The sequence below is a fragment of the Cibotium barometz genome, chromosome 42 (genome assembly GCF_041138505.1).
Source record: "Cibotium barometz isolate CiBa-2024 chromosome 42, ASM4113850v1, whole genome shotgun sequence".
Taxonomy (NCBI): Eukaryota; Viridiplantae; Streptophyta; class Polypodiopsida; order Cyatheales; family Cibotiaceae; genus Cibotium; species Cibotium barometz.
This window is the reverse complement of record NC_141087.1, coordinates 17,808,749-17,880,837: the sequence shown is the minus strand read 5'-3', so window position 1 is coordinate 17,880,837 and position 72,089 is coordinate 17,808,749. Positions and strand designations below refer to the sequence as shown.

Here is a 72,089-nt window from a genome sequence, read left to right as displayed (position 1 = left end):
AATCTCCCACCTTTTTTCCAAAGGTCCTTGAGGTTTTTCATTACTCTACCCAAAGGATTTTAAAGAGTTTCTTCTATTCTTCCCATAAAAGTATTCCAAGCTATGATACCACTGTCATGGCATCTTGAAATACTTAATGAAGAATAGTACAAAATTTAAATAATACAAAGAATATGACCATTCAATTAAATACAAATTGACTAAAGTATGGATGAAATAAATTTGCAACAAGAGATAGAGATAGAAGATACCACACAAGACAAGATTGGGTGAATCTTTTCCCATGCCATGTAGCTCCAGTTCCACCACATGAGTATTTAGAGAATTGTATTCATAAAAATAGCCCAAGGAGCTAAAAATAGTTGTGTGTATAAATTGGGCTTGTTTTCCTACTTTTGGGTATTGCTTTACATATTATTAACCATATGAAAGTTCCTAAGATTTGTACATATCAAAACCTTTTCCCAAATATAAATGTTAATGGCCCTTTACAAATGAAATAACTTTGTGCTGCACACTCACACATATACAATAACCTTGTGCACATTCGCATATTCCATTAAGCCGATTCTTGCACACATTAAATCAAGCATATTTTTCTACGATTATTAATTCATCAAAAATATGATAAAATATATACTTGTAACAAAAGAAATTGAGAAAAAAGTGACAAATAGATTAATTCGCAACAAGAGGAGGCGTAGAGGAGCCAATATTGCAGAATCTTAAGATTTTGAAGGTGATCATATTTAGAAGACCGTGGAATCTACCCTTAGAAGAGACAAATATTGGGTGCAATCTCCCCCCCTCAAGAGTGTAGCTCCCACTTCCATGACTTGAGTATTTTTTAGAGTTGTATTCAATAAATAGCCCAAGGAGCTAGTAATAGTTGTGCGTACAATTTTGGGCTTGCTTTCCCACTTTTGGGCTTTGCTTTACATATTAATAACCATATCAAGGTTCCTAAGGTTTTTACATATCAAAACGTTTGCCTAAATATAAATACTAATTGGCCTTTACACATAAAATAACCTTGTGCACACTCGCACATAAAATAACCTAACCACATGAAAGGCTATAAATGATTAATGAAATTCTAATACATGATTAGTAAATAATATCCATGTTCACTCCACCACTCAATACACCATCCATACAACACATCAATTGGTACCCTCGTATAGTGTGACACCTCAATCGGTACCCTCGCACATCTCATGCCATACGACACCTCAACCAGTACCCACATATAGTGCGACACCTAAATCAGTACCCTCGCACATCTCGGTACCTATACTCATAAACACAATCCACATTAGTTAAATAATTAATTGAACACATCAATTAATCCCAACGTTATCATGAGATATAGGTAACCATAAAATCAAATTACACGTACTGACACGTATGGCACACACGGGCATCCTCAATATAAAATAAGAAATATAATTTCTAGTAAACAAGAGTAATTCTCATAACACAAATTCATCAAAGATTAAAGCATAGACTTGAATTAAATTGATATGATAGAGCATAGCATAGCGTAAAACAAGAGAAATAGAACAACATCACCATCAAGACACTATAGGGGTGCAATCTCCCCCCTCAAGCGTGTAGCTCCACTTTCACGACTTTTGTAGTTGAATCAATCGATGAGCTTTTCCACCAAGAGATAAATGTGTGGTCTTAATGTGTCTCTAAGGGCCAAAAGGAGTGTCCGGATCAAAGATGGATTAGCCATTGTCAATATAAAGTCCAAGCCCAAGTAAGAGAAGTTTCGTCTCAAGGTCCTAGCAAATTAGTTTGTGAACAAAGTGTTTTTGTAGAAAATCAAGGCAATATTCTCAAAGAAGTTTGAATGACATAAACTAGAAACCTTTTAAAAGATTGCATATGAAGCTTTAAGTGAATATAAATTTAACTTTGGATTTGAGAATTCTAGACATTGATGAGACAAGGTCAAACTAAAATGTAACTTTTTCTATACATGGTTGTCCTTGAGTTTTAACAAGGTTTTCATACACGGACTCAATATAAGATTATAAAACTTTTAAAATTTTAAAATCTTAAAGACATAAGCTTTAATAATTAAACGTTAATCATAGCTGTGTCTAAGCTTTTATAAAAGCTTCCCAAGGAAAGAAGTGCATAAGGCTCACTATTTTTTTAAAAGTCCAAGGGTTAAAGCTTTTTTTTTTTAAGTTTTATCTAAATCTTATAGCAAAGTTTTTATTAAAAACTTGAAATTAACCCTCCACAGTTGAAATTCTACCCGTAACATACAAGGCGCTCTCTCTCTCTCTCGTTTTGTTTTTGCTTTGAAAAAAAAATTATTTCTCTTCTTTTCTTTGAGAAGGCTAAAGAGGTCTTTGAGTTTGATTTTTTTTTGAAAGCTTTAATTGTGGAAGACTTTTTGGTGAAGCTTAATAGGAAAGCTATTTAATATAGCTTGAAGACTTAGTGCGAAGGGAGTTCCTTGCACATCCACATACCGTCCGTCAATGTCCAAAACAAAGACGAAGAAGAAGCTTATAATATAATAGTATAAGTTCTCTTTATTTTAAAGAAAGAAGCTTATAATAATGTAGGCTAAATGTTAGCTTCTTCTTTATTTCTTTATTTTTTAACAAGCCTCTCCAAGGCTTCAATAGTGTGCAGCATGTAAAAGCTTTAATTAAACTCAAAAGAAATTAAAGCTTCTTCTTTAAAAAAAAACTTTAATGAAAGCTTTATTACAAAGCTTGCTTTAATCAAAGCCTCTCCACGAATAGCCAACAATGCTAGGCACTTCAACGAAAAATGAAGAGAGGAAATTCATGCCCATGCCATTGCCGTGCACTGTGGCGAGAGAGGGGTGGAGAGAGAAGAAGAAGAAAAAAAATCCCAATCCTTAATTTTCTTTTCCCTACAATATGCGCTTTTTTCCTCCATGGATTTATGGGCAATTTCCCACCATTGATTATGGAATTTGATCTCACCAATTGCTTAGAATAGGATTTTAATCTCCTCATCTTGCCGATTCCATCCATATAGATGGAATCTATATGGATGGATTAGAGGGAGGATATGGATGAATCCATATAGATGGAATCTATATGGATGGATTAGAGGGAGGATTTTAATCTCCTCGTCTTGCTGATTCCATCCATATAGATGGATTAGAGGGAGGATTTTGGTTTCACAGAGGTGGTTTTGATTAAAAGGTGACATTCAACCCTACCCATTGATCTCAAATCCCATCTAAGGGCTCAAAAAATTCCCATGCTTTTTTCCATGGGTTCTTCACTCTTTCACTACTTACCCTTTGGGTTTTAGTGAGTTTCTCCCTATTCTTCAAATTAAAGCACCCTATGCTCTGATACCAATGACACCGGATCTTGAAAATACTCTTGAAGAAATAATCAAAACTCACAAATACTTTAAAATACAACCATGCAATTGAATTCAAATTGAATAGATTATGCGTAAAATAAAATAGCAACAAGAGACAGAGAAGAAAAAACATCACCACACAAGAGACAAATGTAATCTCCCCCCCTCAAGCATGTAGCTCCTACTTCCACAACTTGAGTATTTTTTAGAGTTGTATTCAATAAATAGCCCAAGGAGCTAATAATAGTGGTGCGTACAATTTTGGGCTTACTTTCCCACTTTTGGGCTTTGCTTTACATTTTAATAACCATATCAAGGTTCCCAGGGTTTGTACATATCAACCTTTGCCCAAATATAAATACTAATGGGCCTGTACACATAAAATAACCTTGTGCACACTCGCACATAAAAATAACCTAGCCACCTGAAAAGGCTATAAATGACATAAAACAACCTAGCCACATGAAAGGCTATAAATGATTAATGAAATTCTAATACATGATTAGTAAATGATCTTCATCTTCATGCCACCACTAAATCTACCATCCATATGACACCTCAATCAGTACCCTCCTATAGTGCGACACCTCAATTGGTACCCTTGCACATCTTGGTACCTATACTCATAGACACAATCCACGTTAGTTAAATAATTAATTAAATAAATTAATTAATCCCAATGTCGTCATGAGATATAGGCAACCATAAAATCAAATTACACATACCAACAGGCACGGCACACATGGGCATCCATGATATAAAATAAGAAATATAATTCCCAGCCAATAAACAAGAGTAATTCTCATAACAAGCCATCTAGGCTATAAGGGCGCATTCAGGAATAGGAAAAACATTTTTATTTTTTGTAAATGAGCTCACAACTCATAAAAAACCTCCCAAGGATCCTTCATATGACTATTTTCTTTCTTAGTTCTGTGATTATTTTCTTGATGATCTACCCCTTGGTTTATCTAGTTCTAGACACGAAGACCATTAGGTTGACAATATACTTGGAAGCATTCCTCCTGTAGAGCACCTTATAGAGTGAACCAACTGGAGCAAAAGGAAATCCAATGTCAGATAGAAGATCCGTTGTTCGAATGTAAATTGATCCAATGTCAGATAGAAGATCCGTTCGAATGTAAATTGATCCACATTAGTAATTCACCTTATGGTGTCCTAGTCCTATTAGTCAAGAAGAAAAATGGTACTTATCATATATGCATTGACTGTAGGGCTCTTATAATAAAATCACTATTAAAAATAGATACCCCCTTTCTTGTGTAGATGACCTTCTAGACAAATTGAGAGGAGCAAGTGTATTTAGTAAGATTGACCTAAATTCAAGATATTATTAGGTGAGGATGTGTGATGTGTACAAAAGTGCTTTTAGAATGTAGTTAAGACATTATGAGTTTTTAGTGATGCCTTTCAGTCTCACTAATGCTCCCACTACATTTAGTCACATGATGAATTGCATCTTTCTTAAATATCAAAACTTTGTGGAAGTATCCTTTGATGATATTCTTGTGTTTAGTGAAAGTAGTATCAAGCATAATAAACATCAAGAAATAGTACTTAAACTTTTGAAGGAGCATCAATTTTATCTTAATCTTAAGAAAATTTCTTTCGTCCAGATGGAGATTAAATACTTAGGCTACATAGTTTCTACCACCGGTATTCGAGTGCCATAGTAACTTAGCCTAGACCTAAGGATATTCATAAGCTTTTATCATCTCTTACTTTATACAATTACCATAGTAGAAGATTTATGAAAAAATTTGTATACCTTACTCATCATTCGACATTTCTTCCTAACAAAGTGAACAAGTATGAATGGACTTGGAAATAAGAAGATAATTTTAATGCTTTAAAAGAAGCACTTACCAATGCACCACCAGTGTTATAACTCCTTGATTTTGCTAGAGCTTTCTTTGTGGTTGTTATTGATGTGAGTGGTGTTGAAATTGTATACTCATGATAGAGATAAGGTGTGTGTGTGTGTGTGTGTGTGTGTGTGTGTGTGTGTGTGTGTGTGTGTGTAGCAAACCATCTCATGTTAGAGATAAGGTTTATGGGTAGCAAACACTAGCCTAGAAGCTATAAAGGGATCAACTCTCTCTCAATATTGTGTGAGAGGAGTAAGGTGTTCTTGTAAACCTTGTTTTTAGCTAAAGCATTTTAATAAGCTTTTTGCTACATTTTCTCTCTCTCTCTCTCTCTCTCTCTCTCTCTCTCTCTCTCTCTCTCTCTCTCTCTCTCTCTCTCTCTCTCCACGCTTATCTTATCCTCATCTTGCTATTGTTTCTCTCATCCCACGGTTGTTCACTTGGTATCACATCCAGTTTTTGCTATTGTGAATAGGCGACCAACATCCATCCAGAGCTTAGTGTAGAGTGAGTAAGAGAGTAAGAGCTTGAGGAGGCCACTTCTAACAAATGAGCCTAGCCCATTGAAGACAAGTGTAGCAAGAAGCTATCAGTTTCTTGCTACATAAAGAAGTAGGAGTCTTTGTGTGTCTCAAGTGGGGCTAGCAAAGAGCCCGTGTGTGTGCAAGTCACTTGTGTGTCTTAACTGGCTATTTTGGAGCTGGCAAGCAGGCTTTCGCCTCCCCCTTGTACCCTCGCTTGGTTGGATAGGCACAAAGAGAAGCCCTTCGGCTTGCTTCCACTTGCAGCTTGGCTAGCAGCCTCAAAACAAGGCCACGTATAAGCATACGTGTTGGCCTACAACAACATGACTCAGCATACCTTTCTCCAAGAGGCACCAACTCTCCAAGAGGCGACGACGACGGCGACTAGCTCTACTCCACAATTGCACAGGTGATGACCCTGGCTACAACAGGAAACGTGTCCCACAGCTGTACTTGAGAAGGGGATATCACTAAATCACCACTTTTTATCCCGGCTCAACTATACCCCTAATGGCTATTTTTGTAAGAGGCATTGGCAAGCTATAAACCATTTGCACTCATGGTTAAAGTCAAGGGAAGGGTCTTCCACTGTGAACTCAATGTTTTCATGGTCTAAGATGAGTTTAAGTATTGAGCATATCATCCATAAGTGCTTATCCTTGTTGTATTTCATGTTTGTCTCATAAGCATCTCTTGGCCATCTCTATGTAAGCGGTATAGGCATAACTATAAGCCATGCTCTCACCTCATTGAGCCAACGAGGTTGCATGTTAATGGCTTGAGCTTATCCCTCAGCCACATTGCCACTCTTAATAAGCTTGAACTATCACACCCATTAGGGTGTTATGTCAACAACATGAATATGAGCTCTAGTTATATTGGTGGAGTAGACACTGCCCTTGTCAAATCTATAAGGCAAGTGGTAAGACCCTTCCAAACTTATTATCTTGGAAATCTACCTCATTGCCATACTCAAGAATGCCCTCATCTTCCATGGAAGAGGTGTTTGAGCCTCATTGTCGAAGGAGGAGGTGTTGCTATCCTGTTAAGAAGGAGGAGGCCTAGTATGCACAAGAGCATAAGAGTCGTGTTGTACCAAGAAAACCACATAAGCAAGGGTGGCATCCTTGCATTGGCAGTTGTGTGAGAATGGTCAAAGTGGAAAGCTAGAACAAGCAAGCATAAAGATATATCATCATTAAGGTGTCCAAATATATTGACCCTAGGACATTGTTAAGTCCTAGGAGAACCACATCTCTAATCAACACACATTGTAACTCACAAGCCAATTCTTGTATAAGCCTATGTTATGAAGGCTTTCTCCTTTGTTTTTGGTGTATAATGCCTTCTCATGTCGTTGCATGTGGTCATGTCCCATGGTTAGCATTGAGGGGGGGGTGTTGAAATTGTATACTCATGATAGAGATAAGGTGTGTTTGTGTGTGTGTGTGTGTGTGTGTGTGTGTGTGTGTAGCAAACCATCTCATGTTAGAGATAAGGTTTGTGTGTAGCAAACCATCTCATGTTAGAGATTGTTGAGATGTCAAGCTCAACATGAGCTGACACTCATGAGGCGCCTGTATGATCGTTCGACATTTATATCACTGGCGGGTTTAATAATTGGCACCGACATATCTTCGCCAAAGATTCTACAACTGGACTTCACCGACTAGTCCACATCTACTCACTCCTCTTAGCGTGTTAACATTATGGATTGCTTGTATATACTCTATTATGTGTGTTAGTCACTTTATCTTCTTGGTAGACCTCTTTTTTTGTGTGAAGAAGAAGAAGAATTTTCAGCCGCTCATGTTGTGTGTTCTCTTCTAGGGTTTATGTGAGTGTGTGTGTGCTTGCAAGAGCTCAAGCTCTCTTCTCCCTTACATCTTTTCATGGTATCAGAGCCTGGTTCATGCTAAGGGCTAAGCAGCAAGCAAGAGAAGCACAGGAAGCGGTATCAGAGCCTGGTTCATGCTAAGGGCAAGAGAAGCACAGGAAGTGGTACGAGGGTAAGAGCTTCATCTACTCTTTCCCCTTTGTGTTGGATACTACATCCTTGTCTCGGGAGCTCTTCAAGAGGCACCGGCAAACAAACTCCGATTGAGAAGCTTTCTTCGTGGGAGGAAAGCTACAGAGTAATTATAATGTCCTATTGGGCAAAGTTTTTTAGGCCAAAAACACATTTCGGGCGCGTCTGGACCTCTGTTTTTCAATTCGCAGGCGTTCAAAAGCACTACGGGTAAGTTTCGATTCTCTGTAGTAGAACTCTATTTTTGGAATTGCAAGAAGGGGATTGGTTGTGCAGACACTGTGTGTGCTACAAAGAGGTCTCAAAGTTGCCATTGGGTGTATGTATGCAAAGTAAGGTCACTGGTTGTGACAGTTTGGGTGCAGCATAGTACCGCTGCAGAGAATACAACAGTTTGTTGAGGTCAAGCAAGAGTATTGTTGTTGGTAAATTTGTGTTGCAGAAAAGATGTCGAATGATAGAATAAACCAGATTGTTGCAGAGAAGCTTGACAAGAACAACTTCCATGCTGCTTGGAGGTTTAGAATTGACCAATTTCTAATGGGAAAAGGTTACTGGGACTACATTAAAGGTGAACATGAGGAGGCATTGGAGATACCGGAGAATAATCCAATTGTCGCAGATATAAAAGAGTTTAAGGATTGGAATCAAGGAGCAAGGAAAGTCATGTATTGGCTTTCTATCAGCATACATGACACTATGATTGGGCATATACAAGATGCCAAGTCACCTAAGGAGGCTTGGGACACCTTGGTGAAGCTGTATGAAACCAACACCAAGGCATGAAAAATTCAGTTGAAGAATGAGCTTCATACTGTGGAGAAGAAGAATATGTCCATTGATTATGCTTTGAAGATCAAGGGCATTGTGGAATCCCTTGCATCTATTGGTGTTTCTGTGGATGATGATGATAAGGTGGAAGTGTGCTATGTGGTCTCGGGCCACAATACATGGCGTTTAAGACGTCTATTCAGACTCGGGAGGATACAAAGATTTGGTGTCAATGTTGATCATTGAAGAGAAGAACTTGGGTGAAGATCAACAGTCTTCACAGAACAAAAACAATTCAGAGCAGTAGGCTTTCTACACAAGTTCAGGTAGAGGACGAGGTAGAGATCGTGGACATGGCCAAGGTGGTGGCCGAACAGGTAATCAGAATTATGGTCAACAGCAGCAACAATAGTCCCAGGATTCACAACAACATACAGGTGGAAGAGGCCAGTTTAGAGGAAGGGGAGTCAACGAGGTCGTGGTAATTGGCAAAGGCAGCATAATGATACACGAGGCTATTTTTACTCTGGTAAGCCTGGACATGTGTAGGTAGATTTCTATAAGAAGCAGAGTGACACGTGAAATGGAAAAGTGCATCCAAACAACTATTCATTCTCTAGCATAAATCATGAGGATAATGAGAGGTTATTTGTTATGCAACATATGGTTAATGCTGTGTCTAGAAATGATGTAGCAGCATGTAAGAATGATGTATGGTATGTTGATTCAGGTGCTTCGAACCACATGACAAGTCATGGTGAGTGGTTCAAGGAAATGAAGAGTCTTGAAAGACCAGGTTTTATTGAAACAGGGGATGACACTGCTCATCCGATTGCCCATGTTGGAGATGTGCCATTGTCTATGCAGGATGATAAAGTGAAGTACCTTGCAGATGTACTTTATGGTCTGAATATTACAAAGAATCTGGTTTCTGTTAAGGATGATGTATGGTATGTTGATTCAGGTGCTTCAAACCACATGACAAGTCATGGTGAGTGGTTCAAGGAAATGAAGAGTCTTGAAAGACCAGGTTTTATTGAAACAAGGGATGACACTGCTCATCCGATTGCCCATGTTGGAGATGTGCCATTGTCTATGCAGGATGATAAAGTGAAGTACCTTGCAGATGTACTTTATGGTCTGAATATTACAAAGAATCTGGTTTCTGTTGGCCACATGATTGAGCAGGGTTTGCAGGTTCGGTTTAACCCTGATGGCTTATGTAGAAGACTTCAAAGATAAGTGCAAGTTGGTTGCAAAAGGCAACAGAGTGGGCAGAATGTTTACATTTTGAATGTGAATATGCTTGAATTGAGTGCTGCAATGTTTGTAAATGGTTCAGGAGTTGTTAGAGATATAGACATTTGGCATAAGAGAATTGGGAATGTCTATGTGCAAAGAATGAAGTCCATGCAGACTAAAGAAATTGTGACAGGGTTGCCTAAGTTTAAAGTTGAAGGTATGCAAAAAGTGTGTGAAGCATGTCAATTTGGAAAGAAAACAAAACATGTATTTCCACATGACAGAAATGTGAGTAGGAATGTGCTAGATGTTGTGCATTCAGATGTATGGGGCCCTGCAAAGACTATGTCTATGGGTGGTTGCAGGTACTACGTAAGATTCATTGATGACCACACAAGGAAAGTGTGGGTGTACTTCATGAAGGAGAAGAGTGAAGTGTTCACTCATTTTCAGAATTTCAAAGTTATGGCTGAAAAACAGCTAGGAAAGTATGTAAAGTGCCTAAGGTCAGATGGAGGGGGAGAATACTTCTCCAATGAGTTCTCTGAATTCTTGCGAAAGAATGGCATTCAGAGACAATTTACACGTAGATACACTCCGCAACAAAATGGAGTTGCTGAGCAGAAAAACATGAGCATTGTAGAGATAGCACGAGCATTGATGGCTGAGAAGAATATGCCACATAGCTATTGCGCTAAGGCTGTCTCTACTGCAATTTATATCATGAATAGGACTCCTACTACAACCATACATGATGTAACGCCAGAGGAGAAGTTTACTGGCAAGAAACCTGATTTTTCTCACTTGAAAGTTTTTGGATGTATTGCATATGTGCATGTGCCAGATGAGTTACATACCAAGTTGGATCCAAAAGCAAAAAAATGTGTGTTTATTGGGTATTCCCTTGAGCAAAAGGGATATAGATGTGATAATCCTGCTACACGTGAATTGAGGGTAAGCAAGGATGTTGTATTTGATGAGATGAGTAGTTGGTATGCTGTTGACAAGGATGCTGTTGTTGTTTGGGACTGATGTAAGTGGAAATGTGGTTGCACAGAATGTAGGTCAGCAATCACAGTCATTGAGTGGACCAGGAGAGTCCTCATCCAGTGGTTCTGTTGATAGACCATGGAGTGGCAGGCTATGTCATAATACCAATTCTAAAAATGTAGTTGGTACATCACATAAAGGCAAAGAGAAAGTGGTTGAGACCCTTGGTATGCCTGACATTTTTGCAGGGCATTCCCTTGTTGATGGAGATTCTAGTGGCTTGGAGATGAGCCTTGATGAGGAGCTTGGGATTCCAGCAATGAGGACACCTAATGTGAAGAAGGCTATGGAAGCCATGAATGCAAAGTTATGAAGATCTGGAAGAGTCAAAAATCTTGTGCAGAGGTTGACTTATGATAGTCATTTTAATAAGCTTTTTGCTACTCTCTCTCTCTCTCTCTCTCTCTCTCTCTCTCTCTCTCTCTCTCTCTCTCTCTCTCTCTCTCTCTCTCTCTCTCTCTCTCTCTCTCTCTCTCTCTCTCTCTCCACTTTGTGTCATGGCATGAAGCTGCGCAAGCCCCCCCTCCTCTGTTCACGTGACCGCGCCCTGCCACACTGTGCGTGCCCATACACTGTGTGTTGTGGTCGACCTCCCTTTTCCCCACCGCCCTTGCTCTGCGCGTTGCGCGACACTATGCCCTGCCACGCTATGCGTGCCCGTACACTATGCATTGTGGTTGACCTCCCTTTTCCCACCGCCCTTGCTCATGCCCCCACCAAGGTAGCAACTAGGGGGAAATAGCACAATGGACCTACATGAGCTGGAGGCATACATCACAAGACAGTGGAGGACAACGCCAAGAAATTACTGGGCAAACAAAAGAAGGTGCTAGACAGGGTTCTGGAACCAACATGAAAAACAGTTAAAAGTCCTTCGCAAGGAGATACAGGGAAAAAACAACAAGATTGAAGAACTGACAGCCCAAGTGAACCACCAAGAAGAGGTGATTCAGATGTTGAAAGAGACCCAGCTGCAATAAACAGGAATGCCAAAGGCTGCCCCAATGATAGGGGAACTTTGGGCACAAATGAAAACCCTAAAGGCTACGGTCAAGGACCATACAGTGGAGGAAGGGGAACTGAATATTTAAGAGGGTTTAAGGACTGACTTGGAGTAGTTGAAATTTGCGAACAATAAGCTGCGGGAAAGAAATGCAGACCGCTATAAGAAAGATTGGGTGGAGGTGGTGAAGAAATACAAACCCCCACAGAGCATCATACATGAGACTCTCGAGAGGAGGAGAAATGCAGGAAGGATAGGGCCCTGCATGTGAGTACGGGGGACTACAGGCGGGGGCTTCCCAAAGGAGGATGCCATGACGCTTTGCCAGATGCTAGGATTGGATGGAATCGCCCCCCCTTTGCAGATACATGGAGGACAGGAAAGGATATGACACGAGAGTGACCCCTCATCATTAGATTCCCTAATGCCACCAGCAGACATGCCTTCTTAGACAGGCGGGCTGCCCTTAAGGGCACACAGGTGTACATGGGAGATGATCTCACTCTAGCACAGGTTGCACACCGGCATGATGCAATGGTGACTGTTCATGAGGCCCGTAGAGCAGGCAAGTGCGCTATCTACAGAGATGGTAGAGTCATTATCACTGAATGCCATCCCAAATAGGGATGCGGGGTCTATGAGACCAAACACCTGGGGTTGGCAGCATGGAGGAAGTGCAATGGCATGCTGTGGTCGAATCGAGGAGGCTTGAACGAGATTCTCACACAGGCAGGGATGTCATTTTTTATACAGAGACTCATCAGAGCCCTGAGAGGGGCTTCCCATACATAGCTGGGTATAAGTGGGAGTCAGCTTTTCGAGGTGAGACCCGCACATCAGGAGGAGTACATGGCTATGGGGGGGTAGCTATCCTGTTTAGATCCCATCTCTGATCATAGATTCTCAGCATCGTCCGCAAGGACGAGGATGCACGATATCTTTGGGTGCGCCTACAGCTTAGCAGCAGCAGTGACATAGTCATCCACATTGCTATGTGTTATTTTGCACCACGCCACTCCCCTTACGCCACACATCATAGCCAGTCACACCATACTTACCACTATATGAGGATATCATGGAGTTCTCACAGTTGGGGGAAGTCCTCCTGCTCGGGGATTTCAACGCTAGAATGGGAAGTCAGGAGATCCCACTACTCGATCTAGACAATCCTATCAGACTACAGGAGCTGGACATCACTGACACAGGGCTGCAGCGATCATCACAGGACCATGAGGAGGTCACAGTGTATTGGAGATATTTCTTAGAGTTGGGAGCTGCACATGGTCTCGTTATCTATAACGGGATGTCCCGATGGCCCTCCTCCGGTGCCCTCACCTCCTTCCCTCACTCAGGAGGTACTAGCACTGTGGACTACCTTATGGAATCTCCGGCTTTGGCACACCTTATCCCTCCCTGACTTCTCCATTCCGCCACCCCCTTTTGAAAGCTGACCATGCCTACCTCTCTTTCACTCTTACCTACACACCACCCGTCCCTCCACCACCCCCCCATCTCACATTACACTCAGGTCCTCTTTGATCTCATCACGAGCTTGACCTTGTTTACTCCAACCACATCTACCGCCAACTCCAGGATGTGGAACCTACTGTCCCCCTATTCACCCTCACAACACAACTCACCACCATACTTCACACATCTGCCAGCTTCTTTCATCTGCACGCAGCGGTCTACCGCCAAGCCACCTAACGGTTCCATGCCCTAGAACTGTTGGTATGATGACGAATGTCGGGCCACACGCTCCCGTCTCAAGCATGAGGTACGGATTGGGCAAATCACGAAGTGCCAAGCGTAATGGATTTCTCAACGGCTCACCCAATGCAAGAAATAGGAGTTCTATGCTAAGAAAGAGGATGAGTTATATCAACTTTTCTTAGGGCCGAACTGCAAGGAGGCATGGAGGAAACTTCGGGAACATCGCCCTCCCACACACACCTATCACCTGCTCGGACACATGGCACTCCTATGCACGTTCCCTCTATCATATCCCCCATCAGCCACCAGCCCTACCCCCACCACCAAATCCCCAACCACCACCTCCACCTTCTTCACAAATGGCATGGTCCTCAAGGCCATTCATAGACTATGCAATGGGCGAGCCCAAGATCATGAGGGACTCACTACCCAGAGTACATCTTGCATGCCCATGATACCCTAGCACCCCTACTAGCACATGTTCAATAGAGCCCTTTGTGAAGGATTTCCACCCTCTTGGTCCACCAACACCATCACCCCCATCCTCAAAGCTGGAGATCCACTTGATCCTAATAACTATAGGACGATCATGATTGGCCACACATTGGCCCAAACTTTATGGATCAGTGCTAGAGGCAGAGCTCAGTTCATTTGTAGAGAGCTAGGGATGGAGAGCCTTAGGACAGTCTGGCTTTTGGAGGAGCTACTCTACCCTTGACCACATCTTCACCCTCCGTGCCATCATCGAGGAGGGTAGAGCACGACACCAGAGGGTTTACTCCTGTTTTGTGGATTTTCGCAAAGCTCTTGATACTGTACCCCGAGCCCGCCTCTTACACTGTCCACAGGAGATCGGAGTCCCATCTGACATGGTTTGGAGCATCATCGCCCTCTATGAGTCTGTCTCACCGGACGAGTGAGAGCCCCAGGAGGTACATCACATGAGATTTCCAGCACTATTGGGGTGAAACAGGGCTGCCCTCTATCACCCACTCTTTTTGGCCTCTACATTGATGAGATCTTGAGCTTCATTGATGGATTAGGTGGGGCTGGTCCCACACTGGCAGGCATATTGATCCCCATACTACTTTCTACAGATGACATCGTCCTCCTCTCAGACAGCCAAAGGGCTTCAGAGATAATTGGATGCCTTACATGACTTTTGCACTCAGCAAGACCTCTCTGTTAACCTTAGTAAGACCAATGTAATGGTCTTCAATACCTCTCACCTCGTTACATCCAGATTGAGCTTCACATATAGATGGAATCTTGTGGAGATTGTCTCATCCTATGTCTACCTTGGTGTCACTTTCAGTGGCCCACGCTTTACCATGCTTCCCGCAGCACATGCCAGAGTGACGTGGGGATATGCAGCCTTGAGCTTACTTGAGCGGCAATGCTTCTAGGCACATTTCCAGGAGCCCAGGACGAAGGGTTGGATTTTTGACACCCTCGTCACACGAGCCTTGATGTATGGTGCAGCTTTCTAAGGGCCAGATATATCCTATGAGGATTGGCAGAGCGAGTTGAGAGGCCCTAGGTCATGATGTTCTCTCGTATGATCCGCAGCAGCAACCCATCAGTCCCCACACTAGATTATCGAGGCAGATTTTGCTGCAGCCCCGATGGTAGTGGAGGCACTCTTCCTAACAGTCACATACCTCCATCGCATCAGTCACATGGATCCCCACAGGTACCTGAGGCTTGCCCTCCAGATAGCTATCACTTGAGGGGCACTCTTGTTAAAACCCTAAGATCTCTCTAGATAATTGTTATGCATAAACATGCATAAATAAGGCATAAACTCATAAACATGCATAAATAAGGCATAAACTCATCCACCCGACCAGCCCCAAGCCCAAGGGATGCACACATGAATTATAATGAAGTACATCATACCTTTACCTTGATGTCCCACACCATCAAGAGGTATAACTCCAATCTAGTAGCATGTAGCTATAGTATGAAATGGTAGATGAGTAGTTATGATCCTCTACACAAGAGAGCATAACATAACCTAGCCTCAAGAGAACATTAAGAGACCATAGCGTAAGCCTTCCTTGAGTGTGCCTCATGCCCCTATTATATAGGAGGGCCCTCAAGTGACTCTTGACTCTCCATCTCCCATGTGTGACCCTTGGATGCCTGACCCTAACCTTAACCCTTAAGGTTAGTCCTAACCCATGCTCCACTAGAGCTTGTTCCCATGCTCCCATGCTCACAAGCCTAATGTGGGTTAGCCTCCTAGTATATGCATACATAATGTGCATATTACATACTTCCCCTCTCTCAAAACATTGCACTCTTGCAATGAAAAGAAGGAGAACTATGCTGAACAATCTCAACCGACTCCCAAGTCGAATCTTCTATTTCCCTATCTTTCCACCTAATTTTAACCTTAGGGGGATTAGTCAACTCTACAAAGTTTTCTTTCTCTGAATTCAAGTACCTTATCAGGTTCATGTGGAACATTGGATAATTCTTTGACTTCAATGAGTTCTTGAGGAGTAACTATGGTATCCTCACCTCCCAGTTTCCCTTTCAATCTATTGATATGAAAAACTGGATGAACTCTAACATGTGGAGGTAGTTTAAGTTCATACGCAACCGTGCCAATCCGATGTATAAATTGAAATGGACCACAATATTTAGGAGATAAATTCGAGCATTTTCCTTTTGACAAAATCTAAAAATCTTTAGGAACTTTTAAATAAACCAATGCTCGTGGTTCAAAAGACCAAATTGAGTGTCCTCTATTCTCAGCATAGAACCGTGCCCTATCCTGAGCACTCCTGATAGAATCCCGAGCTTCGGTCACCATTTCCTGCATATCACGCAAGAAATTCCTCGATGCATCAAGCTCGATGTCCTTAAGACCGACATCAATAGGTGCCCTGGGTTGATACCCATACATAAGTATGAACGGACTAAAACCAATAGCCGTATATTTAAAACTGTTATAGGCAAAGTCCATTATTGGAAGATATTTTTCCCAATTTGATGCTTTTCCAGAGACTATGCACGAAGCACATCCTTTACAATCTAATTCATACGCTCTGTTTGCCCATCAGACTGTGGATGATCATAGGAATTCATACTCAAAAGTAATTTCCTCGTTGTAAACCATTCGGAATAAAGTAGGGAAACATGGCATTATAACAGCAGGAACCAGGTATCCATTGGTAGCCCGGTGTATGCCACATCTGCTCATGGAATTATCGGCGTCTCGAGTTACCCACATCAACATAGAGAGTCATCAATGTCTCGATGAGTCGCATATGTCCATCCATAAACCTCAGGTTGATTGTATAAATCACCTAAAGTACAGAACTAGAGAAAGAAATGCCAACAAAGGAAAATTCCAAATTTCCTTAATCCGAACACAATAAGATAAACTCGTTGAACTCTAAAGAAAGAGATTTCAATAAGTGAAAATGCTGACGAGATTACACTCATCAATACATGCAGGCTATAGATAAAAGAAGTTTATCTAGAGAATGCCCACACAATAACATTAAATGAATTCAAAAAATGAGATTGTCTTTGAATGTTGAGGTCAACATGCTAAGTGATGTAAGCAAAGCAACAATCTTGAGCCCAAATTATCCCATAAGATAATATATATGAGGGATCACTAGCGTCCCATACCACCATGATACCACCCATACATACCTTACCAATTTGAAACTCCCTAGTATGCCATCTAGGAGATATGAATAAAATTCTTTTTAAAATAAATAAAATGGCCTTATCCCAAACTTTCACATACTAAAACCTGTCTCTATATTCCTGAGACCACATCAAGGAATAACTCTTTCCGAGTACATCATTAGAAAAGAATTTTGAATTATTGCCACCTTTCTGATGATAACTACCCAATAAACTCAATAAAGTTAGGGTAGAAAAATAACAATTCACCTAGATATATAAGCAACTAGGTATCTAAGTTGGAATATGTACAAAAGTACAAGGAACATAGTCCAAAATTACGTACAAAAAACGAAGGCAAATGCTACCTTCAAAGCACATGATATTATCCAAAAGATTAAAAGATCCTTATAAAACCATGGATAAAAGCATAGAAGCTCCTCAAATCCATGAAAACCATAGTTGATCATAAAAATCAATGCATGCCATCTAATGATCATTAATCATGCCAAAAGAAGCATTTAAAATTGGTGGCCAACTCATCAATCCGGAGTATATGAACGTGGTGTCGTTCAAGTAAAACTCCAAAGTAAGCAAGTGAAACACGTGTGTAACTCTCATTAAAAAACCCCTAGACACAAGTGATCTAGGCAAAACCTGATGAGTCCATATAAAACTTGGAAAACATCCAATAAAATCCACCAAAACAAACAAATCAACTAACCCATGATAGAATTTATCTTAGGCTTAAGAAATTAAGCATAGACCACACTTAAACAAGTGCAAAATAAATTATCATGGACAAGTGTCAAAGGTGAGACACACTTTGAATGCAAATTATAGCCATTAAAAGTATGGAACATGTCCAAAAAGAATGGCTAAACAATGGTAAAAAATCATGAAAACATCGTTCAGAAATAATCCCTAATACGAGGTACAATCGACAGAAAGATCTACTAATACGAGGTACAATCGTATTAATAATATGCAAATAACCTACATCTATCTAATGTTAGCGCACGAGAAAACGTACTTCAACATTAAATAACCCTCAAAAATATTAAATTCTCGAGAAAAAGAATTATCATATTTTTTTCCAAATTTTCTCTAATTTTATAGGGCCTCAAAATACGATAATTTTGAATTCCACCAAACGTATCCTATGGCATTCCAAACCTATATTTTTCCAAAAATATTTTAGCAATTAGATTTGCTAAAATACCATTGATATTTTAAAAATACCAATTTCTAAGATTTCTAAAAATAATTTCTAGAAAATTTCTATTTTTTTGAGAATCCCATTGTTCACGAAATTTCCAATCCCGCCCGCCGACAATTCTCAAATCCAATGAAAATTTATAATTTTAATGGATTTTCTAATTTTCTAAGTCAAAAAATATTTTTTTAAAGGAATTTGAATGGTCACGGGCACCCGAATGGACACACCACATGCCAAACACCAACTCCACATTTTTCAGAAATTTAAAATAACATTTGTCTAATTTTTCACTAATTTTTAGGATTTTTTTAAAAATTTTAAATTAACCCGAACGTATTTAGAAAACAAACGGTCAAAAAATTTCAGAATCCCAACGGTTTTCCCAGAATATGGAAAGCCAACAATTTTGGGAAAATGAAAAGAAAAAAAAAATCAGAATGTGAAAGGTCAAAAGTTTCTAGAATCCAAAAGGTCAAAAGATTTTATGGAATTCGGAAAGCCAAAAGGTTTCCCGGGAATGCGAAAAGCCAAGAGATTCCAATAAAAAAATAATTTCCAGAGGAAAAATAAAATTTTTCAGAGAAGTAATTTTTTTTTCCAAATCTCTTATCCCTTTTTCAAGCTTTTTTTGAAAAAAAAACTCTTTTTGTAATATATTTTAAAGCTTAAAATTAATAATAAAGCTTTTTTTCTTTAGCTTTGTAAGCTTTTAAAAATATATATATAAGGGGGGGGTGGCGATTTTTGCCCAGCGCCCCCCCCCCCCCCCCCCGCCGTGGCCCCCGGTGTTGCGATGTGAGAGAGATGGAGAGGGAGGAGCCCTCTCCTCTCTTCCACTCACCTCATACTCCATTCTTCTCACTCCCTCCTTCTTTGTTAAAACAGAGAGATTTTTGCCCAGTGCGTAGCTGCGCCCCCCGGCCCCCGGTGTTGCGATGTGAGAGAGAATGAGAGGGAGGAGCCCTCTCCTCTCTTCCACTCACCTCATACTCCATTCTTCTCACTCCCTCCTTCTTTGTTAACAGAGAGATTAATATTTGATTAACTTTTGATTAATCATAATTAAAAAATAATTAATCATAATTAATTTTTAATCATAATTAAAAATTAATCCACTTGTGCCTATTAAGAGGCGTTCACACGGGCAAGAGAAGAAATAGAAGAAAAATTCAGAATTGAGAGGCGACATAGGAGAGCATTCCATGCATCAACATGCTTCCCCCTACTGCATTTCAGCAGAAAATCGACAGAAATTTGATAGCATACTCGCGAAAAAACCCGCAAAAATGTATAAAAAATACATTTTAACCATAAAAATGCTCAAAAAATTTCTAAAAAATTAGAAAAAATTCCTAAAAATTATTAAAAATCAAGAAATTCATTCTACCAAAACATCCATAATAAAATATGTGGTATTTTGGAAAAAATTTTCATTAATGCTTATTTTAAACCATAAAAAATAGGAAAAAATAGCATTAAACTCACAGAATTCCCTCGCAATGTCGATTCGTCCATTGAAAAGAAGAAACGCAGGTTCCAACCGCCATATTGACGATCCACGTGCAAATCATCAACACAAATCAATAAATAATATTTTTATTTAGTAAATATTAAAATTTACTTTAAAAATTACAATAAGAAAGAAAAAATAACAACAATTAACTAGAGATTGCTCTGATACCACTGTTAAAACCCTAAGATCTCTCTAGATAATTGTTATGCATAAACATGCATAAATTCATCCACCTGACCACCCCCGAGCCCAAGGGATGCACACATGAATTATAATGAAGTAAATCATACCTTTACCTTGATGTCCCATACGATCAAGAGGTATAACTCCCAGTAGCATGTAGCTATTATGTGAAATGGTAGGTGAGTAGTTATGATCCTACACACAAGAGAGCATAACATAACCTAGCCTCAAGATAACATCAAGAGACCATAGCCTAAGCCTCCCTTGAGTGTGCCCCATGTTCCTAGTATATAGGAGGGCCCTCAAGTGACTCTCCATCTCCCATGTGTGACCCTTGACTCTCCATCTCCCATGTGTGACCCTTGGATGCCTGACCCTAACCTTAACCCTTAAGGTTAGTCCTAACCCATGCTCGACTAGAGCTTGTTCCCATGCTTCCATGCTCACAAGCCTAATGTGGGTTAGCCTCCTAGTATATGCACACATAATGTGCATATAACAACTCTGGAGTATGGTATGCACTAGTTTCCACTTGGTTCTCAGTATATGGGCTCTGCATGGACCACCTACCCTCCCTTTAGTACAGTTTGGACTCCCCTTTTCTCCAGTTGTCTCACGAGGATACAGACCGGGTTATCCGAGTCAGATCTTCTTAGCCTCTACACACATTGCACATGGATCACACCCCCGGAGCTCCCCACGAAGATGTACTTTTATAGAGACCACTTCCTTACACTCACTGAGGATGGATTCATCCAGCAGCCAGGCTACTTGAGTGTTCACATGTCCCATGCCATGCGGATTAGCCAGATACGAGTTTCTTCCCACTGCCTCAGAGTGGAGACAGGTAGAGCTAAGCACATCTTCAGAGCCGGGAAGCTCATACAGACACCCAGAGAGGAGAGGATCTGCCGACTATGCCACATGGAGGTTGAGATGGAGGAGTATTACATATGTTGCTGCCCAGTATACTATGAGATCCGTGGGAGGTTTCACTGTCTATTTCGTGAGGGATTCGGTCCACTCTCTTGGATCATTGACTTCGAGGACCAACGTTGTTTGCGCCTCTTCCTGCTTGAGCTCTGCAGACACAAGGACACCTTCTTGAGACACAAGACCCAGCCACCCTGCCCCCTCGCTCGGTAGCGAACCATCGCCAGTTTCTTCTGGACCCAGGAGGTGGAGGACACTGACATAGTGGATCTTGTGGACCCTCCACGAGCTGCTCTGGGTCTACCTCGCCCGAGGGGAGTTACCTTGGATTGAGCCTCTGCACTCCAGCATGCCCGACGCCCTTGACCCCCCCGTCTCAGCCACGATCACCACATCAGCTCTTGATCCAGGACATGCTCCACCGCCATCGAGCTACCTTTCCACATGATATAGCTGAGGGAGACCTCTCAGCCACATACTCGTCAGCCCCATGCTTGAAATTTTGGAGAGTGGTATACCATCTACTCGGAGATGATGCTGATGTTGCTCCCATGTTTTGGTGTTTTTAGTATTCCATGATGAGTTTCCATGGACAATTTTGTATCACCCCAGTGAGATAGCTATATTTATGTTTTCTTTCTGTTTTATTTTCCATTCCATGATGATATATGCCATGGACATTATTGTATCACTTTGGTCTCATAGGCCCATTGGGTCTTTAGTAGATGCTTAATATATCTTTCTTTCTTTTCTTTCTCTCTCTCTCCACACTTTTCTTATCCTCATCTTGCTATTGTTGCTCTCATCCATGATTGTTCACTAGTGGTTCAGGCATAGGAGTTGTTTTAATGCAAGATGGACATCCCATAGCTTATGAGAGTAGAAAACTTAAGCCCCCTAAGACCAAATATAGTTCTTATGATGATAAGGAATTGACTATTGTGGTACATGCATTAAAATATTGGAAACATTATTTAATGGGTTTTGAGTTTATCACATTAAGAATGATAAGCAAAATATTAGAAATCTACTCTCCCAATCCCTTATATTTGACTGACACATTAAATCGGCTACATTTATTCAAATTTTCTAGCCTCCTATTCTCTACTATCCTTGCAAAGAGAATGTAGTAGTTAATACACTTTGTCATAGACCTAGTATTCAAAATATAAAAAATGTGAGAAGCTTATCTTTTGACTTTATAAAAGACTCTTATGGGACCCATATTTTGTCCAAATGAGAGATATTGGTTGGACTCCACATTTAAAATAATCTTATCATGATGGATTTCTAGTAGAGATTATGCATACCCACACCCTTTAGACAATTTGTCATGGAAGAGTTACACCAATCTCCATATGCTAGACATAGAGGCGTGTCCTCTACTCTACATACCATAGCTCGAGACATTTATTGGCCAATGATGAAAAGAGACATAGCTAGATTTGTAGTTGAATATATTGTTTGTCAAAAACTCAAGGATTGCTTATGCCATTGCCCTTTCCAAATGATCCATGCTAGCAAATTTCTATGGATTTTATTACAAATTTTCCTCTTATAGCTAGTCACAATGATACGATGTGGACCATAGTAAACAAGCACATTTTATTACATGTAAAAAGACACTCACTGTTCTTCAAGCTGCATATATGTTTTTAAATCAAACCTTTATTCATCATGGTTTACCAAACATCATTGTTTCAGATAGAGATTCTAAATTTTGTAGTGATTTTTGGACAACATTGTTTGAAAATTTGGGTACAAAATTAGATTTATCTATTGCTTTTCACACCCAGAATCTAATGGCCAAACCAAAGTGACCAATAACACAATCGTAAAGCTTATGTTTTATTACAACCTAGGCAATGGGATAAACATTTACATATTCCTTAATCAAAACCACCACATAGCATTAAAGAAAAAGAAACTGGGTCCTCCCGAAAGAGGCAATATTTGCACCGTTTGAATTTTTGAGGGTGGGGGAAGAAACTCTTCAACCTACTGATCATGCACCTTGCCTTGGATCTGGATTTGGTGAAGAAAATGAGAAAACCAATTTTGGGTGGAAGGGCATGGTTTTCTTAAAGGCAAGATGGTTTTGCATGAATTTTTTAAAGTGGTAAAAAAAAACCTTTACTTCTTTTAAAACTTGATTTATGGCTTTGACCTTTGGTTAATGCTTTTATACATCAAATAAAGCCTTGTAACCATGCACTTAAGCTTCTAACCCCTCTTGCTAGTGGTCCCAAAGCTCTGATACCACTGTCAAGGATGTTGCAACTACTAAGAAGAATAATTAATGTTACAAAGACAATTCAACTAAAAAAATAGACTTACAACAACAAATTAAAACATGAAGCATAGCTTAGCATGAACAAATTGCATGGAAGAGTAAACATCACCATCGACACATATTGGGTCAAATCTTTCCCCCTCATGTGTGTAGCTCCCTTCATGACATGAGTATTTCAATATTGTATTGCAAAAATTAGTCTTGGAGATAATAATAATGCCACGCACAAAATTGGGCATTTACGGCAATGTATCATGTAAAAGACCATAGTTTGACAATCATAACAGAAATTTTCTTTGCTGGTCTAATATAGGAAAAGCAAAAGAGCAAACGACAAACATGTCCATGATGAGACCATCATAAATTTTCCTCAAAATGATATCCATGAATTGAACTTATTTAATTCGTCTACCCGTTCGAATACGTTTTCGTTGCTTAATGAATACAATGGAATACAAAGGGTCAATCGGAATATAAAGGGTCAATGGAAGGGATTTTTTCCTCTTATTTTTTAGAAATTGATGTAGGGCTCTGGTATTTTGATGATAGAAGCTCTGGATACTTTGATGTAAAGAATTTCAATCAAGATATATATATATATATAAAATTTTTAATTTTAAAAAAAGGAATTTCTTTTTTCTCTCCTCTCCTTGTGCCTTGGTTGTCCATGGTTAATAGATAGATATCGAAACCAAAAAAATATTTTGGGTACATGTTTTGATTAATTCTGAATATGTTTCAAAATGTTGTTTTTCTCATTAATTAATTATTTCGAGCTTGTGAACCATAGGAGGATTTTTTTTTTCTAAGGTGCATTAAGGCACATGCTAGTACAGTCTTGGAAAGTTTTTTCGAAGGTATGCTGGCCATGTGGACTGCACCTATCTTTCCATCTGGCTTTCTAATCTAATCATGATTTACTCGAAGTCATGCAGTCAATTCCCTGCAAGAGGGCTCATAGCCGAGCAAGTGGCGACTACGGACGAGTGTGTGCGTAGGCGAGGGGTCTCTGAGCGATTCATAAACCTTCTTGTGAACAGGGTTGGATTTCACGAGGAGGGGGCTCTTGTTGTTAGCCCAAGCTCTTAGGGGAGGGTGGTGTACGTAGACGATGCCCTTGGCAGCCAGAGCCACACGAACACACATCACTTACGGGTTGGAGATACAATCCAGGGATGGTGGAGGGAGCAAGTTTGTGAATAGCTCATCAAGGGAGGGAGAGAGACGATGAGGAGATGGAGGGGGTGGCAGGAGGAGGAGGAGGAGGAGGAGGAGGAGACGACCAAGCACATGGCGAGAAGGAGGAGGAGACGGAGGTGGTGGCTGATGGCGAGGCAATAAAGGCAAGACTAAGGTTCGTGGCATTATTTAATGCAATACAAACGTTTTATCTCAATATATATTGGTTGTGGCCATGGGTGTGTTAGGTAGACCTTACTTCTACCTTTTAGCTGGAGATATGAGAACAAAGGCTACCACTCGAGCATCTGAAGAGTGCAGAATTTTTTGGTACGCAGAAGAGCGAACCGCTTTGGGTCTGAATGAAGAAGAGGCGATCCGAGGGCGGGAGCTTGGAAGATGTGGAGAGGACCCTCCACACGTCTTTCTGCGCGGCTGCAAACTCCATCTCCCACATCTACACGCAGGCGCAGAACCAGCACAAGATCGCGTTTCAGGCCGGCCAGAGACACGCCCTGGTAAGAGTTCCAAATCCTCTTTTTGATCCTCTTTGCTTTCTTCCTGAGGGTTTTGGTTATGACATGCCTTTCGCCATGCATCGATGCATGTTGGCCAACTATCTTTGTCATGCATTGATGCATCTTCAACATAAGCTTTGCAAAGGTGTATTGGGCCCATGGCATGCATGCCTTTTGCCATGAATCGATGCATATTGTCATGCATTGAGCTTTACAAAGGTCCTTTGTCATGCATTGATGCGTCTCCGACATAAGCTTTGCAAAGGTGGTGTTTTATTCACCTTGTCTTGCCATTGATTTCTACACCGAGAAAAGCATGGTAAGGGTTCACCATTTTCTTTGGCTTTTTGATTTGATCTCTATATCCAAAGGGAAAGAAATATGGCACTTTGATGGTGTTTCAATGCTAGGTTTTTTTTTTGGGAGGTTTAGGGTTTGCATCACATCTTCATAAGCTTCTCTGGTTTTTTCTAGCACTTTCTTTCACCCACCTGCCCTTTTGAGTAGGGTGCTTCCTTTCTCAATCTGTGTGCTGTTGTAGCTTGCATAGACTCGCCATTGACCCACACGCTTTCCACTGTGGTCTTTTGTGCTTTGGAAGGGTTCAACATCTTCTTTGGATTTTTGATTTGATCTCTATATCTAATGGTGATTTGATGGTGTTTTAATGCACATGTTTCATGGTGTTTCAATGCATGTATCACATATTCATTATGTTGTTTGCCATGCCTTGCTGTAATTGATGCATGTTTCTGCCTACTTTGCTGTGAATCTTTTTATGCTTTCTGTTTGTGTTCACCTTACTCTAAAAGTGATGCATCCGTTGATTTGTAAGGGCTCAAGTTCATTCAGCTTTGGGCTTTGCTGTATGATCTGCCATGTCTTCATTGAGATTTTTCTATCATCAATAGAGTTGTTTATTTATGGAATAATAATAACTCTCAACAAATTTGTGGCTTGCTTTAGGAGAAGCTTTTTGATTGGATTCACAATCAACAGGGAATCATGCCTTCTACAACAGATATTTCAAACTACTTAAAGGTATGCCTCCTAAAAACCTTCAGGATGCTGGAGTTTGGAACATAGTGTCTTAAAATTATCGCTTTATTTAGAATTTAAGCAAATTCCTTTATGTGCAGATCGAAATAGAGAATGTTAATCAAACTGAAGTGACAATTACTCAAGCACAAAGCTCACCTTCGATTTCTCAGCAACCCATGGCTCCTCCAAACCTGTTTGGCAGAACCCCAGTAGATGATCAGAGATTGCCTTCGGGTTTCCAACACGGGTTTCTTGCAGGTTAAACCCGCAAAAAGGCATATACCAATAGCTGCCTTGGTTAAGATTTAAGCCTTTTTGTTATGCATTTTTCAAAATCAGCAAGTCAATTTGTGTAAGTTAAAACTTAGGCTTCCTATTACGTTATTTTTTTTCCAACTGGTCTTAGGCCGAAGTCTCCTGTATTACTGTTTTCCCACCGTCTGTAGACACTTAAGTATCCACCCATAGGCGATGGCGCCGAGGAAGCACCAAGGGGGGTTTTGAACCTAGGACCACTTGGTCCTAGGGAAACACGTTCACCACTTGAGCTATCACCTCATTGGCTTTTGTGGGTTGATTTTATGGATGGATCTATTTGGAATTCATTCAATTAGTTCTCACACACATGGAATGCACTTAAATCATGGACCTTCAATAGGTGTAGAAGTCATTGATAGTTTTTTCTGAAGATGCTGCTGAAGTGATACTGGCTGTTAATTGCTCTGGGATGCTACTGAATACTATTGATGGGCTGTTGATGGTGGTCCGCCAAGCTACAACAATAAGATGCTTCCTAAAACTTTGTTTAGAAGTTGATGGCATTAGTGACGAAGCTGCTGTTTCTTTAGTGGATCTCATTGTTGGTTGTGCAATAGCTCTCATGTTGTGTCAGTTAGAAATTACCTTGGCTTGTAAAGAAGTTGTGATGTAGTTTTCATATCTTGCATGCCCATCCGTAGATTGCTCGATAGAAGATAAGGTTGACTCAATGATTTGTCCACTTGAATGTGGTGTTGAAGAAGATGATGTTGGAGAAGAGATTTATGCTTGGCGATCTCTCGGCCAAGCCTTCTCACTTCCATACTAAAGTTTGAAATCCGATGGCAAGGGTTGAGGCCAAGTCTTCACGCCGTGTACCTAATCCTCCTTCGTGCCACTTTTTCAAGGTGATCACGGCACAAAGAGTTCATGACAGTCTCCCTTGGTCTCTCCTCCAATGCTAAGGATACTCACACACATTCAAGATTCTAGGAAAAGAAATGTGAATACAATGTGTGGGATTTGTGTACAATGCTTGAAAAGATTGAACATCTCCTATGAAAGGAGTTTGGTTGTCACGCGCATCTCGCACTTGGATGCCACGTAGACATATCTGTACAGAAGGTGCATGACCTGGGATGGTGAACTGGTCCCATGTGAGCCTAGTCCGGGACGAGTCAGCCAGGGTTCCATTCCAGTCGTCTGAGGTCAGGTGTGCATTGTCTTGCACATGAGTCCAAGGTCAGGTGTGCATTGTCTTGCAGAGGAAACAGTGCCAGTCCGTGCTGTGTCACGATCGTAGCCAAGTTCCTAGCTTGAGTTGCAGAAGCGTACATTGGAGATTCGACAACGTGAAGACGAAGCCATGTGACGCGTGGAACATGAGCATTACCTTAAAGCTTTGAACGTCAGATTGATACCTGCGACGTCCTTGAATCATTTTCCCAAGAAAATGAACTTCAGTAAGTATAATGGTAAACTCGATCCCATAACTCTTTATTCATGGTTGCATCAGTTTGAAGCTTACTTTGCCGTGGTTAGAAAGACAGATACTGACAGAGTGATCTTAGCCAGTTGGTACTTGGAAGGTGAGGCCATTCCTTGGTGGACTCAATGGGCTCATGCCCACACCAGATTAGGTATGGTAGCTTATGTGTGGGACGAGTTTGTCCACGACCTTAAGTAACGGTTTCTACCACCCCACTACCTTGAGCGACTCAAAGATGAGTTCAGGGGAGCGCGTTAGAACGCGCGGGAGCGCGTTAGAACGCGCAACTGGTTCTTCAGTTTGCCAATAGAATTTTGATTTTATGTTTACAATTAGGCTTATCTGATTCGGACAAGAAAGGGTAGTTTTTGTATGGCCTTGACACGCAAATCCAGTGGGAGGTGCGTATGTTTAGGCCAGCCACCTTCGAAGACGCACTCTCGCTTGCGTAGAGTGCAGAAATGAAGCATAATGGTGGCAAGTCCAAGACTTCCCAGTCGGCAACTTCCAAGGCTATCGCCTTTGGGGGGGAAAAGGCCAGAATCAAACGGGGTCTTCCCTAGGACAAAGCACGAGAGCCTCTGGCTCCAAGAACTCGAACAATGCGTCTAAGCTTACTCTAGACCAGAAAGCGGAGGCATGCAAGACAGGTGTCAAGTTGAGTGCTGAGGAGATTTCTCAGTACAAGGAGGGTAAATGTTTCTTTTGTCATACAAAACTTCTCGGGAGTGTCCTAAGAAGACTCCAAAGACCGCCGCCGCAGCCTCCACAGCTTCCGTGGTGAGCCCAGCTCCCACACAAACCCTAGTGTTGGCTGCCCCTAGTTCTTCAAATCCCAATGCTTCAATTGGAGCAATTATTAGCCGAGAGCTTGAAGATAAGCAGAATGGCGCCCATAACCAGGAGTATGAGCGCAACAAATTGCTCAAGTCCTTTGGCTACATAGGTGGCCAAAGAGGAGTCCTCTTGTTTGATAGCGGCAACACGGAGGATGTGGTTACGAAACAGGCCGCTCGGCATGCGCGTTTCGTCCAGACTTCGGTGCACAAACAAGTTGAAGGTTTTAGCACCGGCATGACAATGAGCGTCAAGTATGAAGCTCTAGGTGCTAAATTAGTTATTAAGGGCATAGAATTTGTGCGTGATTTTATGGTTGTCTCTCTTGTAGGAGTAGACATAATTTTGGACATTCAGTGGTTTCACAAGTTTCTTCTTGATGTCAAGTGGGACAAGCACACGTTCCAGATTAATCGGAATGTGTCAAATGCCCCAGTGACCATTAAGTGTGAGCCAGGAATTTCGAACTTTTCGCTCATAAGCCACTTGCAGGCTAAGCGAGCAGTCAGGAAAGACGCACATTGTGCGATGATATATATCCAGATAGCCCAGACGGTGGCTAGTGCTTTCGAGAAGTACTTGGCTCTCCATGAAAAGTTATAGAAGATTTTTCTTCGGGACAGTCTCTTTCCCAGCTCCCCCCGTCCAGATCGGAGGAACGCAAGATTGACCTCCTCCCAGGCTCGGAACGCCCGAGTAAGTTTTCGTATCGCCTTTCCAAGGCAATGGAATCGGAGTTGGACTGCCAACTCCAAGAATTGTTGCAATCTGGCTTCATTTGCCCCAGCGTGTCGCCATTTGCAGCATCGATCTTATTTTGTTGGGTTTTATGCTGTGTATGCACCCAGGGGAGTGCTAGTGATCATCAGTAGGTTACTGGGGCACTTTTTACTTCAGTTAGTGGAGGTTTTTTCCCCAGTTTAGCTTAGTTTCACTTATAAAGGTTTATAAGTGATTTGGTTCACCTGGCACTATTTATGACCGGACTATGTGAACACATTATTAGGTCACATCTTTTATGTGGCTATTGTACTTCATTTTATCACAATCAATATATGAGCAGTTGTGTTCCTCTCTCTCACTCTCACGACTCCTATTGATGTGCCTTCCAAAACCCTAACCCTAACAGCTCAACCCTACATTTTGGTATCAGAGCCAGTTGGCCTGCCCTGTCCGTACAGTTCCATGCCATCAGCTGTTTCGTACCCTGTTGCTACGTATAGACAGTCGCCTCATCAGTGCCCGTACTGGTTCGTCTGCTGCAGCTCGCTATCACCCGTCCGTACAGCTCGCCATCAGCTGCAGCCCCTCCAATGCAGACAGCCGTACAGTCCAGCGCAGACAGCCGTACAGCTGTCCGTACAGGCCTTCGACACCAGCTGTCCGTACAGTTAAACGCCACCAGCTGTCCTCACCGTCAACTGCGTGTACAGTCCTGCAACAGACCAGCACCTATTGCGTTTACCTGCAGTAGCAGCAGACCAGCACCTGTCTGTCTATATAGGCAACATTGTTCCGTACAGCTATTCTGTACAGCAAAGTGCAGTCGACCTGTTTTCGTACTGCTGTTCCGTACAACATGCAGTCGACCTGTATCTGCTGCTGTTCCGTACAGCCTACAGTCGACCAGCACCTGCTTCTCCTCCGTACACTGTTACGTACACTTGTTCTGTACAGCCTACAGCCGACAAGTATGTGCAAAAATCACATGGGTAAAAATTTACAGCTTTACATGTTTTGAAATTTGGGCATTTTCTCTGTGAAAGTTTTTCTGGCAGATACAGGAAGGTTTTCTTGCAAAGAAACCTCCACAGGCTTTTGCAAGGCTTTGGGTGCAGAAATTTTGGGCATTTTGGCACTGTGTGAGCCACCTTTGTTGCTCTACTCAGTCAGTGGTGCATTGTTTTGCACATTCAGAGGATTGAGAGTGCAAGCATATTTGGGTCAGTTGTACTCAGTGGAGTACAGTTGCTTTCAGGGTTGTTGTTTTTGGGTTTTTTGATACACAGGTACAACATTGTGCACTGGCATAATGGCAAATCAACAGCAGAGCGATGTGTTCACGTACTTGTCTAAGGAAGACAAGCTGGATGGCATGAATTACTCCTTGTGGAGTTTTATGCTGAGAAATGAGCTTGTGGCAAAAGGTCTTTGGGATTTTGTTAGTGGTGATGAACCACGTCCAGGTCCATTGGCTCCAGAGACTCCTCCTCAAGGGGGTGCTCGTGGAAGAGGACAACAGGCACAGGCACCAGGTCAGCCATTGCCTGTTCAAAGAACAAATGCTCAGAAGACATGGGATGCCAAAGATGCACAAGCCTTATCACTTATTGCATTGTCAGTATAGAGGTCTATTATACCTCATATTCGTTCAGTTGGCTCTTCACGGAATGCATGGGTGACTTTGGAGCAAATGTATGCTGCTCGTAATGAGGCACGGATCTCATTTTTGAAAAGAGAGCTGGAAAATCAGAAGATGCATGAAGGAGATGATATGTCTAGCAACTTGAACAAGCTGCAGGATTTGAGAGAGCAACTCATCAATGTGGATGAGATTATTCCTGAGACACAGCTTGTATCTACCATCTTAAACTCTTTGCCAAGATCCTACTTGGTTTTTCATACCTCTTTGAACCTCAGCATGAGGAATGCTATTGAGCCCCTAAAGTATCAGGAACTTGTTGCTCTCTTGTTATTACAGGAAGAGCAAATCAGGAAGAACATGAACATGAACACAAGTGCTGAACAAGCATTTGTGACAGTTCAACAAGGGAAAGGCAAGTCTCAGCCAAAGAGTTCAAATCAGAATTCAGGTGATGGTGGTTCATCTTAGGATACCAAGAAAGGTGATGGACAGCCCAAGAAGAAGGGCAAATGCCATTACTGTAAGAATCCAGGTCACTACATCGCAGAGTGTAGGAAGAGGATTGCCAAAGAGAAGACGAAGGAATCTGGGATGTTTGTAAACGATGCCTCTAAAGCTCCTCTGGAGACTGCTTCCTTTGTTGAAGACAGGGATTACTGTTTCTACACATGCAGTTATGATGCCTCTTGGTCTTCACAGGCACTCAGTGTGACTGAGCATGCATGTACTTGGTATTTTGATAGTGGTGCTTCAAAGCATATCACATCTCGCAGGGATTTGTTTTGTAATGTATGCCCTGCCCCTGTTGGCAAGACTGTTCAGTGTGCCAATAATGCTTCATATCCAGTTCGTGGCATTGGGGAGATTCAGCTCACAGCCATTGATGGCTCTATTCTTCGCCTTACAGATGCCTTATATGTACCAGGGATAAAGAAGAATCTGTTGTCCATTTCTTCTTTAGCACAGTGTGGTATGCAAGTCAACTTTGATGATAACAAATGCATGGTCAGAGACAGCTAATGCCTTGACCTTGATGCTTACTGGTACATTATGTCATGGACTCTATCAGTTGGATGCATTTCAGCCAGTGGATCAGTCCGCTTATCATGCATTCACTCTTACTCCAGCTATGGTTGATGCGGAGTTATGGCATGCTCGCATGGGGCATGTAAATTTTGGTAGTCTTATGCTTATGCAGCGACATAACATGTTGACAGACCTACCTCTTATGGAGAAGCCTCCAGATCACATATGTGAAGGATGTATTTTGGGAAAAATGCATCGGTTTTCCTTTCCACGTGATCAGGCTCTATGAGCAACTTCAAAGTTGCAGCTTATACATAGTGATCTTTGTGGTCCCATGCACACGAAGTCATTAGGAGGTTGCTTCTATTTTGCTACATTTATTGATGACTTCTCTCGTATATGTTGGGTCTATCCGTTGACACGGAAATCACAGGTATATGATGCATTTTTGGTCTTTGTAGCACTTGCTGAAACAGAGTCAGGATGCAAGGTTAAGACCCTCCGTTCTGACCGAGGGGGAAATATGTGTCACACAAGTTGAATTCCTTTCTTGAGAGTAGAGGTATCAAGCATCAATATACTACTCCTTATACTCCACAGCAAAATGGGGTTGCAGAAAGGAAAAATCGGTCACTCATGGAGATGGCCACATGTATGTTAAAGGCAAAGAAGCTACCACATGTCTTTTGGGTGGAAGCTGTTATGTGTGCTTGTTATATTTTGAATCGATGTCCCACAAAGGCATTGGTTTCCATTACTCCTTTTGAGGCTTAGCATGGCCACAAGCCTTCGGTATTACACTTTCGTACTTTTGGGTGTCTTGCATATGCACACATAACCAAAGAGTTGAGGAGGAAGTTGGATGATAAAGCCACAAAATGTATTTTTGTTGGGTATAGCCGTGAGAGCAAGGGCTACCGGTTATATGACCCACTGTCCAAGAAGATATTCACTAGTCGGGATGTGATTTTTGATGAAAAATCAGAATTATCCATGGCTAGTTATGATGCAAATCAGGTTGAAAATGATGTGTTTGAAGGTCTACTACCTATGGAGTTTCATTCCACAGTTGGTGATCCAACCCATGAGGGTGCGGGGCAGCCAGCTAATCATGAAGGTGGTGCAGAAATTCAGCAAGAGATTGAGCCAAAAGTTGAGCCAAATATGGGGCATCAGGCTCCACAGGTCAGACATATACCTAGATGGTATTTGAGGATATTACAGGACAGCCATCTAGAGACTCCTCTTGCTGGCCGTACTCGTAGGGAGACACGGACCAATGAGCATGCACACATCATGGATTTAAATATGGTTATGGCAGCTAGTTTACAGGATGATGATGAGCCTGATTCATTTGTGGATGCACGAGACAATGTGCATTGGAACAAAGCCATGCAGGATGAACTTGATTCTATTAAAAAGAATCAAACATGGGATTTGGTTGATCTGCCCAAAGGCAAGAAAGCCATTGGTACTAAGTGGGTCTATAAGTTGAAAAGACATGCAGATGGATCCATTGACAGGTACAAAGCCCGTCTAGTTGCAAAGGGCTATGCACAAAAGAAGGGCATTGATTATGAGGAGACATTTGCTCCTACATCCCGTATGTTGACACTTAGGAGTGTCATTGCATTGGCTGCACATCGTGGTTGGGTTGTTCATTAGTTGGACATCAAGACTGCTTTCCTACATGGGGACCTCGAGGAGGAAGTTTATGTACATCAGCCCATAGGTTTTGCAGAACATGGTCATGAAGGGAAAGTATGCAGGCTGAAAAAGGCCTTGTATGGTTTGAAACAAGCTCCACGAGCCTGGTATGCAAAGGTAGATGCTTTCCTGCTCACTCAAGGTTTTGTGAACAGTCCATCAGAAGCCACTTTGTATGTAAAGAAAGAAGAGAAAGATCTGCTGGTCATCAGTCTTTATGTAGATGATCTTTTGCTTATGGGATCAAATGATGACAAAATTGCAGCTTTTAAAGAGATACTGCGACAGACATTTGACATGTCTGATTTGGGGCTTGTACACTATTATTTGGGCGTACAGTTTGTGCAAGATAACAGAGGCATTGGGTTGTTGCAATCTCGGTATGTTGCTAAACTTCTGGAGAAGTTCAAATTTCAGGATTGCAAGCCTATCAGCACTCCTATGGAGCCTGGGATGAAACTGTCACTACAGGATGACAGTATTTTATTTGATGCCACTACATATGCTCAGGCTGTTGGGTGCCTTATTTACTTGTGTAATACACGGCCAGATATTCAGTATGCTGAATCTCAGTTGAGTAGATTCATGCACAGCCCGCGATTGTCACATTGGCAAGCTGTGAAGCGTGTATTTCGGTATTTGCAGGGTACCTTGTCTCTTGGATTGCTTTATCTTGAGGGGGGTGACATGCAACTATATGCTTATAGCGATTCAGATTGGGCTGGTGATTTTGATACCAGACATTCCACTAGTGGAAATTGTTTCTTTCTTGGCTCTTCATGTATTTCTTGGCTAAGCAAGAAACAGACCACAGTGGCCACTTCGTCTTGTGACGCAGAGTACAGAGCAACCTACACTACTACCGTTGAGTGCGTATGGCTGCGTCGTCTTATGAGATTGATATGGATATTTCAGTGGAGGAGCCTACACCTATCTATACTGATAGTTAGAGTGTCATTGCCGTGGCCAGGAATCCTGTGTTTCATGCTCGCACAAAACACATTGAGAGTCACTATCACTTTGTTTGGGAGAGACTCCAGGCAGGTGATATCAGTGTGATTTACTGCCCTACAGATCAGAATGTGGCAGACATCTTCACCAAGGCATTATCACGTCCAAAATTCGAAGCATTCCGCACTGCTTTGAATTTGTTTCCTTTGGTGGATGATGTACAGTGCTCACATATCACTCCAAGGGGGTTTGTTGGGTTTTATGTTGTGTATGCACCCTGGGGAGTGCTAGTGATCATCAGTAGGTTATTGGGGCACTTTTTACTTCAGTTAGTGGAGGTTTTTTTCCCAGTTTAGCTTAGTTTATAAAGGTTTATAAGTGATTTGGTCCACCTGGTACTATTTATGACCGGACTATGTGAACACATTATTAGGTCACATCTTTTATGTGGCTATTGTACTTCATTTTATCACAATCAATATATGAGCAGTCGTGTTCCTCTCTCTCACTCTCACAACTCCTGTTGATGTGCCTTTCAAAACCCTAACCCTAAAAAGATGGGTCTTCTCGGTTGTGTGTCGATTATCGTGCACTCAATAAGCTAACTATCAAGAGTAGATTCTCGATGTCTCAAATAGATTATATTCTCAAGAGGCTGAATGGAGCGAAGGTGTTCTCAAAACTCGATCTAAAGAGTGGGTACCACCAGGTGAGGATTGTGGAGGGGGACATTCCCAAGACAGCCTTCCGTACGGAGCGGACCCACTATGAATTTATGGTCATGCCATTTGGCTTGACGAATGCCCTAGCTACATTTAACCGCATGATGATGTGTGCTTTCCGGGATTTGATTGGAAAGTGTTCATATTTCTGGACGAAATTCTGGTATTTTCAGCTAAGGTTGAGCCACATGACATTGATGTGGAGAAAGTCCTTAAGTTGCTGGAAAGCAACGAGCTCTACGTCAATGAAAAGAAGTTGGAATTCTATTTCTTCCAGGTGCATAGCTTGGGATACATAATTAGTGCCGAAGGCATTCGACTTGATCCGGCTAAAGTGGCCGAGATTGTCAATTGGGAAGTTCCTCAGACAGCATATGACATCAGATGCTTTGTGGATATATGCCAGGCATACTCTACCCACATAGACAAGTTTTTTGGCCTCTCGGCGGATCTCACCGATCTGCTAAAGGATGTGAAGACAAGAAGGCAACGGATTCGAATGACTCCACGAGCGTGAAAAGAGGCCAAAGGAAGGAGCTGAATCTTCAAATGCATCGACTCCATTGAATATCGAACAAGCTTTATCACATCAAGTGAGCAAAGTAAGGTGTGTCCATTGCAAAAAGGTGGGTCATTTGGCAAATAATTGTTGGATCAAGTATCCCAACAAGATGAAATGTAACAAGTGTAAACAAACGGGGCATATCACTTCTAAATGTTCTAACAAAGAGTCAGAGGCTAACTTTGCATCAGTCTCTAACTCCACTGAGAAATTGTTTTAAATCTCAATGTAACACCACCTATATTCCTAACCTTGTACGCCTAATGTTATAAAGGCAACCTATGTCCAATACCACCTATTCCAATTTTTTCATAGTTGGTATTGAGGGGGGGTATTAAAAGACTAAGGTCATGTAAAAGGGTAGGAGAAGGGGGTGTGTGTGAATGGACTTATGGTCCACTAGCTCACCTATTTAAAGGCAAAGCTAGAAGGCATTTTAGAGTGTGCAAAGGCCAAGTTGTATGCATAAGCAACTTAATAAACAAGATTTGTTCTTGTATTTTTTGGGTCTCTCTTCTCCACTCAACTTGATCTAGCATAGGCACCATGTTTTCTTAATAGTCCGTGCTGTGAGTCTCCCTCTGGAATGATGTTAGTGATTATGTGTATCTGGTATGGTACTGGATGCGAGATCATTTTTGTGTAGATAGTTAGGGTTTGCATATAGGAAAGGGGCCAGCTCATAGGGCTACCCCAAGTACTTGTGTGGGCATGGGGACAGTGTAAAACCATGAGAGTCAGGAAGGTCCTGGCTGTACCCACCAGCCATGGGTAGGCCATGGAGGGCTGTAGGACAGCCCTAGGGGCAAGCCAGGGGTAGCCGACTGGTTATCCAGCCCTAGGAGGGGTGTAGGGCAAGTATGGGGCAGCCCATACAGGCTGCCCAGCCTCGAGAACAGTGAGTAATCAGTGCCCAGTCTCCAAGGCAGCAGGCCCACAGTGCCCAATCACTTTTATCCATGTGCATAGGTGCCTAGGCCAAGTAGGAAAACATGCGCAGCATTTAATGTGATTTAATGCTGTTTTATTCAGTCCTGGGCTGAATATATGACAGTCGACTGCTATAATACTAGCCGACTACAACATTGGAGTAGTATAAATACCAAGGCCCAAATCCATTTGTGTTATCTCATAATTCACCAAGAGCTAAAGCTGATCAAAGGGCCAGGATAGCCAAGGATAAGCTAACGCTGAAGGGGTGAAAGATTGCAGGTCAAGGGCAGAGTTATCTCAACCAAGAAAGGTCAAGTTTTTTGTATTTATTTTTCAGATTTGCATCATTCTAATAAAGCAAATACACCATTCGTGGTGGGGGCCTTACAGAGGGTATTTGGGACCCAATACTGTGTCCTCTTCTCTCTCCCCCCCCCTCTCTCTCTCTCTCTCTCTCTCTCTCTCTCTCTATTTTTCTGCACACCTACATTCAGTTTTGTGCGTTATTTTCGTTACGACAAGTGTGCTGTTTTCTGAGCTTTGAAGTTACCGATCTTCCCCGAAGCTTCCGCATGTTACATTGGTGGACTCTAAGACTGTCTAAATATTTAGAATACATTTGGTAATGTCACCAAGTTGAACATCTCCCAGTATGAAAGGGGTCTGGTAGACTCCAAGACGTCTACATATTTGGAAAGTATCAGCTTTGGGAATGGGGGATTATCCTGGAATACAAATGATTGCACTCCTAAAATTTAGGAGAGTTGCTATTTCTTGGCTTGAATCCGATGGAAATTTTGGTCGTGTCATTACGTCTGGAATTGAGTAAATATCAAGAGTTGTCAAAGTACCTATGACAAATGGGCTACCAGCTTGGATATTTTTAAAGGTAAAGATTATGGGAGGACTCATCTCTTAGATTGGGACATGTGGCAAGAAAGTGGATCAAAGTGAGACAAGTGGCCTCACACTTGTCAGAAAATGGATCAAAGTGAGACAACGGGCCTCACACTTGTCACTTCAGCTATTGTGTGTCTCTCCACTTGTCATTATAGCCTTCTCTTGCCATTTTAGTTCATGGGAGGCCCAAATCTATAAATTGGAGCCCTCTCTCTTCATTAAGTTAGGCTCTCTTGTTGCACACTAGTCTCTGCCACCATTACAGGCTGCCCTAATGATGGCTACTCTCTTTCTCTTCTCTTGAAGGCTGCCCATGAAGTATACTGGCTGTTCGGGATTGTTTTGAAGGCTTCCATCGCGAACAAATACTGAAGACAAGGTATTTAATTAGGTATATATATTTAATTATGATTTCTAGCAATTGTACTTGTTGTACCAGCCATTGTATTGGTTGTACTAGCCCTTGTAGTTGCTGTACTAGTCCTTGTACCTACTGAACCAATCCTTGTACTTATTGTACCAGCCATTGTACTTGTTCCAACGCATGTTATTGTTGTACCGACTGAATGGAGAACTGTACTTGAAGCACTAGTTATATTGCATGAAGATCCATGGTTTTTGGAGAAGAATAAGTACCCACACGGAGGTATATGGTTACCTCGTGTTGGGCTGTGTTATGGCATTTGTATATGGATAATCTGGCATCTCCCGTGGGGAGAGTAAGGCCCTCAAAGCTTGTACATGTTATATTTTTGCTTGGGTAATCAAATACTCCAAGGGGGGGGGGGGGGGGGGGGGGGGAGGTGTTAGCAGTCATCTCTTGTCTCTACCATAGTGCTCACATAGGGCCTTTGTTGTGGGTGTGCCCGCTCTGAGTGTTTTCTCATTTTTTTCCCATTTTTCATGTTTTTTTCCCCCTATTTTTATTGTCGTGGGACAGTAGTGTGTTGGTCGGCTGTTTTCTAATTTGGCCGACTAAGTTATGTCCTGGCTGACTGGAGTATACTGGCCGACTTGCTATTTATGGCAGTTGTGGACATGCAGGGTACTGTCGATTGCTGTTAGGCTGGCTGACTAGCACTGAGGGGTGACATAAATATCACCCTTGGCTCCCCACACTTTTTGTATCGGATCTTGTGTATAGAGCAGAGTTTATATAGCTTCTCTCTCCCTCTCTTTTTTGCGTTTTGTTCTCTATAGCAATTGTCTCTAATTTCCGTTGTGCATTCTGACATGGTATTAGAGCCCCAGGTGGCTTGAAGCTGGGAGACAGTGGGAGCTTCCCCTATTACCTGCCTCACCAACCCCGTCCAAAGATCTTGTTACCCGCATTTCAGGAGGTGCACTTATGGGAGGCCGAGTTGGTTGAATTGTGGTGCTGATTGGAGATTTCTTGGGCTGTTCGAGACTTGGAGATCGGGTAGAAGGCGGCCATCACCGTTGGACAATCACCTTGCATATTATTTGTAGCCTCTTCTTCATTTTTTTCCCACGCACCCTCCCTTCACAAGACCTTGTGAACCCTTGAGATGGTAGACTTGCTTGAGATGGCTGAGAAGCACATGAAGATCCCTACTCTTCCCACATTCCTAGTGGATTGACAGTTGGACGGGACCAACTACGGCATATGGAAGGTAATGATGGAGTCTATCTTGGAGTCTTATGACTTGGCTGATTTCATTGTGGTTGGTGTTTCACGGCTGGAGTTGGAGGACGGGGAGCTTTTATTCTTTACTCGAAAAGAACGGGATGCGGCACGGATATGGGATCGTGTCAATGCCCGTGTGTGTTCTTTCATCTTCCTTAATTGCACACCACAGGTGATTAATCATATCAAACATATGATGCTGGCCAAAGGGATTTGGCAGCATTTGACTTCTCTGTATAACAGGGTATCACCCATGAAGCGGATCTCCTTGGAAGTGCAGATGCGGGTGATGAATCCTGCAAAGTCTTCGACGATGCGGGAGCATATCAACAAGTTGCAGGCTCTTCAGCAGGAGGTTCTTCAAGCTGGGAAGGAGATATCTTTAGAGGACATGGCCATCACTTTGCTGTCTCATCTGACCTCTTAGTACTCAGCTTTCTACTCCTCTTTGATCACCAGTGACACGCTCAGCACCATCACATGGGAGGAGCTTGTGTCTATGGTCTTGGACCAAGAAGAGTGTTTTACGAATCCTCCATAGGGTGGAGGTTCTGAGGCCTTGATTGGCCAGCGATCGAAAGGCCGTAACAACAACAACAACAACAATAAGGGCAAAGGGAAGTCTTCATCGGAGAAGTCTTCTGAGAAGAAGCCCGATTCAGAGCGTGATAATTTGAAGGCCGAGCGGACTTGTAACAATTGTGGTGAGAAAGAACCACTATTGGAGGAAATGTTCTAAGTGGAGTATCGAGAAGAATGTTGATTCTTCAGCTTCAACTGCCAAGACTCCAACTCTTGTGCACTTGGAGATTTTGGACACAGATGCTTCATCTTCTTTGAGCAGGGAGGTAGTTGGTTTCAGTGCTAGGGATACTCGGGAGTGGATTCTCGATAGTGGTGCTTCTAGGCACATGACTTCTTTTCGAGAGTTATTACAAGGTCTTAAACGACAGTCAGGTCGCATTTTCATTGGCAACAATTCCACTATACCGATTCATAGTGAGGGCAAGATGGAGATTATTCCCGATGGCAAAGGAGGGAAGCATTCCTCTCGTGTTCTTTACCTCCCAGCACTTGGTTTTCATCTATTGCCAATGCATGAGGTTTGCAAGACTGGCTTTCGGGTGGAGTTTGAAGAGCATTCCGTTGCTCTACGGGACAAAGAAACAGGCCAGGTTGTATGGGAAGGCGGAGTGGAGAATGGTATCTACAAACTCTCAGTACTCTATTCTCTGACAAGCACTCAGATCGGTGACTTGTGGCACTTCTGTTTTGGCCACTTGAATGATGCGCTGCGGCAGGCTTTCCAGGACCAGATGGTGGATGGCTTGTCCGATGTTGGTAGCAGGCAGAGACGACATAGTTCTTGCATTCGTGGTAAGCAGCACAAGGAATCTTTTCCGAAGCAGGCTACTAGGCGGGCTTCGAAACCTTTGGAGTTGGTACACACTGACTTGTGTGGACCTATGACCCCATCTTTGGGAGGTTCTTTGTATTTTATGCTGCTGGTTGATGATTGTAGCTTATTTACATGGGCTGATTTTCTTTCCCAGAAGAACCAAGCTTTTTCTTGGTTCAAGGAGTGGCACGTTATGGTGGAGAAAGAGTTTGGATTGTAGATAAAGACTCTTCGGGCTGACAAAGGAGGAGAGTTCTCTTCTAATGTGTTTGTGCAGTTTCATGCGGAACATGGCATCAAGCGGGACCTGGCCAATATAGATTCGCCTTCGGAGAATGGAGTGGTTGAGCGAAAGAACCGGATTGTGGTGGAGATGGTGAGGTCGATGCTGGAGCATCGTGATCTTCCTCGTCCACTTTGGGGAGAGGCTGTGGCTACGGCTATCCATATCCTCAATCGATCTTCGACAACTTCAGTACCAAAGATGACTCCATTTGAGGTTTATTTGGGCAGGAAACCAGATCTCTCTCATTTCCGTGTGTTTGGGAGTGATGCCTATGTTCACATTCCAAAGAAGCAGAGGGGGAAGCTTGACTCGAAGTCCTAGAAGCTTGTATTTGTGGGATATAACTCTCTTTCCAAAGGATACAGGCTGTATGACCCGGAGTGGAACGAGGTTGTTGTCAGCAGAGATGTTGTCTTTGATGAGCATGTTCCAGCCTTCACTGTTGATGAGCCGCCACTTCTTGGAGAACTAGATGAGTCTGAGGATGATTCCCAGTCTATTGTTCCAGCTAGACAGCCTCAGTCAATTGTAGAGGTTGAGTTCGAGGTTGGAGATGAGTCCGAGCAGCAATAGGAGGCTCTGCGTTCTATTCGTGTACCAAAGTGGTTGTTAGACACCACTTCGGTAGTCAAGTGTTACTGAGCTTCCCTCCGAGTGGACCATAGAGGACGGACCTCGAAGATCGCACATAGTTCGTGACAAAAGTCATTTAGCAGAGCTATTACAAGTAAACTATGCTTTGATATCTCGTATCGTTCGGGACAGAGAGCCCACTTCCGTGAAGGAACCTCTTTCTCAGGAGACTTGGAGGAAAGCCATGTAAGTGGAATTGGATGCCATAGAGAAGAATAAAACTTGGGAGTTGGTTCTGAGGCCGTCAAAACGGTCAGGCATTGGTGTCAAGTGGGTCTTTAAGACCAAGTATATGTCTGATGGGTACGAAAGATCTTGGACTCTTCTATGACACTAGAGGGGGAACAACGGATGGAGTCAGACTCCAAGGTTAGAGTAACTCAGATTGGGGAGGAGATCTAGACACGAGGAGATCTACATTAGGCTATGGATTTACCTTTGGCTCAGGAGCTATTTCATGGAGTTGCAAGAGGCAGCCAACTATTGCCTTGTCATCCTTAGGCAAAGTACCAGGTTGCTTGTGGTGCTGCTTGTTGCGAGGTGGTGTGGCTGCGGAGGTTGCTTGGCGAGATTGGGTTTCCACAGAAGGAACCCACGGTCATCCAGTGCGATAACCAGAGCTGTATAGCTAGTACTTGGAACTCGGTCTTCCATGCCCGGACCAAGCACATAGAGACACAATATCACTTTCTTCGTGAGAAGAGTTTGGCTGGTGACATCTTGCTTGTTTATTGTTCGACAGAGGACAATGCGGCGGACCTCTTCACGAATTCTCTACCTCAGGCTATGCTCTGGCAGCACTCCAGCTCATTGGGGTTGGTTCCACATCTAGGAGCTGAGAGGGGGTGTTAGCAGTCATCTCCTGTTTGTACCATAGTGCTCACAGAGGGCCTTTGTTGTGGGTGTGCCTGCCTAGAGTGTTCTCTCATTTTTCCCCATTTTTCCATGTTTTTTTCCCCTATTTTTATTGTCGTGGGGCAGTAGTGTGCTGGCCGGCTGTTTTCTGATCTGGCCGACTGAGTTGTGTCCTGGCCGACTTGCTATTTATGGCAGTTGTGGACATGCAGGGTTCTGTCGGCTACTTTTAGGCTGGCTGACCAGCACTGAGGGGTGATATAAATATCACCCTTTGCCCCCCACACTTTTTTGTATCAGATCTTGTGTATAGAGCAGAGTTTATACAGCTTTTCTCTCCCTCTCTTTTCTGTGTTTTGTTCTCTACAGCAGTTCTCTTATTTCTGCTGTGCATTCTGACTGTGGCGCGGGGCGGGGCAGGGGTGTGCGCATTCCGGCTTCTGTTGTGACAGCTCTGCACATTTTTTTTTCCAGTTTTGTGGACTAAGTTCCATATGTTTAAGGCTGTGGCCAATTCCATTGTTTAATTGCATTAATGGTCAAGTGTTTTGCGAGACCCCCGGGCCCTTTGGAAGTTACAGGTAACTTCACTTGCAATGTTGTTTTCATGAACTCATCCCAAATTCCAATATCGTAATCCCCTTTATCATTTAGCATGGATTCATGCTTTCTTTCTTCATCAACTTGCTCCAAAGGCATCCCAAAACACATCAACCAATCAACACAAGTATGCCCCTTACATAGGCATATCATAAGCATGGCCATCCAATGCATCCATGTAGATGTGTGAGAGCATAAAAGTCCAATTGCAAATGTCAATGCCAATTAGATTGCCTTCAACTTCATATGAGCGCTTTTCGCATCAAACACTTGCTTCATTTTCCCCAAAGTGTTGTCAATGCATCACAATGATGTTGCAATAAGCTCAAGGCTTGCCTCAATGGAGATATGTGAAGTTTAATAAGCTTGTATTGGAAGGAAATCCATGTGAAAGATGTCACATGCACACCCAGTTGGTGTATGTGTGGCATGGCATTCTTGGCATCCATGAGCATTAAGCAAACATGTCATTAGCATATAGAGCATCCTGGTCATGGGCAACGCAGCATCCACAGCACCACATGTGAAAGCATCATTAGCATCATAAGCACTTTAGCAACTTAGGCATCACAGTCGGCCAGCAGCAAAGAGCAGATGCGCATTGCTGCTCCCAGTCGGCAGCTTGTTCAACAGGCCGACAGCACTATGCACAGCCCGACCAGCAACAGACTCACATATAAAACCAAGGCATATCATTCAGTCCAGGCAGACCTCTCTCTTTTGGGTAGTCTTCAACCGAAGACCCCTGGAGGTGTGGAGTTCAACATTCAGCAGTTCAGCATCCAGAATTCATCCAGTCAGTCATCATCATCATCATCATCATCATCATCATCATAGATCTTTATATATCTCAGTTGTAATCATCTCATTTAGTATAGTTGCATTGCATTTTCATTGAAACTATTCTCGATTTCTTAAGTACTTCTAAGTGCTGTTTAGTTAAGGCTAAGGTGGTTTTACTTCGATCAAACTCCTCGCATGTCACATTGGTATCAGAGCGTTAGAGGTAACCAGCCTTAGTTCATGTCCATCTATTAAGTCATTCAGAAAAGCCATATGGCATGACAGTCGCTTCCGCTTAGTTAAATCCAGTTCTCAAGATCTTGTAGGCCATCCTTAGGGTTTTTCCCTTGGGCATGCATCAGAACCCATTCATTTGCATTCTTGCATAGCATATAGGGTCGCACATGGCTTGCATCAGTATAGTAGTCATCCTAGCAGTCCAGTATAGACAGTCAGTGTAAGCATCTTGCACGTGCAAGGCATACAAGATTTACCCATGAGTTTTTTGGGGAAGAATGACATCCATCATCAAAGAAGAAAATGGAGTCTTGGGCTTCAACTGGCATCAGCAGGGGGTTCTCTTCCACATAAGAATACAGAAGTGGCTCCAACATCGCCTTAAGAGGTACAGAGGTCCATGAACGACGAAGATGGTGTGTGAAAGGATTCCACAAACAGGTCAGTGGTGTTTCAGGTTTTCCAAGAAGATTTGTCAGCATTTGCCATGCAGTTCCCATAGTGGAGAAGACTTTGGCTCAAAGGATTCCACTCCTACAGTCGACCTCAGTCTCGGCAAAAGAAAGACAAAGTGGGGCAGTGGTTTCAGTGGAGGAGGATGAGCATAAGAGTCAAAGTGTGGACAGGTGTATCACCTAGCAACAATTTAGTAGAGGGGAATCTCACATGCACACCCAGTTGGTGTACATGTGGCATGGCATTCTTGGTATCCATGAGCATTAAGCAAACATCTCATCAGCGTATAGAGCATCTTGGTCATGGGCAAAGCAGCATCCACAGCACCAAAACATTTCAAGTAGCATCCACAGCACCAAAGCATTTAAACCAGCACATGTGAAAGCATCATTAGCATCATAAGCACCTTAGCGACCTAGGCATCACAGTCAGCCAGCAGCAAAGAGCACATGCACATTGTTGCTCCTAGTTGGTAGCTTGTTCAACAGGCCAACAACACTTTGCACAACCCGACCAGCAACAGACTCACATATAAAACCAAGGCATATCATTCAGTCCACGCACAACCTCTCTTTTGGGTGGTCTTCAGTCCAAGACCCCTGGAGGTGTGGAGTTGAGCATCCAGTCAAAGTCATCACATCATCATCATCATCATCATAGATCTCAGTTGTAACCATCTCATTTAATATAGTTGCATGGCATTTGCATTTGCATTGAAACTATCCTCTATTTCTTAAGTACCTCTAAGTGCAGTTTAATTAAGGCTAAGGGTGTTTCATTACGATCAAACTCCTCGCATGTCACAAAAGAACTCATTCAAGCATGAAACAAGCCAAGAAACCTTGATTTTCATGAAATGGCTATGATCATTATGCATGTAATCCTTTGTTTAATGGAGCATTATCATTTGAAGATTAAGGTAATTAGAGACCTTATCCCTCATGAAAATCCCCAAACTTGATGTAAGAGAGAATGATACACCGAAATTAGTGAAAATTTGTGAGTAGTTGCATCAATCAATCAAGAGATGGTATGGTAAAAGAGCTTTCTTAGCAAGGCAAGAAACTCCATTAAGCAAGTAACCATTCGTTTTTCCTTCTTATGAGTGCAAGACTTCACTAATCAGCACCAAAAAGCTTTTGTATGCCCCAAAACATGAGAAAAGCAGATATTAACCAAGATTTGATGATAATAGTGGCCAGGGTTTACGAAAATGAACCAGATACAATTGGCGCAAGTGCGAATAGGTCGAGGAGGTAAAAAACGTAGCAATCGCCATAGCAGCTGTTGGTTTCTCCTTGGAGACCTCAGTTAATTGTTAATGCTCTCCATGGCATGGCAAAGTTGCCATTTTATCAGAAGGGCAAGCAAGAAGGCCTTCAACTAAAGGAAAAACGCAGCCTTGCTATAGGCGGCAGAAATCCATGCTACTCCCATTTTCACATTGTGGTATCAAAATGTCTCTACACAGGTCCACGGGCGTCCCATGATGAACCATGACCAAAAATTCTCCAAATTCTACTCAATTGATGACCGGTTTGAAATCAAGGTTTCCATAGCCATCAATGTCATCCAATCTCAACACTTCTATTGATCACAACATCCAAACTTGAAGCATTTTCATGTTAGGATCAAGATTTCATAGAAAATTTCAAGAAATTCATGAACATCAAGAAAATCAAGAATCAATTTTTTGTTGTTGTTGTCAAAAGTGTTTTGAAATGAAAAAGAAGATGATGGATCAATAGCTAGGCTGTGATACCAATGCAAGAAAGGTTAGCACTCAATGGAGTGAAGTGCATACATACTAGCATTCATTACATGGAATGCATACATGAGTAGTCTTACCACCATAAAAGCTTGGGCGTGAGGTCCATGAAGATTGTATATTCCAAAAGTTAGTAAATGAACAAAGTCCATGGGATTATATCTTGGGCCCCTTCCACACTACACTTCTTTATGTCCTTTTTACACTTGTCCATGGCCTTTGGTCCATGCCATTATTGACATGGCATTAATAGCTTTGTTACATCATAATTAACAATTTTTGATTTTTTCAAGGTCTCTGTCGAATTGTGTTGGAATCTATTTTGTTGCAAGCTCTTGTTTCTTTTTACGAGTGTCGAAAGCGGAACGGATACACCAGGCTTCACCATGAACCCTTGATGTTATCCGATAGCCATTGGGTGGCAGGTGGTGTTGTAATAAATAATAGTCCAGTCATAAATAGCCAATAACCTTGGATTTATCAAATCTGAACCCTAGCCACCTGAATCCACTTGCCTTTCCTAATCTTGTTGGATTAGTCTCTAACCCCAAGGGTTAGTGCTAGATACATAACACACTAGGACTTGGTTGTGCATTCATTGGACTAGTGTTTACTGACAACTAATGGAGGACGCCATTTATGACTGTAGAGTTATGCTATGGGTGTGTGCTAAGGTTGTTATGGTAGAGCTTGTTGCACTTTAAGATTGGATGACCTATTGGGATTCAGCTCTTGGATGAGTTGGATTGACAGTACAGTAAGCAATTGGATCTTTGTAGCACAGTCTATAAAAGGAGTCTTACATTGGCCTAGGTAACAAGTAGTAGACTTGAGTAGATGCTTTGGACAGATGTTCAGATCTGAGGATTCGCCTACATAGGTTTGTCTCCTTATGCATTCATGAGGGTGCGAATTGAATAGGAGGGGGGAAGTATGTTACGCCTTGACATGCCTAGGATTAGGGCTAGGGGCGTGTGCTAACCCAAGATTAGTGTTAGGGTTAATCGAGGATTAGGGTTAAGGCTTAGCTAGGGCATGGGGACTTGGAGGGTTCAAACATGGGCGAAGGGCACTGGCATAAAGAGGTCTAAGCTTATAATCAATAGCCTAGAGCTAATAATGGCTAAAAAGCTTATAAATAATATAGGAAAGCTAATAAATAAAGCAAGGGCCAATAATAGCGTGGTTATTACTATGTAAGTGACCTTGGGGTCACTTATTAGACACAAGAGGTCAAGTAGTCATGCAGTGGCTTGGGGTTATGAAGGAAGCGTTTAGGATCTTGTGGCCGCGGAGCTGTAAGGTGGGTGGTTCGGTAGTGGTATGGGACGCTATATTGGGGCCATCGGTACCGAGCAAGGTCATGGCAATCAAACCTCAGGCTCGGGGGTGGTATGAGGCACTGAACCTACAGTTGGGTGGTGAGTCGCTAGACACAATCCATTGTGGCATACAACGATGTTGGATCTATGGTGCATAGCTTGACTTTGCTGAACACATACCATGTAAAACGGCTCGCTGAAGCTCCCGCCCCCTCTCCCTGCTCGCGTTGCTACACTGCGCCCATCGCCTTCCCTGCCTGCTCGCCCCCTCGCTTCCTCCTCGCTTCTTCCTTCCCCGCCTTCCTGCATTGCCCGCCGCCTGCATTGCCCGCCGCCTTCATTGACCCCCGTCGCCTTCCGTTTAGCCCCCCCCGCTTGCATTCGCTGCTGCGCCCCCCCCCCCCCTTCCGCCTGCCTTCGCTGCCGCCCATTGCTCTGCTCGCCGCCTTCCTCTCCCTTACGCCTCCCCCCCCCTTGTCTTCGCGCCCTCCTCCTCTCTGCAGCGACTCACTCCCCCCCCTCCGCCAGCTCGCTTTTTCCTCCCATCCCTCTTGCGCGCAGCCCCCGCCCTCCCTCCCCCCCCTTAAAAAAAAAAAAAAGGTTTTCTCTCCTTCGCTTTTTTTTTATAAAAGGTTCTCTCCTTCGCTTTTTTTTTAAAAAGGTTTTCTCTCCTTCGCCTTAAAAAAAAAAAAGGTTTTCTCTCCTTCGCCTTCTCCCCCCCCCCCTCCCTCCTTTTCTTGCTTCCGCCCCCTGGGGGTTTTGTTTTCATTTTTCACTCCGTCTTCCGCCTCTCTCTGTGCAACTCGGTTCCAGCAGGTTCCCGCCTTCGCCTCGCCTTCGCCGCAGCTTCAGACTCTGATGGAGGCTCCTCCCGCCCCGCCTCAGAGGGACTCATCCGCAGCCCCCTCGCCCGCCCCTGAGGACACCCCCATTAGGCTTTCTCTTTCGCCAGAAGAGGAAGCGAGCCTCACCGCAGAGGTGGAACGCCTCCAGGCTCATTCCACCATCTGTCGTATAGTCGGCACTCGCCCCAGCAGAGGGGAGATCAGGGATCTTCTTCAGGCCCGCCTTCTTGCAGATGTGGGCAAGATCCTGGATGTACAGCTTCTGGGCCGGGGACATTATCAGATCGAGTTCGAGGCCGCCCAGAGCGTTGCCAAGGTCCTTGCCATGAGTCCCCTTGACATCAGGGGTGCTCGGGCTTTCTTCAGACCTTGGCAGCATGGATTTGACCCAGCAGCGGCGGAGCAGGGAGAGCGCCTCTTCCATGTTACAGTTTGTTTCCCTGGTCTCCGCCGGGAGTATCTTCCGCTTCTCTCCAGGCTCGGAGCATTGGTGGGCTCGGTACTAGAGACGGGCCCCTCAGCAGCTTCAGTGGTGGCCAGAGCAGCGGGGCTACCTTCGGTCAGAGTGTTGGTGTCTGACATCTCCTCCCTTCCTATGGTCATTCAGCTACCTAGGATAGGGGGGGGGTGGATAGATCAGAGAGTGGAGTTCTCGGGGCTCCCGAACCAGTGCTTCATTTGCAGGCAGGTCGGACATCTGGCCAAGGCCTGCCCTCGCAGGAGACCTCGACCCTCACCACAGCAGCAGGCCCCTGATGGCCCGCCCGCAGATGCGGCACGGTAGGCTGCCTCCGGGACACCTGCTCAGGCCACAGAGACCTCGGAGTGGCAGCCTGGACAGGGGCGCCGCCGAGGGAGACAGCCACAGCAGCACGCCCAGAGACCGCTGCAGCAGCAGCCACAGTCTCAGCCTCACTGGGTCCCCGTGAGGAACAGCTTTTCTCCCCTCCAGGAGGAGACCCTCGCGGCGACGTCTGAGGACCAGGAGATGCCAGCACCCCCACCTTCACCCCCCCCACCCCCGTCCCTCCCCACCGCCTCGCTTCCTCCATCGCCTCCTCCCGTCTCCGCTCCGGTTTCGGCAGCGGCTCCCTCTCCACCTCCCTCGCCTCCCCCTCCTCCCCCTCCGCCCGCCTCACCTTCCCGGGAGGCCCTGGCAGTTCCCTGGCGCTCCCCTGTAGTCCGGAGAGCGCTGAGCACTGACCTCGCTCGAGCATCACAGAGGAGACCTATGCCGATTAGGGCTTCACGGATTTCATCTATCCGCAGTCGGCTGAGTCGCCTTGGCATTAGACAGCGCTCGGAGGCTTTTGATTATACCTTCACACGGCTTTTTGGAGCAGAGGGCCCCCATGAGCCAGCACCCATCCGAGTTCATGTAGTGATACCTCCGGCCCGCGGGGAAGAGGCACTAGACTCAGCGGTGGCCTTCTCATTCCCTCTATGTGGCCCTTGCGACCGGGAGTGGACTCTAGAGCTCGCTCTCAGCACTTTGAAGACTCAGGCAGTTGAGTTTTCTCATCACATGAGCGATCTGGAGGTGACAGATGTGATAGGCCGACTTTGGGAGTTGGCTCATTTTTTCTTGGATCCCGGGAGTGTGGATACCTCAGGGATTCGGCATTTGGTCGTGCGCATAGTGGGAGACTTAGCACGCGACCCTGGATATGTGTGTATACACGAGGTTGCTCTGTCAGAGCGGGAGGCAGTCGCCATGGGCCACAGCCACTGGCGCCTGATCCGGGATTCTTGCAGTACACCGGGTGGGCAGATTCGCAGCCGTTCGGATGGGGACTACTCTCCATCCAAGCCGCTTGCGAAGGCCCGCCGTACGGCTGAGACAGCATCCACCTCAGCAGGACATCCATGAGGATCATCTCATGGAATGTACAGGGCCTTGGCGGAGCACACTTTATACGATACCGTGGTTGCTTGAGGCAGGAGCTTCAGAGATGCCTGGTTGGTGGCAGCATTGATATTTTGATGTTGCAGGAGCATCACTTGGGTGGGAGCAGAATCCGGAGATATGGTTCGGTGATGCCTGGTAGATGGGACACTTTTTGGTCTGCAGGGTTTGGTCCTTTGGGTGGACAGGGAGGAGTATGCATGGTCATTGCAGATGTATGGCGGCAGGCCATTGTGGATCGAGGGATCATTGTGCCTGGTAGAGCACAGTATGTCATTCTGAGGATGCATGATGAGCTATTGGGTGTGCTCAACATCTATGCGCCCAATCATGCTAATGCCAGAGCAGAGTTCTGGACTCAGGTTACAGATGCATTGCCAGAGGCCGCACATTGGTGTGTTGGAGGAGACTTCAACATGCTTGAGGACCCGGCAGATAGGGTGGGAGGCAGTCATGTTACAGTGCACGGCACGGAGCTTGCAGCTTGGGACCGGTTTTGCATGTCACTGAGGATCACCGATGCATGGCAGCATGGGGCTTTCTCCCGGTCTCAGGACAGTCTTAGTTTCTCTCGGTCGGATCGCCGGCAGGAGGGACTAATCTATCACGGATTGACCGCTTTTATGTGGGCGACTGGTTAGGGGAGCGAGGCGGCTCCGTCGGCATTCTCGCTGGCACCTCATTTTCAGATCATGCGCCATTATATTGACATTGGAGGAGGGACACGGGAGCCCAGCTTGCAGTTGAGGATCCCAGAGAGGGTACTTACAGATCCCAGTCTCGCTGAGGACATTGAGAGGATCTGGCATGATAGTCAGTGCTCTGACCAGGATGCAGCGGGCCAGTGTGCCCAGGGACTCATTGATCTTAGCTCTTTTCTACACGCTGCAGCTTTGACACGACTGGGAGAGATTCCGCGAGCGGGAGCAACGGCTGAGACGCAGCCTTGCTTCGCTACAGCGCCTTCAGGAGCAGCAGCCTGCATGTGAGTGGGTGGCGTCCAGCTGAGCCAGGCACGCCAGGAGGTTAGAGAGGTAGAGGAGCAGAGACATGAGTTTTACTATCGTCGTCAGGCCTCTCAGTGGACGCAGCTTGGTGATAGAGTGACTGGAGAGTTTTTTGAGATCACTGGATCCCGTCATGCGCGAGCAGGAGTCCGCCAGCTTGGTAGACCGGATGGATCGGTAGCTACTGAGCTCGGGGAGATCAGAGCCATTGCCACTGCATTTTATAGTGACCTGCTTTCAGCGGAGCCAGCCACTGAGGATCGAGATGTTTGCAGACAGACTGTGTGGGCCCATGTGCAGAGGAGGGTCACAGACCATATGCGTACAGTTCTAGGTGCGCCTCTGTCAGAGATTGAGCTTGCCGAGGCCTTGAGGGTCCTGCCGCGACATAGTTGCCCAGGGGAGGACGGACTGACGCCGGCCTTTTTTATGCGCTATTGGGACCTTTTGGGCCAGGCCTCCGCAGGGGCTTTCAGCATGTTTTGGACACTGGGGTGATGCCGCAGAGCTTTTCAGAGGCTTGATCTATCTTATCCCCAAGGGGGAGGGAGTATCAGATGACATTCGGCATTGGAGGCCTATTACGATCCTCAATACTGTCTACAAGGTCTTGGCAAAGGCCTTGAGTTTGAGGATCCAGCCCTTTTTTGGGGAGTTGATTCATGCTACTCAGACGGGATTTGTCAAGGAGCGCAGTATCCTTGACAACATCTTTACTTTCTGGGAGGCGACGGCCCGAGCTAGATTTCTTGGCGAGGACTTGGTCGTGATTGCTTCTCGATTTTGAGAAGGCATACGATAGAGTTGATTGGGGTTTCTTAGAGGGCACTATGCTTCGCCTGGCTTTGAGCCAGGATGGATCAGAGGGGTGGCAGCTTTGTATTCCCACAGCTCGTAGCCAGGTGCTGATTGCAGGAGGACGGGGGCCGAGTTTTGAGCTGACCAGATCAGTCCGTCAGGGGTGTCCTCTCGCCCCTTTCCTTTTTCTCTTCTTTGCGGAGGCTATGAGTATGTATTTGACGGCAGAAGAGGTTGGTTTGAGAGGACTGCAGCTCCCAGTCCGGGGGGAGGACTTGCTTGATGCTGAGTTTGCAGACGACACGGGTTTATTTTTTGCATGGCCATGAGGCCAATCTTATTCGGGCTGAGCAGTCGCTCCAGGTTTTTAGTGCAGCTTCGGAGCATTGATCAATTGGCGCAAGACAGTGGCCTTTGGATCAGTAGTGCTCCCACTCCGGCATGGAGCCCGGACCCCGGTTTTAGATGGATTCCTCCAGGCACAGCAGTGCGGTATTTGGGATGCCAGATTGGCCTAGATTTGTCACCTGAGCAGTAGATTGTCCCGCTTCTTCTGAGCATTCGGAAGAAGCTATTGTATTGGAGTACAGCTCGACTATCCTTGGCTGGGAGGGTGGTGGTGGCAAATCAGGTGCTGTTAGCGACCATGTGGTACATTACGTCTTGCTGGATTTTCTCGAGCTCTTGCATCAGCCAGGTACAGAGGCTGATCAGGAACTTTCTGTGGTCTGGGCGGACGGTCAGCCAGCTCGGGCAAAGGTTGCATGGGCAGTTATTACACTTCCGCTGGATCAGGGCGGTTTGGGCATTATAGATCCAGTCGATCAGAGTAGAGCCTTATTGGGAAAGCTTATTGTTCGGGGGTTGCTTCCAGGCGCTGAGCCTTGGAAAGAGCTCCTCTTGCAGCGGCTGCAGGCTCGGGCACCCCCAGCAGGGGGTACTTGGGCACCAGAGATTCGCTGGATCTTCATAGAGATGAGGAGGACAGGCCTCAGTAGAGGATGGGAGGACAGATTTGCTTTGAGTATCCTGAGAGCTTGGGAGCTGCTGAGACCGGGGCTCTCTCAGCGACCTCCTCCTTGTGTTGAGGAGCGGGCCAGACAGCCGCTCATCTGGAGCCCAGCGGTTCGCACGGAGCAGGGTCATATGCTGGGTTCTCGGCCTCGTCTAGCCTGGGGACCTTTAGCGGCAGGCCCAGCTCGTAGTTTTGGAGACTGGCAGGCTTTCTGCAGTCTACCAGAGGAGATCCAGGTGGAGAGGCTGAGTCACTTCAGAGGGGCTTCCGGCGGCCTGCGTCCGATGCGGCCACCCTATGGAGACACAGAGACATTGCCTTTGGGACTGCCCTCAGGCACAGCAGATTTGGTTGCGGATGCTGCGTATTCTGGCCCCCCTCTCTCCAGAGGGTATGTTTACGTGGGGTGCCGCTGCTTGGTTGACTTCGTCAGGGCCTGCTATGGGCTATGAGATGGGAGCAGGGCAGTCAGGCCATCAGATTTATTAGGGGCCAGCCTCGCCTGGTTCCGGCACCGGATTTCTCGTCCGCCAGCTGGACACAGGAGAGGGATTTACGATGGGAGCTCCTCAGCAGCCTCACCATCTGGTTCACCTGGAGGGCCCGGTGCTTTTCGGCCTTTGAGGGGAGATTGGAGCCACCAGCAGAGAACTGTACGGGGGATTTGGCAGGAGCTGATTCACACCCTGCGAGGACAGTACGACCGCATCCGGGGAGACTCGGATGAGGCGATCTTACGGCGCCAGGCCTTTCACACCACTTGGCGCTGTGGCCCTTTCTACACCTTACACACGGGATCCCCCCGTTGGCACTACAGGCCACCTGTTTGGCTCTTCCCCCCCCCCCCCCCCCCCCCCCCCATATTGTATGATTTAGCCGCTCAGTTCTTTGTACTGATGTTTGTATTTTGCAGCACCTAGGGAGAGTCTCCCGGGCTGCCATGCTGTATTCGCTGCTCTCTCTCTCTTAGGAGCAGGAGAGATCTTTTGTAGCCCTACGGGCGTTTTTATATAACTAATGAAAGGATCTTTTCTCGGAAAGAAAAAAAAAAGGGAAAAAAAAAAGCTTGACTTTGCTGACATTCTGAATGGTTCTGCCTAGGTTCTGCCTAAGTGACTTTTCTCTTTGGAGAGGGGCCCTTGGTTTGATGATTCAGGAGCATTGTCTGACCTGAAGCAGACATGCTTGGAAATGTATGTTTAAATGGTGCTACAGCTACTAGCCTTTAGACCTAGGCACACGGGACAGTTAGGGAGGCATGTGAACGTAAACACCAGCAGTGGCATGGTCAAATCGTGCTACAGTTACTAGTCTCTAAACCTAGGCACACGAGACAGGGAGGCTCTGTACATAGGAGTCTTGGCGGTGGAGTTTTATGAATTTAATCATTTACTGTGTATGTGTTAACCTTTGCAGGCAACATATTTGAATAGGGGCTGTGGTGATGAGTTCGTTTTATTTTCTTGCAGGCTGAGAGCCATTCTGAACCTTGAACATGCAAATGGGTGTATCATGGTAAGAAACATGGCAACAGGAAATATGTTTCATGGGAAGTTATAATGGACTTGGGTTTATGCAGCTGGACATTGCTTTAGACAACTTTGAGGATGAAAAGACTTGCTCCAGTTCATGTACAGCTTGACATGCAGGTGTATGTGTTGCTCTTTTTTGAGTCTATTGTCGTGCTATGGATCTCAGCAAATGGTTTTATATATAGTTCTCAAGGGGATGCCAATGATTCATAAATTGTACATCTAAGCACTAATTTCAGCCCTCAATGCATATGCAGATTTGTTCTCAGCATTTGAGATGCTGTTTGTGCGCACGTGTGCATGTGGCGCTTGTGGTTTTGAGCTATTATTGTGTTGCTTTTTATTTCACATAGTGACATAAAAGTGTGGTATGTCATATGAACACGCTGAATACTAGATTTGAAGACATTAAGCTGTAGAAACACAAAAATTCCTAAGGAATTTCTATTGAAAGATAATGCTTATTTGATATAAATTTTGCAGACAAAGTCATGAATCATTCTTTGTACCTTAACATATTTTGCTTATGAAGATTTGTCACTAGACTCGAGCATGGTGGGCATCTAACTTTTACGCTGTCGCCAATTGTGAAGGATACATGTGACCATGAAAACCCCTCTTAAAAGATTGAGAGGGTATCCTACAAGAGCAGTCAGTGTTGAACGGCTTGGACATCTCCTATTTTGAAAACAATCCCAATCCCTTCGAAAATTAAAGGTCTACATTGAATGATTATTAAAGAGATCTTGGCCAAGCTAGGCATATAGGCTCAACAACTCTTGGACATGATAACAAGAGGAATTTTAGCATCCGTTGTGGATTTTTTTTTTTGGCATTATGACTAACGTGTCCCATAACATCCTTGTAGAAAAGTGAACAATATGAAGTCTTAAGAATTAACCAATAGTATGCGAGTGAGTTTGAGATCCTATATTCATATCACCTTATTTTACATAAATAAGAGAAACAAAGAAATGTTTTGTTTTCTCCTCCTATGAACATGCCAAAATTTAGATATCATAAATCTGTTTTCATATTTGATGAATGGTCTCATTTAGTTCGACATTGTAGTATTAAGCAGTAAAAGCTTGAGTTAATTAAGGTGGCAAGTAGGCAAGCTGCATCCCCTTATTCAGCTACAATTAAGGCTTGAGTTAATTAAGGTAGTGAGTAGGCAACTGCATCCCCTCATTCAGCCAGCTGGGCCTAAAGAATTTCATCAAAGCTAAACTCATGGGGATATAAATCATGCCTGCAGAACTTTGGATAGTGTGCACCTACCAGACTCCATAGTAATCAACTTAGCATTGAATTAAATGCTACAAATCAAGAAAAATACTGGTGTTATAGATCACACAATGGCCAACCTCGAGTGCATTCAAGTGCTAAATTAGTAAGTGTTCAAAATTAGAGGCTTTACCCTCACCATTTTTGGTAATCCAATCTGTATGTTGCTGAAGGCAGTACAATCCTTTGTATGAGGTGCTATATCTTGCTCAAGTTTGTATGGTCCCTTTTATGAGGAGAAATTCATGTTTAAGCAAGCTTTTCTCCCTTTTATGGTCCCCTTTTTTTGAGGAGAAATTCATGTTTAAGCAAGCTTTTCTCCCTACTATGAGGAGCAATTTGTGTTTAAATAGGCACTTTAATATATGGGTTTGGACTTTACATAGGATCATTATGAATAGGATGGTAGTGATGTCTTTTGGATCGGTTTGGCTAGTTGTAAGATAGGTAGTATGCATTGTTGGATTTGTTGTTCACTCTTCGGACATAGAGGATGTGATTCAAGTGATTTGGGGCTTGTTTAGGGTCATTTGATCTCATATGGAGTTGGAAGCATTTGGGGCAATATGAAAGAGTACTAGTGTTGAAGCTAATCATATAAGTTGACCTTGATTTTTGGAGGTCAGCCAACATATTAGCCATCCAAGGCTTTATTTAAAGGTAGCCTATTCCACATTCATCCATGAAGCCATCCAACAAACTCACCATGCTTGAGGAATTTCTAGTGTTAAAGTGAGGTACACCATTTTTTATGAGTAAATACAAAAACATGAGATTTGTTCTCTTCTATTTACACCACTACCATTTTTTGTGATCAACTCAAAAGAAAAAAAAGAGAGCTTTGTTCTATTCTATTGTGTGCATTGTCCTTAAACATACATTTGATCCACAGTGTGTGAGCATGAACATTATGTTTTCTTACAAAGAAGCTTAATATTCTTGAAAAAGTTTGTTAAATAAGCTTTAGTTTGAGGTGTACTCTTGTGGAATATGATGATGGTTGTAGCTTGTGCTAAAGGAGTACTTTGCTATGTAAAGTAGATGTAACTCAAGAGAATCCTTGTTACATTTGCTCAAGTAGTTGAAAAGATTGTGGTTATTATGTGTTAAGACGTCAAGCTTAACATGAGCTAACACTATTGATATGTTTGGGTGAGCATTTTCGTCACTTACATCACTGGCGTGTTTGGTAGGATGTTAACATGATAGATCTTTGCCAGTGTTTTATAGCTGGACTACACCAGTTACTAGTCCACCATTGAGTTATGGCATACTTATCTTGCCAGCTCACTTACTTAGCGTGTACTTAGTATGTTCACATTATAGATCGCATGTACATAGTACTTTAGTACTTATGTTGTATTTTTCTTATTTTTTTGGTATAACCCTTTTGTTGAGAAGAAGAAGAAGAAGAAGAAGAATTTTCAGCCTCTTATCTTGTGTGTTCTCTTCTAGGGTTTGTGTGAGTGTGTGTGCTTACAAGAGCTCAAGCTCTCTTCCTCCCTGTATCTTTTCATGGTATCAGATCTTGGTTCATGCTAAGAAGCTGAGCAGCAAGTAAGAGAAGCACAGGAAATGGTCGGAGGGTAAGAGCTTCATCTACTCAACAAGTAAGAAAAGCATAGGAAGTGGTATGAGAGTAAGAGCTTCACCTACTCAGCAAGTAAGAGAAGCACATGAAGCGGTATGAGGATAAGAGCTTCACCTACTCTTTCCTCTTTGTGTTGGCTACTACTACACCCTTGTCGGGAGTTCTTCTCGAGAGGCATTGGCAAAAACGAACTTCGATTGAGGAGCGAAGACCTGTAGGGCAACTATAAAGTCTTTTGGACAAAGTTTTCGAGCCGAAAACGCGTTTCCGATGTGTCTTGATCTCCGTTTTTCAGTTCGCAAGCGTTCACGTGTACTGCGGGTAAGTTTCGATTCTTAGCAGATTTTATTTTTGGAAGTGCAGGAAGGGCAATTGGTTGTGCAGACACTGTGTGTACTATAAAGAGGTCTTATAGTTGCCATTGGGTGTATGTATGCAAATTGAGGTCACAAGTTGTGACAGTTTGGATGCAGTATAGTGCCATTGTAGAGAATACAATAGTTTGTGCAAGAGAAACAAGAGTGCTGTTTTTGGTGAGTTCGTGTTGTTGCAGACAAGATATTGAATGATGGAATTAACCAGATTGTTGTAGAGAAGCTTGCCCAAGAACAACTTCCATGCTTGGAGGTTTAGATTAACAAATTTTATGATAGAAAAAGGCTACTGGGACTACATTGAAGGTGAACACAAAGAGGCGCCAGAGATACCTGAGATGCTGCTGGCAGATGTAAAAGAATACAAGGAATGGAATCAAGGAGCAAGAAAAGTCATGTATTGGCTTTTTATTAGTATACAAGACACTATGATTGGGCATATACAGGATGCCAAGTCACCCAAGGAGGCATGGGACACCTTGGTGAAGTTGTATGAAACTAACACCAATGCACGAAAGATTCAGTTGAAGAATGACCTTTATATTGTGGAGAAGAAAAACATGTCTGTGAATGATTATACCTTTGAAGATCAAGGGCATTATGGAATCGCTTGCATCGATTGGTGTTTTTGTTGTTGATGAGATGATAAGGTGGAAGTATGTCTATATGGTCTCGGGCCACAATACAAGGCATTCAAGACGTTTATTCAGACTTGGGAGAACATTCCAAACTTTACAGATTTGGTGTCAATGCTGATCATTGAAGAAAAGAGTTTGGGTGCAGACCAATCTTCATAAAAGAAAGGTAATTTGGAGTAACATGTCTTCTACACAAGTGCAGGTAGAGGATGAGGCAGAGGCCGAGGTCGTGGCCAAGGTGGTGGCCGAACAAGTAATCAAAATTATGGTAAATAACAATAGTCCCATGAATCACAACAACAACACATAGGTGGAAGAGGCCACTTTAGAGACAGGGGGATTTAAAGAGGTCATGGAAATTGGCAAAGGTAGTAAAATGATACATGATACTGTTTTTATTATGGCAAATCTGGGCATGTGCAGGCAGATTGATATAAGAAGCAAAATGACATGAGAAGTGAAAAAGTGCAGAAAAATAATTATGCGTCCTCTAGTCGAAGTAATGAGGACAATGAAAGGTTGTTTGTCATATGACATGTGCTTAATGCTGTGTCAAAAAATGATGTATCCGCATGCAATGATGATGTATGGTATGTGGATTTACATACTTCAAACCACATGACCAGTCGTCGTGAGTGGTTCAAGGATATGAAAAATCCTAAAAAGTTAGATTTTATTGAAACAAGGGATGATACTACTTATCCAATTGCCCATGTTGAAAATGTGCCATTGTCTATGTAGAATGGTAAGGTGAAGTATCTTGTAGATGTATTCACATTTCAAATATTATAAAGAATCTGGTTTCTGTTGGCCAAATGATTGAGTAGGGTTTGGAGGTGCGTTAAGCAGAGATGATGTGTTTGTTGAAACGAGTAGCTGGTATGCTGCTGGAAAAGATGCTGTTGGGGTTGATGTAACTAGAAATGTGATTGCACAGAATTCAAGTCAGCAATCACAGTCATTGAGTGGACTTGGAGAGTCCTCTTGTGTTGGGTCTATTGATAGACCATGGAGTGGCAGGCTGCGTCACAATACCCGTCCTGAAAATGAAATTGGTACATCAAGAAAAGACAAAGAGAAGGTTGGTGAGCCTTTTGGTATGCTCAACATTTCTGCAGGGGGCATTCTTATGTTGATGGAGAGTCTAGTGGCTCAGAGTAGAGCCTTGATGATGAGCTTGGGAGTCCAGCTATTAGAACACTTGGTGTAAGAAAGGCAAGAGAAGTTGCAAAAATGCTAGGTAGTGATCATGGACAACGTAAGTTAGGTAGATTCAGAAAACTTGATGATAGGTTGATTTTGTACATAATACTTTAGTACTTATGTTGTATTTCTCTTATTTTTTTGGTAGAATCCTTTTGTTGAGAAGAAGAAGAACAATTTTCAGCCTCTCATCTTGTGTGTTCTCTTCTAGGGTTTGTGTGAGTGTGTATGTGATTGCAAGAGCTTAAGCTCTCTTTCTCCCTACATCTTTTCATTATGGAGCCATAGAAAAGAGATATAAATACATGCAAAGTCGGTAGAAAGAGACCCTATTGTTGGTAACATGTAGTATGTTAAATATGGATTCCCTCACAAGAAGGCATGTTAAGTATGTGATTTTGGATGAATACCAAGATTCTTGTTTTTGTACACCTTGCATTTTTTGAGCTCGCTATTGGATTACCAAAAAAGTGTCCCCATTTGTCTAAAAGTGATAAAACTGTCCCCTTCTCACACATGGAGCTATAGACCAACACCTCTATAGAGAATTTCTTTTGAAATAGGAAACTCGAAGGAATTTTCTAGTTCTAAAGCTAACATTTTCTTCATATGTCTAGTGAACTACATTCTCTATATAGCTCTTTCGTCTCAGTCTAGGAAATTTGGCTTTGGTCTAGAAAGTATTTCAATTCTTATATGGACAATTCTTTTCGATCTAGGAAATTTCTAGAACCAATATACTTCCTATATAGATAATTACTCTTAATCTAGCAAGTATTTTAATTCCTATATGGAGATTTCTTTCTCAATCGAGGAAATGTTGTTGCAATCTAGGAAATTCCAAGAAGTAATATAAGTCCTATATAAATAATTTTTCTCAAGCTAGCAAGATGTAGTTATGTATAGTTAAATTCTCCTATGTAGAGATCCTATGTAGATCATTGATATGTAGACATAAAATAATAATATTTGTGAAGAGACAAATGTTGAGATCCTATGTAGATCATTGATATGTAGCCATAAAATCATAATATTTTTGAAGGCAAATGTCATAAAAATCATACTATTCTCTATAAAAAGAATACATTTTTTCTCTAAATTTGTTGAAGTGTTAAAAATCATAAATATACAAATGGAGCCTTTGAGAATGCAAATGGAGCCCTCCTCTCAACTTCCCCCAATATGCCATTCTCTCAACTAAGATTTCCAACATGGAGTTGTAAGAAGAGTGTGAGGATGGTATTTTATTTTCATCTACTATTGGTAGGGCAAAACCTTGGTTTTTTGGTGATTTGCATGAAATTGGAGCCCATGTTTAGATTTCATTGCTTTGATCTAGGGATTAGCTTAGCAGTTGTGATTAGGAGTGGAATCCACTCTAAAAACATGAGCATTGGGCTCCGTTAGGTTGAAATTATCAATTTTTATTTATGCATTTCATATTTTTTTTCTCATAATTTGTCCATGCATTGTTGGATTGGTGGAGTAGAAGCATGCGGAACCATCTAAAAAAAATAAAAAGTACTTAATTAGTTATACAATTAATTAGGATTTAGAATATTAATCACATGCCATAAAGTCCACAAGAACCATAAAAACCATAAAAAACTAGGCCAAATTAGCTCTCATGTAGGAGACATGAGCCCATAATCGTGTGCAAAAAGATGTGATTTGGACATGTGAGCATATAGATGTGAGCTTGGAGACGTGATCCGGGAGCTTGGAGATGTGAGTCATTAGCTTAAACACATGAACTTGCAGATTTAATCCTAGAGACATGAGTCTGGGAATAGGTATACCTAATAGAGTAAGGAATGATTATTACAGTCGTAAAGACCTATATGGACACACCTACACATTTCCTTGAAAGATTTTCTTATCATACAATTTGACCCAGAAATTGCACACACCAACCCTATCATAGGCCTAATATACTCCTTGTCTAGCATTAAGTTGATATGATGATGCCTCTTCTTTGCATTGGGGGTGTTCTCTTGAGGTGAACAGAGAGAGAGAGAGAGCTATGGAGGAAAAGATGGTAGAGAAAGAGGGAGATTAAGAGGAAGCAAGAAAGCTACATTTTTTTAAGAAAATGAGAGAGAGAGAAAGCTATGAATAAAGAGAGAGAGAGAGAGAGAGAGAGAGAGAGAGAGAGAGAGAGAGAGAGAGAGAGAGAGAGAGAGAGAGAGAGAGAGAGAGAGAGAGAGAGCTATGCCGGTCTACAATAAGGTTGAGTTTTAGAGAGAGAAATATATGAAGAAAAAGGAGAGAGAGATAGAGAGAGAAAGAGCTATGGCGGTATGCATCATGGTTGAGTTCTAGAGAGAGAAAGCTATTGTTAGCCCCTTCCGGAGACCTCTATGTCATCACAATGCTGACCACCTTACCATCTTCAAACAATTTTGGCCGAAATCGCTGCTGCAAACATCAGAATTCATTGGAATGTAACTATAGTGTATTATTTTGCGTGAGTGATCAACCGCTTGTCTATTAAAGGCGTACCACAAGAGCTTAGGTGGAGAGTACTATTTGTGGATTAGGTGTTTACATAGCTAGAAACACCAGCTTCTACGAGGAGAGTGACACACTCCAATTGTGCATTTGTGTGCTAGGCCATGATAAAATGGTTTCTTGGTTGACTTGTTTGTGCTCCCAAGTGTGGTTGGCAGCCCCATGACAGTGGCTTGTTCCCTATGTTCTTTCTATAGTGTCAGGGCTTCCCATAAGTGGCACCGCTGCCGAGCAATAGCCCCATGGGGGTTATAAAAATGTGAGGTTTTAATTTTGATGTTTTAGTCCCAATATGGGAAAATTGCGAGCTTTTTCAATAATGTGTCTTCACTTCACATACAATCATCCACCAAAGGAGGTGACAACACTACTAAATTTTCGAAGTACAAAATTACCTTGTGTACATGCCATCACATTAATAGATAACCATCAATATTAAATAAACTGGGATTTAGCCCTCAAAATTGCACATATGCTGGGATGCATAGCTAAAATACCCCAAAACTTGACCGGGAAAATAAGAACAATGCAAAACTCTAATCAAGAAATTGAAATTTCAACTAGGAAATTTCAAATTAGTATTCCAAATTTTGCCTGGATGAAGCCTCTATTGTTTTACATAACCTCCACTCCTCACACATGCCTAGATGATCTGCTCTTTTTTCATTTAGGACAAGTTTCTTTGTATGCTTCTACAAACTCTGTTCCCATTGAAAAAGACATGATCTATCTCGTCCAACAAGTACATTATTGGACCCCCCATTGTACCTTGTCTGAATTGCAATCCAATTGACTCTGCTTCATCTGCTGCCACCATGAAGCCAGAAAAGTCAAGAATTGGATGCCCACATTGAACCATGATAGCATTGTGTATTAGTTACATTCAAACATATTCTTAAATTTTTCATAAGTTTAGAGAGCACACAAATTGTACCTTGTGTCGTATACAAAACAAGACATTGTTTCCCACCCATCAATTCTATTTGTATGATTGAAATGCACTCGTGAATTATACAGGTCCCCTTGTTCTATTCAACGCATGTGGTTCACAAGGTCTATCCCTGATCCTGGGCCTTTTGTGGACATTTTGAAAAGAAAGCATTTATCATGAGGGCCACCTTGACCAGGAAACCGATTGCATGGAAAAATGGGAACATACTCTTTTTTTAAAATTGGAGAATGTAATGAGATCCATCTCCTATAATAAATGCCTCTTTATGTTTCTCACAGGCCACAATGCTCTTGAACCTACCATCAAGAGAAAAACAATACATATGACATCCATTATAATTTTATGCCACACTAGTTTTTTCTAATTAAGTTTAGAGAAAAAGGAACTTGCCTTTGATTTTTCACCAACGGCATTATCTCTTCCAAGAAATTACTAAGATTGGTGTCTCCCATAGCACCATTGTTATCCAAAACAAGCGAGTCCAAAACTATTTGACGGGCCACAATCATTTGAATTTGTTGTGGACCACTCCCACTATCCACCCTCAAAATCATTCGAACAAGTTTCCTTATCCTTTCAATAGAGCTGCTCTTGATGTCCCACTTTGGACCCCATGTTTGTGCTCGCCCATGTGCACCATCAAGCGTGTAATGCCTTCATCTTCAGGTAGCACATAGTAGTAGATCATACAATTGCATGTTGTAATATAAGAAACAACTTTCTTAAAATAATGACATGTTATTCTTGTCCTCTCCTCTTATGTCGGAAATCCTTTGCTTACTTGCTTGTTCAAATATCCTTTGCTTACTTGCTTGTTCAAATATCCATGAAAGTAGGAATCATTGAACTTCTTATTGTTCAAGTAGTATTGACATGTCGTCCTATGACACTCCAGTGAACCCAGGCAATAGCTTAGTCGAGCAGTACAATTTATAGACATGTTTGTTCTTTGTGGCCTTGTCCATATATGACCATCAAATCTCTACTCCATGCCATCCATTGTTTTTACATTGGTTGTACATAGGCGGGAGAAATGGATCTTGGGGAAAATCTATGCCTCAGTAAAATAGCTCTTGTTGTTGTTTATGGTGGTGGAGGCGGTGTTGTTCATCCAACTACATGCCATGCTATATAGGACCACCTCCTTAGGACATCTAATTTCATGCCATGCTCCATAGCTTGTGAAGCACTTGTCCTCCTCTAGTAGGCAAGAGGCATTATGCTGGTTTAAAGAAGGATGTTATTGCGCAGGTTGTGGGAGGAGGAGCTTCTTTATATGACATAATTGTATTTGCCCATTAGGATTGGTTTTATGTTAACATAAGTATACGCGTTAAACCTGTCCAACACGCCAAGCCTGCGCCAAGCCTGCGCCCATGACATTGTATTCTCTCTCTCTCTCTCTCTCTCAAAAAAAAAAAAAAAAGTAAGGTGGGGTGTTTTTGTTAAGGAGGGGGATCTTCTTTCTTCTTTCATCATGTGGGAATGCAATTCTCTCTCAAGTCCTAACACAACCATCCCAAAATATGTGGAAATTAAAATCTCAGCCCTCTTGCTATGGGATGACATGTGGAAAACCTCCATCTAGACGAAACTGAAATCATTTACTTCTTAAGAAATTTGACTAAAAATTTTCAAAGTTGCAATTACTATAAAAATATTTCCTACATTTTCCCCTCCCAGCGTACATTTCTTGGCACGAACATGACATTAGCAGTTCACACATGTTTTTCATTTTAAAATCTTATTTCAAGGTCTCAAGATCACAGTATAACAACCATTATATGAGTGAACTACTTGGCAATAAACAGTTTCTAGACCGTATTGAAATTTGAAGCCTTCATATGACATCAAAATTTTAAATCCCTTCAAACCTTCTAGAGAAGGCCTCTTAAAAAATAGGGTTACAAAAGAAGGATCTCTAAATTTTAGACAAACATATATGCATGGTTAATTGGGGCTATATCCTAACCTTCAAATTGAAGGTTAGGGCATGTCTTCAAATTTTAGCCCTACTTCTAGATCATGACTAGAATTACGTTTTAATATTTCACATAGAATCTAGCTTAATCGAAGTCATAACTTTTTCGTTACCCACCTAGAAGATGTATTTCTCATCCAAAACAAGATTCTCATTTGAATTTTAAAGGAAAATACTACCAATAAATCATAATTCAACAACAAGGATCATTTAAGAATGTCAATTTGAAGAAAGAAAAAAGAGTCGCTTGTGATTGCAGTAGAGCCATTCCAACATACCAACCCATTCTGACTAAGAAGTTATAGAAACGGGCTGCAATAATTTTGATAGGGGCATGAGAAAAAATCTCATCCGCCCAATCAAGACCTTGTCAAATGCCTATGCTCTTGATTAAGGCCCCTTTTCCTATTTGCCTCAACATCTTTGCCCAATATTCTCTCTGCTCCAAGAATCTAGGTAACCATGTGGTGACCCTTGCCTTGGTGGTGGTCGTACTGCTTTCCCCCCCTTTAGCTAGCCTTAATGTAACTACTATCAAGAGGTTGAATAACAAGGGCGTCATATACTTTTCCCTTAGGGTACAAGCCAGTGAAGAGGAAATTTACCTTAGCTTCTTGCCCCATATGCATGTTTGTAGTGGAGGATGGCAGAAATGCCTTTTAGGCATGGAGCTTTTGGATTGATATGAACAAATGGATTTTTCTAAAGTTGGGAAAGGTATTAAAGAGGAGGGAGAACTTAACCTCATAATAATCATGATTAGATACTCTATCTTCTGGGAAATATTGCTCTATAATAATAATCACGATTATATACTCTATTTACTTTGTTCTCACTTTTGCACCACACAAAATATTGTAGAGGGCATTGAGAGAGAGATTTCCTAGTGGAATGTTTTATCTACATGGCTCGTGAAGGGAGTTGTGGAATTGGCACAAGAGTTTCTTGCAAATCAAGGGTTTCTAGTTACTTTATGCCTTGCCCAACAATTTGGGAAGGTTTTGAGGTGTGCAAGAAGAGGTGGGTTGAAACTCCATTGTACATGGACTCTCATGTGCAACAAAGGATATATGCATCCCAACACTGGCGAGGAGGTCCGTTTATGTTTAGTTTTTTTTATATGTTTGATGGTGTCTTCATTGAAGACCATCATCTAGAAATATGATCATTTTGGTGGTGCGTAGGTAATTGACCTCACTGTAGGCTTGTTCTACCATGTCAATGTGCCTATCCCTTGCTATGATAGAGAGGTGGGAGAGAAGGTGTCTCATTATATGTTCTCTGCGAGATGAGGAGTTTTCTTCAGGAGATTATGACATGTTGAGATGTAGACCATACGGTGGTGGATGGAGTATTCGTTCAGGGATTTGCTGAACGCTCGCGTGCTTTTTTTAGGTATGTGAAACAACTTTCTTCATTAAGCATTTGCAAGAGAATATAGACGAGTACATAAAGATATGTGGATTTTTTATTCTTAGGGTCATTGTGCAGGTGGTTGCTTGCCACATTAACGATGGAGTCATATTTGGTGCTCGATATTTTTGCAGGTTGTTGAGGCCTTGGTTTAGCTAGTGTGGAGTTGTTTTGGCACTGCTTATGCTTAGAGTTGGACTCCTGTGCATACACTGAGTGCTTGAGGAAGGTGGTGTATGGTCCAGCTTTGGAGTAGCGCTGTTGTAGAGAGATTGGACTTATCTTTATGAGTAGTTATTTCTTATGGATTATTTAGGTGATGGATTTTGATGTTGTTACGTTTTTTCTGTGATGACTAAGTTTGCAGCAAAGCTCTATAGCTCTTTTTTTGGACATCGTGGCTGTGTTCTATTACTACAAATTTGGGAACATGTTGACTTATTGACACATTTATATGTCATGTAGCTCTCCACTATTGTGTAGGTAGTGTAGGTGATGATGATTTTATGTATCCAACTACATCATGGTGCAAAATTTATGGTTATAATGAAAAATGATGAGTAAAAATTATGTACCCAACAATGAGTACTATAAAATTAACCTTTCTATACTAAAAGCACATTTCAAAAAAAGCTTGATATTTTGCTAAAAATTGCATAAAATCTTGAAACGCAAAACTCGCAAAATAATTCCACTCTAGTCCCATCACATAGCAACATTGCACTTTGAAAGCTTGTGAATCCATGGTTAAATTGATATTATTTTTGGTTTTTTCAAGAAAAGAGTAGATAGGAAATCTCAAAACAACTTTGATTTTGCCGTATATTCTTGTTTTTGTTGTAGCTCTAGAAAGGCTAGACAAATTGTGAGGCTCATGCACAAGTTCAATGGAGAGGGTGATCCTAGAAGAAATCTCAAGGTCTTTGATAAAGTTTGTGAGGCCTTAGGTGAGAGTTATGAGCTTGCAAAGATTAATGCCTTTAACCTTACACTAGATGGAAAGGCTAGTGATTGGTATCGGACCTTGAGGGTTGAAGAACATCTAAACTTTTGATCTTCGACGGTTATTCCTAAAGTAGTTTGTGCGTGAGGGAGCTTTGTGGAGTATGGATTCACAATTACACAAAGTTGAGAGAAGAAGATGAGTCAGTGAGAGATTTTATTAGTTGTGTCAAGCATTTGAACTCTTACTGTGCTCTACATGAGTGCTTCATCAATAATCAATTGCTTAATTGATTTATTCACGGGCTTAAACATGAAGATATTCATAATGGTTTGTTCATTAGAGGTATCACCACCTGGGATGATGTCATAGATAATGCCATCCAACTTGAGGATAACCTGATGAAGGGGAGTCTGAGCTTCAGATTCTAAGTTTGTTGCGTCAGAATCTAGCAGTCGTAGCACGACCACTACAAAACCTGTAAGCTAAAGGTAATACATTAGCAGAAAAGACTTGGACTGACTTCCAAAGAGGAAAAGAAGGCTAGAAAAGCTTTAGATAATGTGCACATATACCCAAAGAGAGAGCTTGATTGGTGTTTCATTTTTCATAAAAGGCATGCAATCAGGAATGTCCAATTTTAAGAGCTCGTACAATGGTAACTGTAGCCTTTGTGGGCACTATGGTCACGAAGCCCGATATTTCCAAACATGCCTACATGCTATTACCAACACAACAGGCCCCCAACTAGCCTTGTCGGAATTGCAACAAACACTAGCCCTAGTACACTGTAACAAATCAAGCAATGGTAGAGCATCCAACACAACAACTCCTATCAAAAGGCATGCACCAATGTGCCATTACCTCCACTAGCCTTAGGACCACAACCACCTCCACCAAGGGTGACACATTTTAATCAAGTAAGCTTCGAGGAGTCTACTTATTACCAAGAATATGAGATGGATGTCAAACCTGCCCCACACCTCTTTGAGGACCCCACGTAGCTTCATCTCACAACTATTATATGTAGTGGATGGGAGAGGGGGAGTCAAGCCAGTTAATGAACTTGCCACGATGGGAAGGGGTCAGAACATTAATGCAATGGGAAGGAGAATGCCTCTTCAATGTTACCACTATTTAGGTCTCCATTGAGTTTTGGAATGTCCATATCACTAGCCTCACTGCCACCGCTTACAAATTCCCAAGCCTCCTCATTAATGGAAAAAGGCTCAAACTCAAACAAAGAGAAGACGATTTTAGGAGAGCCTTCCCCACCAACACCCAAACAAGTTTGGATCCTGAAGAGAAACCCTAGCACAAGAAACACGGTGATTGATGGGAAAGCTTCTATATCAAAAAATGTTACAAAACCATTGTTGGTTATTGAAGGTCAAACCCCATTAGTTTTCCTAGAGTGACTTTGTAAGCAAATAGAAATTATCTTGCCACCACAAGTTTCAACTACATTGCTCAACTGTAAGAGAGAACTCATAAGATTCATTGTTATATGCACATTATGTGTGCATATACTAGGAGGCTAACCCACATTAGGCTTGTGAGCATGGGAGCATGGGAACAAGCTCTAGTGGAGCATGGGTTAGGACTAACCTTAAGGGTTAAGGTTAGGGTCAGGCATCCAAGGGTCACACATGGGAGATGGAGAGTCAAGAGTCACTTGAGGGCCCTCCTATATAATAGGGGCATGGGGCACACTCAAGGGAGGGGCTAAGGCTATGGTCTCTTGATGTTATCTTGAGGCTAGGTTAGGTTATGCTCTCTTGTGTAGAGGATCATAACTACTCACCTACCATTTCACACTATAGCTACATGCTATTGGATTGGAGTTATACCTCTTGATGGTATGGGACATCAAGGTAAAGGTATGATGTACTTCATTATAATTCATGTGTGCATCCCTTGGGTCTTGGGGTGGGGGGTGGATGAGTTTATGCCTGATTTATGCATGTTTATGCATAACAATTATCTAGAGAGATCTTAGGGTTTTAACAGTGGTATCAGAGCAATCTCTAGTTAATTATTGTTATTTTTTCTTTCTTATTGTAATTTTTGGCATTTTTTGAAGTAAAATTTAATATTTACGAATAAAAATATTATTTTATTGATTTGTGTTGATGATTTGCACGTGGATCATTGATATGGTGGTTTGAACGTAAGTTACTACTATTCAATGGATGAATCGACGTTGCGAGGAAATTCCGTGAGTTTAATGCTATTTTTTTCTATTTTTTGTGGTTTAAAATAAGCATTAATGAAAAGTTTTACCAAAATACCACATATTTTATTATGGATATTTTTGGTAGAATGGATTCCCTAAATTTCTATAATTTTAGGATTTTTTTCCTAATTTTAAATAATTTTATTGAGCATTTTTATGGTTAAAATATATTTTTATGCATTTTTACGGGTTTTCCGTGGATATTCTATCCATTTTCTGCTAAAATGCAGTAGGGGTAGCATGTTGATGCATGGAATGCTGTGTGTGGGATCCTCTTCGTCTCTCAAATCTGAATTTTTCTTCTATATTCCTCCCGCCCGTGAGAACGCCTCGTAAGACACAATTTCATTAAACACTAATCATAATTAATTTTTAATTATGATTAAGCTTGATTTAATTAAAATCTTTAATCAAAAGATTAATTAATCTTTAATCCTCATCTCTGTTAACAGAGAAGGAGGGGGTGGAGAGAGAATTGAATGGAGAAGGAGAGGAGAGAGGACTCTCTCTCTCTTGTTTTCAAAAGGCGCATGCGGGGGGGAGGCTGCAGCGTAGCCTGCGGGTGAAAATCGCCCCCCCCATAAAATAAATTTAAAAAAAAGCTTGGATTAAAGCTTAATAAAGCTTTAATAGAAATTTGGATTTTTTTATAAAAATAGTTTTTTCATTTAAAGGAAGATTTTTTGAAATCCTTTAAAAAAAGCTTGGAAAAGCCTAAAAAAAATTTGAGAAAATATAAGATTTCAGAAAAAAATTCTTTGTAATTTATGAAATTTTTTCTCTTAAAACCTTTGGCTTTCCGCTTTCTCGAAACCTTTTGGCTTTCCGAATTCCAAAAAATCTTTTGACCTTTCGGATTCCGGAAACTTTTGACCTTTCACATTTTGATTTTTTTCTTTTTGTGTTTTCATTTTTTTGAAACTGTTGGCTTTCCGTATTCTGGGAAAACCATTGGAATTCCGATATGTTTTTGACCGTTTGTATTCTAATGCGTTCGGGGTCAATTAAAAATTTTAAAAAATTAGACAAAGGTTATTTTAAATTTTTTGAAAATGTGGGGTTGGTGTTTCGCATGTGGTGTGTCCATTCGGGTGCTCGTTGACCATTTAAATTCTTTTAAAAATATATTTTTGGCCTAGAAAATTAGAAAATCCATAAAAATTATAAATTTTCATTGGATTTGAGAATTGTCGGGCAGAATTGGAAGTTTCGTGAACGATGGGAGTCTCAGAAAAAATTAGGAATTTTCTAGAAATTAGTTTTAAAAATCCTAAAAATTGGTATTTTTAAAATATCAATGGTATTTTGGCAAAATTAATTGCTTTTTTTTTGAAAAATTATAGGTTTGGAATGCCATAAGATAGGTTTGGTGGAATTCAAAATCATCATTTTTTGAGGCCCTATAAAATTAGAAAAAGTTTAGAAAAAATCACGATAATTCTTTTTTCTCGAGAATTTAATATTTTTGAGGATTATTCAATGTTGAAGTACGTTTTCTCGTGCGCTAACATTAGATAGATGCAGGTTATTCACATATTATTAATACGATTATACCTCGTATTAGTAGATATTTCTGTTTGGATTATTTTTGAACCATGTTTTCATGATTTTTTACCATTGTTTAGCCATTTTTTTTTGGACATGTTCCATACTTTTGATGGCTATAATTTGCATTCAAAGTGTGTCTCACCTTTGACACTTGTACATGATAATTTTTTTTGCACTTGTTTAAGTGTGGTCTATGCTTAATTTCTTAAAGCTAAGATAAATTCTATCATGGGTTAGTCGATTTGTTTGTTTTGGTGGATTTTACTGGATGTTTTCCAAGTTTTATATGGACTCATCAGGTTTTGCCTAGATCACTTGTGTCTAGGGGTTTTTTATTGAGTGTTACACACATGTGTTTCACTTGCTTACTTTGGAGTTTTGCTTGAACGACACCATGTTCATATACTCCGGATTGATGAGTTGGCCAACCAATTTTAAATGCTTCTTTTGGC

General features: G+C 42.5%; 1 protein-coding gene across 4 annotated transcripts; it reads left to right on the top strand.

Annotated features, from left to right (window-relative positions):
• Positions 1-24,753: 24,753 nt before the first annotated feature.
• On the top strand, positions 24,754-55,342 carry LOC147614233 (uncharacterized). Of its 4 annotated transcripts, none has more exons than XR_015263094.1 (5): positions 24,801-25,079; positions 26,046-26,120; positions 26,219-26,395; positions 54,898-54,943; positions 55,066-55,342. XR_015263094.1 is itself a non-coding variant. In XM_086780780.1 (5 exons), exons 1-4 carry the CDS (start codon positions 24,924-24,926, stop codon positions 54,900-54,902), a joined length of 396 nt encoding a protein of 131 aa, XP_086636906.1. In that variant the 5' UTR covers positions 24,801-24,923; the 3' UTR covers positions 54,903-54,943; positions 55,066-55,342. The 4 variants fall into 4 exon arrangements, 3 of the variants coding, with proteins under 3 accessions (XP_086636905.1, XP_086636906.1, XP_086636904.1); XM_086780780.1 differs by having other exon boundaries at positions 26,219-26,378; XM_086780779.1 differs by having other exon boundaries at positions 24,754-25,079; positions 54,898-55,342.
• Positions 55,343-72,089: the final 16,747 nt, after the last annotated feature.

Coding starts and splice junctions, on each gene's coding strand:
- LOC147614233 (XM_086780779.1), top strand. CDS start 24,924: ATGAAGAAGAGGCGATCCGAGGGCGGGAGCTTGGAAGATGTGGAGAGG. Junction 25,080..26,045: donor CCGGCCAGAGACACGCCCTG/GTAAGAGTTCCA, acceptor GGCTTGCTTTAG/GAGAAGCTTTTTGATTGGAT. Junction 26,121..26,218: donor ATATTTCAAACTACTTAAAG/GTATGCCTCCTA, acceptor CTTTATGTGCAG/ATCGAAATAGAGAATGTTAA.